Source organism: Oryctolagus cuniculus, chromosome 3 (assembly GCF_051225735.1).
Source record: "Oryctolagus cuniculus isolate XC-2025 breed Fujian yellow rabbit chromosome 3, ASM5122573v1, whole genome shotgun sequence".
Taxonomy (NCBI): domain Eukaryota; kingdom Metazoa; phylum Chordata; class Mammalia; order Lagomorpha; family Leporidae; genus Oryctolagus; species Oryctolagus cuniculus.
The window spans coordinates 122148719-122219097 of record NC_142869.1 but is presented as its reverse complement, the minus strand read 5'-3'; the positions used below and the strand labels follow the sequence as shown (position 1 = coordinate 122219097).

Below are 70379 nucleotides of genomic sequence, written 5' to 3'. Positions count from 1 at the left end.
TTGTTGAGCTTGCATTGTTTTTTTGTTTTGTTTTGTTTTTTGTTTTTTGACAGGTAGAATTACAGACAGTGAGAGAGAGAGGCAGAGAGAAAGGTCTTCCTTCTGTTGGTTCATTCCCCTAATGGCCGCTACGGCCAGTGCGCTGCGCCAATCCGAAGCCAGGAGCCAGGTGCTTCTTCCTGGTCGCCCTTGCGGGTGCAGGACCCAAACACTTGGGCCATCCTCCACTGCCCTCCCGGGCCACAGCAGAGAGCTGGACTGGAAGAGGAGCAACCGGGACTAGAACCATATGGGATGCTGGCGCTGCAAGCACAGGATTAACCAAGTGAACCACAGCGCCGGCCCGAGCTTGCATTGTTTCAAACTCTGCCTTTTATGGGAAATTATTTTGTTAAAAAAAAAAAAAAAAGTTTCCCTACTCCTCTACAGTCACCACTGTGACACCCTGGACTTTTGAGAATGTCCAAGTCTGCAGAGAGGCTGACGTGCTGGCGTGGCGCAGGGTCACACTCCCCTGCCTGGAAACCCTGGACAGATGCCTGCTGCCTGACTGTGGAGCTTCCTCTCACACCATGTTGACCTGCACAGGTTTTCTGAACCAGAGAAAGTTTGTCATCCTAATGCTTTATCCCTAAATACGTCAATTTCCCTTTCAAAAAATAAAGATGTTTTTCAATAAAAATCACTATTGCTATCACCCCAGTGATTCCATAATATATAATATACCACCCACTTTAAAATGTCCTTCATTTTCCCAAAAATGTCTTATAGTGTTCCCCAGCCACCACCAAATCTTATTTAATGAGAACAACCTCTGCCATTTGTTCTTTCATGGTGTTGATTTTTTTTTTTTTTTTGGAAACGTACAGGATCTTCAAAAAGTTCGTGAAAATGTGCATTATGAAAAAACTATGCATGGCTTTCAAAAATTTGCAACAAAATAAACTTATTTTTAACTTGCTAAGACTTCCGCGAACAGAGTTTTGTTTGAGGTCCTAACAAGGATAAGACATCAGTTTGAAAAGAACCCCCATCAGAACAACAGGTTAACTTACCCTGTGTCTCCGTATTGTGATTGACAAGAGTGACGATTAACAGCAGACGGTAACCACCACCACAGACATCCCAGCTGGTTCAGCCTACACAATTCTCACCGAAATTAAAGTGGAGCAAACATCATTTGCTGCCAAAACTCTTTCTACCACATCTGCTGCAGACAAGAGCAGAGATTTCAATGGGCAGGTTAAACAAGTGAGAGTAGGATTCTGAAGCATATCTGTGATGAAGTGGAACTGGAGATGAAGCCTGGCTTTACCCATACTATCCCAATGACAAAGCACAATCAAAGCACTGACTACCAAGAGGCAGAAGTGGTTTGGTCACAGCAAAAGCAGACCAGTCAAGAGCAAGGTCATGGTGAGAGTGGTTTTTGGGGATGCTCAAGGCATTTTTGCTGGTTGACTTTCTAGAAGCCAAAGAACAATGACATCTACTCATTGGAAGAGTGTTGAGAGAAAGTAAGCCAAAGCTTTAGCCAAAAAAAAAAAAAAAAAAAAAAACAGGAAATCTTCAGGAGAGAATCCTTCTCCACCATGACCATGTTCCTGCTCCTTCCTCTCATCCAACAAGGGCAATTTTGTAAGAGCTTCAATGGGAAATCATTGGGCATCCTTACAACCCTGATGTGGTGCCTTCTCCCTCCTTTGTGTTTCCTAATTTTACAAAATCTTTCAAGGATACTCATGTTTCTTCAGTTGAGAATGCAAGAGAGAGGGAGGAAGGGAGAGAGGGAGGAGACACAGCATTGACCTGGCTAACTTCTTTAGAGAGGAACTAGATGGCTGCTGTCCTCACTAACAGGCGTGTCTTGAACTTGATGGAACTGGTGCTGAGAAACAAAGGCTATCTTTTTAATTTAATCTTTCAACTTCTTTTTCCATGAAAATCCCTTCATACCCAGGCCAGTTATTTCACAGGAAGTTCCACATCCTGGATTTATTTATTTCCTCATAACTAGACTCAACACCATAAGCAAGAATTCTACTGATAGAGCATGTTGATTACTTTTCAATATTGCAGAATGTTCCTTCAAAACAAGGCACCAAATAGATCACCGTTTCCTGCATGCTAGGGGTGGTGTCATCTTCTTCTGCCCACCCAAATATTTCCTTCCTGTTTCCAGCATTCTGGGATCACCAGATCAAGGTTGGGTTTACTGATCTGGACATTTTTTATCGCTTTTCAAATTTTTTACCTGTTGATAGCGGTGGTAGATTGAATTTGTTCCATTCTCCATCATTCTCTGCTGAGAGTTGAAACTGTGAAATGGATCTTTGGGCATTTTCATTTTTGCCAAAGTCCCCCTGCTGCAGATAACTAAACAAACAGAGTTACAGATGTGGTGTAGCTGGTGCTGGAAGGGACCATCCTGGTCCCCCTCTGTGAAATCAAATGACTTTCAAGTGTTTTCTTATCTCCAGAATCACAGTGCCAATTTTGACCCATATCGAAAAATATGTTGTTCAAGGCAAGATTGGGAACTCTTCCTAGTTCTGGCCGCTGACCATTAGTAACATTTATTCAGTGCCTGATACACACTGCATGGCACTCCTGTGTCCAATCCCCTATCTTCACAGCAACCCTGTGAATGTGGTGATGTTATTGTCTCATTTTATTGAATGAAAAATTGAGGCTTAGGGCATCAAGTTAAGCCATCATTTGGAACACCAGCGTCCCAAATCAGAGTGCCAGTTCAAGTCCCAGCTTCTCCACTTCCAATCCAGTCCCCTGCTAAATCACCTAGGAAGGCAGCAGAATGTGGCCCAAGTACTTGGGGCCCTTCCACTCATATGGGAGACCCAGGTGGAGCTCCAGGCTCCTGGCTTCAGCCTGGCCTAGGCCTGACCATTGTGGCCATTTGGGGAGTGAACTGGCAGATGGAAGACCTCTTTCTCTTTCTGTCTTTCCCTGTCTCTTTCTGAAACTCTGCCTTTTAAATAAAATAAATCTTAAAAAAAAAACCTGGAGCTTATAATTATTGTTACTTAACCTTATTTGTCAGAGCACACCCTTATTACTTAGAGACAAGAAAATCCATTTTTTGTGTGTGTGATGGGCAGAGTTGGGGCAGGGGTCTGTGTTGTGCACTTCAAAAAATGTTGGCACCAACCCTGGCCTCTGGCTGGGAAGGTGGCCAGTCCTGGCACGCAGGAGAATGGGTGCAAGGTTTGATGGATTTGCTGAGAGATGTGGAGGCTGTGTTTCTGTTGTGTCTCAAGTCTTGCATGTAAACATGCAGAAGCATTGAGAAACGTCATCCTTCTCAAAGCATTATAGCACCGCCTGAGTACCATGAGTAAAACGACTATCAGTGAAATCCAACAAAAGGACTTGGCTGAAGGACTAAGTATGAACAGCTTGCTTCTATCTGGTATGGTGCTGCTAGTGCCTGAACCCTGGCCATCATCCACATGCATTCGTCACACTTAACCAAAATCCCACAAATGCGTGACATTCAGCTACATGCTCCAAGGAACAGCTTTTCTCTCTCCATAGCAGACTCTGAGCTGTGTGCACTGCATTTGGAATAAACAGGCAACACAATGTTTCTTGGTAACTGGGCTAACGATACTGTCTCCTTAGTAATGTGCATGGTTTAAATGAATGGCGTTTTGGACTTTGCCGATGCTTTAGCATTTAATTGGTCTACTTTTGTGGTGGATTTTTCCATAGCACAGGTTATGCCTTTGTAGGGTTCAGGTCTGAGGAAATCGCCAAGATAGTCCCGGAAACAACAACAAGCTGCCTTCACAGAGAGAGACTCCTGATGTGGAAGTGTCCTTCGCTCACCTGAGGGGCTGCCTGGTCATGGTGGGGGCGGGTGTGTGACCATTACAGAAAAGACAGCCACCTGGACCTCCTACTTTATCTCTGGGAATATTCCAGAAAGTCTTAAGAAACCAAAGATTGGGGCTGGCGCAGTGGCTGCCTGTGGCACCAGCATCCCATTTGGGTGCCGGTGCTAGTCCTGGCTTCTCCTCTTCCAATCCAGCCCTCTGCTATTGCCTGGGAAAGCAGTGGAAAATGGCTCAAGTTCTTGGGCCCCTGCACCCGTATGGGAGACCAGAAGAAGCTCCTGGATCCTGGCTTCAGATCGGCACAGCTCCAGCCATTGCAGCCATTTGGGGAGTGAACCAACGGACGGAAGACCTTTCTCTCCGTCTCTCCCTCTCACTGTCTGTAACTCTACCTCTCAAATAAATAAATAAAATCTTTTTAAAAAAATTAAAAAGAAACCAAAGATTTAGGCCATTTTCCAGGCTTATTGGGTACCTTTTATTTTATTTATTATTTATTTATTTAAAGGCAGAGAGAGCACAAGAGATCATCCATCTGTTGGTTCATTCTTCACATGCCCACAACAGCTGGGGCTAAGCCAGGCCAAAGCCAGGAGGCAAGAACTCCATCGGGGTCTCTCACATTGGCGGCAGGGACTCAACTACTTGAGCCATTGCCTGCTGCCTCCCAGGGTCCGCATTAGCAAGAAGCTGGAATCTGGAATGGAGCCAGGACTCAAACCCAGGCACCATGTATGGGATGTGGGCTTCCCAGGTGGCGTCTTCACCACTGTGCCACACACCCACCCCCTAACTGGAATTTTTTAACTTTCCAGCATAAGGACAAGTGTTTACAGAGGTAGACGTAGATGGGTCACTTTGGGGGTCTGTGGGAACAGCAGGTACCCCATCCTTCCAGGCGGTGGAAGGCATCCCTGAGGAAGCATCACGTAAATTCAAACCTGAAGACAGAAAAGGAGTGGGCCAGGGGAAGGGGACAGCGGTGCAGGCTGAGGTCATTCCTGGCTGAGAAGACTGCAAGTGCCAGTGACAAGTGACTGACAGTGCTGGACTCTGGGGAATCTGAGGAGAAGTGGCAGAAGAAATAGGCTACATGGCATGCTGTTGGAGACTATGTAGGTCAGGAGGTTAGAATTGATTATGAAGGGGCTGGCATTGTGGCATAGTGAGTTAAGCATCCACCTGTGGTGCTAGCATCCCTTATGGGTGCAGGTTCAAGTCTTGGCTGCTCCAGTTCAGATCCAGCTCCCTGCTAATGGCCTGGAAAGGCACTGGAAGATGGCCCAAGTGCTTGGGCCCCTGGACCCACATGGGAGACCTGGAAGAAGCTTCTGTCTCCTGGCTTCAGATCAGCCCAGCTCTGGCCATTGTGGCCATTTGGAGAGTGGACCAGTGGATGGAAGACCTCTCTGTCTGTAACTCTGCCTCTCAAGTAAATAAATAAATCTTAAAAAAAAAAAAAAAAAGAATTGATGGTGAGGACAGCATGGAGTCCCCAGTGGGTTCTAGCTAGATATGATGTCACCACCCCTCTGTGGAGAGCTACGTGTGTGGCCTCCATGTGTCTGTGGTAGAGGTGGCCAGCCCAAGGCCACCAAGATCTGCCATGGCAGCTGACAGGATGGCCTGAGTAGCATCTGGATCCCAGTTCCCCTCATCATGAGACAGAAGCCCTAGAGCCTGGGTGACGTCATGGCTTCATTCCCACATTCAAAGACCAGCTGGGCAGGTGACCTAAAAGGTGTTGACCACACGCAGCGTGCTTGTGCTGCGTCTGGCTTGTGGAAGACAGCAGCGAGGGTTCTGAGCTGTGGAGTCTGGTGCTTCAAGCATGAGTCATCTGTCACTGCCGAAAGTTGGTCCCATCGTCTTGGTTACGACGTAAGAGATGGCACTGCAGATTCTAAACTGAACGTTGTAATTCCTACCACTGGCACGGAAACTCATTTTTCTTTCTGAAACATGGAAAGAAAGCAGTGAAAAGATGAGTCAACAAAGACTGACACAAAATAGAAGATTCGAGCAGCAATTTTTTAAAAAATCACCCAAGAAGATGACAGTTTAAGGAAGGCCCATGGTAAGTTTCCATCTGTAGGCAATACTCCTTCATCAATGAAGCATGGCTGCTGTTGGAGGAATGGAGAGAACTGGCCCTCCCCATCCACAATGCACACTTTCAAAAAGTTCAGGGAAATCTGTTCTATGAAACTGTGTGTGGGTTTGAATGTTTTGCATCGGCATAAATTTATTTCTTAATTCCATTTTTTCACAGCCTCACACACTCTGGACATAGAGTAGGCACCTGCCCAACGTGCCGTCCCTGCAAAGGGATCTGACGTCACCATCCATTAACTACTCACACGTTCACAAGGATAGAAGTTTACTCCTCATTTCTCTACCAAAGAGCAAGATGTAACCACACGGTCTGCAGTGACTCCTGCCAGGAAACCATTAGACTTCTGAATGATCGTGCTCCTTCAAAACCTGACAGAGGAGCAAGCAGATGAAAAAGCAAAAGACAAACTCCTGCCTTCGTCACCGTTCCCTGGGAGGAATTCGATCTTCTGCAGCCAGATGACTCACCCGAGACACATATCAGGGATGATGAAGTCCTGATGTGAGCACAGGGTGTGCCTGACGTGGCTCTCCAAGCTCGTGGAGCAGGGATGACCCAATAAGCTGGCTTCCGCGTGCTCTCACTCTTGGCAAGCAAGCCTCACTGGAGGTTTCTCAGGTTCTCAAGCCCAGCACATTTTTCCCTTCCATTCTTCTCTTAAAGAGTGATATCACTGAGATCACACCTACAGAGGGTGGTTATGTTGGAGAATGTCCCTGTGCTTAGGAGGTGTGTGTTAAAAGGTTCAGGGGGAAGTGGCATGCTGTCTGTAGCTGGTTTTCCAGTGGTTCCCATGCACTCACATGCATGCACACAGATGCACACACGATGCTGAATGTTAACAAATATTGGCTCTTGGTGAAGCAAAAATGGAAGTTCATTGTACTTTTTTCAAATTTTCTGTAGAATTGGAATTTTTCAGAATTAAATTTTCCGGGGGGTGGGTGGGGGTGGAGGAACCAAAGCACTTAAAATTTCAGCCCACAATTCCATGATTATCTCCATCCAATGGAGCTGGGCTTAGGGTCCATCCTCCTGTGTCTCCCTAGACCACCCATCTTCTAGAGTCTTCCATGGCTGCAACCTCTGAGAAATCAAAACACAGGTCGTGAGACAGAGTCTCCAATCCCATTAGGCTCTGGTCCCCTCTGCACCCCAGCTGGGGCTTCCTGGCTGTTTTAGCATGTTGTCCTAGTTTGGTTAGGGCCAACGGGTTCACGCCCGTGGGCACTGGCCTGGGACAGCAAGGCTAACAGCCCCATCTAGTGGTGGGACAGAAGCAGAAGGTGCCCCCTCCCAGGGGTCTGGTTTCTACCCACCCACCTGTGGCTCTCCCTGCCCTGGGTCCTCTCACCAGTGTGAGAGGGTCTGGAGGCAGACAGCAGGTAGCAGGTGTCCAGCAAATACCTGATGAATGCATGGACAATTGCATTCAAATGGAGATGAGAGACATACCATCACTATAGTTTTGAGTAAGCTAGTTAACATCTCAGGTTTTTTTATCTGAAAACTGGGACTAATAACAATATCTCAGGGGCTGTGCTGAGAAAGAGAGAGAGAGGAAGAGAGAGAGAGAGATCCCAGAACAGTAAACACAAGGCAAAAGGCAGCCATTCTTCAGCTGTGGTTGTCCTAAACTAAATGGAGGGGGGTCAGAGCAACCAGGCAGTCCCCCAGAGAAGTCATCTTATGCAAAATTTTTTGCAGGGTCCCTAGGGACAGAAGTCGGGAGGAGGTAGGTGGACAGCAAGGTGTCTGTGCTTTATTTTCCTTTTTATATTCATTTAGTTACTGATCTGAAAGGCAGACAGGAAGAGAGGGACAGAGACAGAGATTGATTCCATCTGCTGTTTCACTCCCTCAAATGCCTGTAACAGTTGGGGTTAGGCCAGGCTGAATCCAGGAGCCAAGAACTCCATTAAGGTCTGTGAAACGGGTGACAGGAACCCAAGTACTTGAGCCAATACCTACTACCTCCCAGAGTGCACATGATCAGGAAGCTGGAATTGGAAGCAGAGTCAGGACTTAAACACGGCACTCCCATATGGGACAGGGGAGTCCCAGGGGGTGTCTTACCACAGCAGTGAATGCCCGTCCTCTCTGCACTATTTTCAAGGACCAGGGGTCAGGAGACAAGAGAGACTCAGAGTAGGGGAGATGGGGCTTCTCCCCACTTCCACACCAAACCCAGTAAGGTGCCATGGGGCAGAAGGAGGTTGCTGCACAAGGCAACGATAGCTGGGGTGAGCTGCCAGCTCAGGTGCAGACAGCACTGACCCCAGAGAGCTGTGTGTGGCCCAGGGAGAGGCTGAGAGGCTCAGCAAGGGGGGCAAATGCCCTCCGTGGGGGGACTCCAACCATGACAGCTGGGACCAGGCTCCCCCACCCCCAGGCTGGGGAGGGCTGGAACAGTCAGTTCCACAGGCTTTTGTCAATGACGCACACAAATGTAGAAAGTGTGGCAGCCAAAATTGTGAAGAGTCTCCCCACGCCAGCAGAGTCACTCCACACTGGAGGTAACAAAACTAGGATAGGAAAATGGTCCCGTGGGCAGAACACCAGGCTGAAGCCAGCAAAGACCACATTCGGCAGGGACACGTGGAAAAGCCAAGACTCAGCTCCTTGGACGTAGTGAGAGAGAAGTGCTGGGAACAGACAAGGGGTTACTTTTTCTCAAGTTCTGGGTCTTCCCTTGCTGGGAATTGGCAGTGGTGTGTCCCCAGGGGTTCAGGTGTGGGAACATTGGCCCTCAACGTGGTGGTGTTGGGAGGTGGTGGAGCCTTTAAGAGGTGGGGCTTGGGGCAAGATAATTAGGTCATGGGGGCTGCACTGCCTGCAGAAGGGATTAATGTAGTTCCCAGGGGCCCTGGTCAGTTCCTGCTTGAGTGAGTTGTTTAAAAAAAGAGAGAACCTGGGGCAGGGAGCTGGATTGGAAGAGGAGCAGCCTGGAATTGAACTAGCGTCCACACAGGATGCCTGCACTGCAGGCACTGGCTTAACCTGCTATGCCACAGCACTGACCCCAGCAGCAAGTAATTCCATTGGCTTTCCTACATGAGTGGCAGGAACCCAACTATTTAAGCCATCCTCTGCTTGCCTTTCAGGATGTCCATCAGCAGGAAGCCAGATTAGAAGCATGGAGTAGCCAGGACTTGAACCAAGGACTCCAGTACAGGATGTGGGTCTCCCAAGTATTGGCATAATCCACTGCACCACAACACCTGCGCTTCCATGGGATTTGCAAAGAATTAGCGTATATAGTAGGCAGCCTACGGAGATGTTCCCATCTTTCCACGGGGTGCTCTGCAGCAAAGCTTGAGCAGCCAAATAAATTTGGGAAACTCTGGCTCCATCCCACTTTCAGAGACTCACCACGTATCTTGGTATTCTGAAGGCTCTGAGAAGTCCTGCAGTAGAGAAATCTGACAGTTCTCCACATGTTTTCTGCGTTGGCAGCAGAAAATGTTAATAGGGTCATAGGGCTGTGTTTGTGCCACAGAACTAGTGTTCTACCTGCTAACATTGGGAAAGTCCAACCCAGGCTACAAAAGCTGATCTTCATGGACTGAGCTTCATAACCTGTGATTTCATCATTAGAATTCTGCTCGGGGCTGGCATTGTGGCTCAGTGCATTGAGTCACTGCTGGAGACGCCGCTAGTTCAAGCCCTGGCTGCTCCACTTCTGATCCAGCTCCCTACTGATGTGCTTAGGAAAGCATTGGAAAAAGGCCCAAGTACGTGGGTCCCTGCCACCTGTGTGGGTGACCCGGATGGAGTTCCCAGCTCCTGGCTTCAGCCTGGTCCAGCTGCAGCTGTTTCAGTCATTTAGGGAATGAACCAGAAAATGGATGATATCTCTCCCCCCCTCCCTCTCTCTGTAACACTTAGGTTATACTGTGTTTCATAACATGTGGTATGGGAATTAATTTGACCTTGTGTTTTTCAAGGGAGCTGCCAGAAAGTTCAAAATTGCATGTGTGATTCCCATTTTGTGTCCACCGGCCAACATTCTCCTCTCCCTCCTCTCATAACCTAGCACATAGTAGGAGCTTCATAATAGAGTCACTTTTGAGACAAATCCGGATCCATGTCTTTCCGTTTACTTATTTTCATTTGAGACACACAGAGAGAGCGCCATCTGCTGGTCACTTCACTAAATGCTCACAGCTGCCCTAGGTGGGGATCGGCCATCACTGCTGCCTTCCAAGGAAGGTGCAGGCAGCCATGGCACTCCAATATGGGACACTGGCCTAGGCATAGCCTAGGCACAGCCTCCTAACCTCTAGGCTAAATGCCCACCCTAGATCAATGTCTTGATTTCTGAGAACATACTCAGCCCCACCAACCTCATCCACCTCAGCTTTAGCACAGGGAATTGCAAATGGCAAGTAAAAACTCACAGACCAGGCTGCTGGGTGCATTTGGGCATAGTCCTGAGAATGCTGGGCAAGGCATAAGAGACAGACACAGCGAGAGAAAGAGAGGAGAGCAGCCTCCCGCGGGAGAAGTGTGCAATGCTGGGGGCTTGAAGGAGCCCAAATCAAAGCTGGCCCAGCCTGCCCCTATGGACAGTCCCTCCCTCATGCAGCAGATACACCACGCAGGCGCCCAGCACCTGCAGCCTCAAGCAAGTAAACTGCTCACCCACAGCTGTCGCTCAAGGAGAAGTCATGGTTTCCTTCTTGTGTTCCATTCCAATGCCCCTACCCTCCCACCCTCGCTACCTGCACCGTTAGGGTTAGCCCAACACGAGCTGGTGGCCACCAGAGCCACGGCAGCAGTGTGTGCTGGCTTCCACTGCGGACACTTCTGCCACGGCAGGTTTCTACAATCGCTTCCAACAACCGTCAGCTCCCAGGAGCCAGTGTGCTCTGGACCAGCTCCAGCACAGGCTGCCGAGCTGCGCTGGCTCCAGCACAAGCTGAAAGGATGCACGGCTCAGAAAACCACAGGGAGCAGCCCGGGCCAGAGGGCAGCAGGGTGCAGAAGCGCCGGGTGGGCGGAGCCTGTGACTCAGCGGAGGTCCCCAGGGAAAGAGGAAAAGCAGGAGAGGAGGAAGAGGGAGAAAGCCGCCTTGAAGAGCGTAGAGATGACCCAAACATTTACATCGTGGGCCAGGCTCCAGGAGGCCAGTACTGCCCCAGAGGGGGAGCCTGGGCGTGGTGGCTGGAGTCACCCCGCGAAGCCCTGCCCTTGTCAGTCCCAAGCAGCCGCTGACTGAGCCTGCCCACCATGCCACATGCTGAGCCATGATCCAGAATGGCACGATCGCCCAAGATCAATCTTACAGGCGTATGTGGTTCCATGATGCAGTCTCCTTGTGGCACCAAGGCACCACTCTAACTTGGCACTCGGACCTCAAACGGCACCCCATCCTCCTGTTTAACCCGTTGCAAGGACACTGGGCAGTTATTTTGTGCAGGCAAACGCAGACAGAGGTGCCTTTGGGACCCTTTACTGAGGCCCAGCCATATGCCAGAGGCTTGGTGTATGCTTATCAGGCACCAAAGGGTAGTCAGAAAAATTCGTGGAAAACGGAATTACAAAAAACATTTATTTTGGCCTGCACCGTGGCTCACTAGGCTAATTCTCCACCTGCGGCGCCAGCACCCTGGATTCTTGTCCTGGTTGCTCCTCTTCCAGTCCAGCTCTCTGCTGTGGCCCGGGAGGACAGTGGAGGATGGCCCAAGTGCTTGGGCCCTGCACGCCATGGGAGACCAGGAAAAGCACCTGGCTCCTGGCTTCGGATCGGCGCAGGGCCAGCTGTAGCAGCCATTGGGCGTGAACCAAAGGAAAAAGAAGACCTTTCTCTCTGTCTCTCTCTCTCTCACTGTCTAACTCTGCCTGTCAAAAAAAAAAAAAAAAGTTTATTTTAGTGCAAAATGCCTTTGAAAGCCCTGCATCTATTTTTCATACCATGCATTCTCCATGCATTTTTTGAACAACTCTCATAGCTATTACCATCCCTGGCTTTCACATAAATACCTTGGGATCCTTGAGTTCTTGCCAAGGTCAAAGACTGAACAACATTCAGATCAGGGTACACCCCAGAGCCCTGTGTGCATCCCCAAGCCCGACACATCCCAGGAGCCTCAGATGGGATGGGGGAGAGGGGTCCCCGGGACAGCAGTGAAGAGAATGTATCTTACCCACCTGCTCCGATGTGTGGGTGCTTACAATGCATTGCCGGCAGCTTCTGCACCAACCTCCCTTAGGCAGGGGCACTTACTCAGGGAGCTCCATGGCTTCCAGGCCCTCAAGGAAGGTGTTAATTTCTCTCTCTCTCTCTCTCCCTCCCTCCCTCCCTCCCTCCACCAAAAGCCCATTTTTTTTATTTGGTTCCTATTTTAAAATAGTTGTAAAAAAATATACTCCAGCCATGTTTTCTCTTGCACAGAAAACAGTTTCAAACATCTTTGAGTGGGGGGCGGTCCCTGGATCTGCACCTGCCATTGCTGCTCTAATCCCACGTAGGTTCGTGACTCAGACCCAAAGGGACCCAGGCTCTGGGAGGGACATAGTAATCCTGGGTTTGCACTAAGCCTGTAATTTAAAATCCATGTGTGGTGACATTAACACAAGCTGACATCCTACAAACCCACGCTGCATGCCTGGGGAGCACCCACGGTGCCTGTACCACGTGCCCTGGCAGCCAGCACTTACTCACTTGGCGACAGGTGCTCCCTGCACAGAGACTTCTGTCCCACATCCGCCTCTGTGCAGGGATCCGGCTCCTCGCAGGCTCCTCAGGAGACTCAAAGACACATGAGCCAGCAGAGTTCTTTTGGAAGGATTTTATTATAGGAAGAGCTGAGCGATCAGTTCTGTGGGAAGCAAAGCATTTGGCAGGAACAAAAGCACTTCCCCCAGAGCTGGGTTTCTGCCCCTGAGACACAGAGCCTGGTGGTTTGGCTCCGAGTCTTTGTGTGTCAACATTGACTTTGAGGGCCAAAGCCTGCGGTGCTGGCATCCCATATGGGTGCTGGTTCATGTCTTGGCTGCTACTTTTCCAATCCAGCTCTCTGCTTATGGCCTGGGAACATGGCCCAAGTGCTTGGGCCCCAGCCGCCTATGTGGGAGACCCAGATGGAGCTCCTGACTTCAGCCTGGCCCAGCCCTGGCCATTATGTCCATCTGGGGCGTGAACCAGCAGAGGAAGCTCTCTCTTTCTCCTTCTTTCTCTCTCTGGGTCTCTCCCTCTCTCTGTAACTCTTTCAGATAAAATAAATATTTTTTTTAATTACCAGAAGTTCAGTGATAAATTATCTGACTGTTCAGAAGGACAGGAGCTCAACACCGGCCACCCTGGACTGCATTTCCCAGCTGAGAACCCATTTCCAAAGCCTTCTCTGCCTCCAGCTGCCATGCACATTCCTTGGCTCCGGGCCCCTTCCTCCATCTTCAAAGCCAACCACACCGCACCTCTGACCACTCTTCTGTAAGAGCCCCTCTGAGTCTCTTCTGTCTCCCTCTCTTCCATTGCTAACGACCTTTGTGATGGCACCGGCCCCTCCCAGCTCACCCCAGAGCAGTCCACCCAGTCTTCTTTTTTTTTTTTTTTTTTTTTTTTTACAGGCAGAGTGGACAGTAAGAGAGAGAGACAGAGAGAAAGGTCTTCCTTTGCCGTTGGTTCACCCTCCAATGGCCGCTGCGGCCGTGCGCTGCGGCCGGCGCACCGCGCTGATCCGAAGCCAGGAGCCAGGTGCTTTCCTGGTCTCCCATGCGGGCGCAGGGCCCAAGCACTTGGGCCATCCTCCACTGCACTCCCTGGCCACAGCAGAGAGCTGGCCTGGAAGAGGGGCAACCGGGACAGAATCCGGCGCCCTGACCGGGACTAGAACCTGGTGTGCCGGTGCCGCAAGGCGGAGGATTAGCCTAGTGAGCCGCGGCGCTGGCCTTCATGCATTTCATAAGTGTTACCAGAGGGAAGGCCGTGGAAGCCGTGGTGAAAGAATTCAGGCATGATTGGGGATGGGGCATTCTTCAGGAAGGAAAGGACAGGAGACAGAGAGAGCGCCCAGTCACTCAGACTCGGGGAGAGCAAGGTTACATGGTTGAGTGGAGGAGAGAATACACCTGGGCAGCCCAGGCGGCTCAGCTGAGAGCAGAGGGCTGAGCATGCAGTCCCTTTGGACTTCCTAGGTTTTTAAAGGAGTCTGTTTACCCACCTCTCCCTCTCCTCCAGGACAAGTGATGGAGAGTCCTGTCCAAATGGTTTGTTGGGGTGAAAATTAGCAAATTCCTCCCCAGATTTGCTGGGGCCCAGGCAGAGTAGGGGGCTTCCCTTAGGGCGTGTCTGAGAAGGTTTCATTGCCCCATGTTATCAGGGAACCCCTTTGGTTCAGAGGAGACAGAAGTCTCCTGGGAGCTTTTCTTGGGGGAAGGGCTGGGGCCACCTGGGGGGTTATCAGGGTCTGACCAGGACTTTGAAGTGAAAGATGCTGGGCTTCGGTCTTCAGGCCTTTCTCACACACACATAGGCTCAATTTCCGACTTCCTACCTAAGTACAGCTTTAGGAATATAGTGATTCTTCCCACCATATGGGCCCTCCCACTCACTCCCACCCCTTCCCCTCCCCCCATTCCCAGTCCCATTCTCCATTAAGTACATTTTCAATTAACTTTATACACAGAAGACCAACTCTATACTAAGTAAAGAGTTCAACAATTTGCAGGAAAAAAATGTTCCTCAACAGTGGAGACAAGGGCTATTCAAGTCATTGCTTCTCAAAATGTTGTGGAGTTTCTTGAGCCCTTTATATATTTTGGTCATTAATCCTTTATCAGTTGTATAGCCATGTAATCTTGAGTTTTCATGGGCTCTGGACAACAGAGGAGGATGTCTCTGGGGTGAGGCACCTTTCTTTACCTATCACAGAGAGGACGCTAAAACACAAAACTAAGTGGAGCTCATACACCAGCTGCCTTGGCTGGGAGGGCAACTATTTCCAAAGGGCTTGTGTTTCACTCTCCAGGTAGATGAGAGGTGTGTCCCAGGCTCACAGGAATGGAGTCAGAACTGAGTGCCTCTCTGGCCTCAGAATCAGCCCTTAAGGCATTCAGATCTGGCTAAAAAGCCAAGGAGAGTATTTCAGGCATGGAAAGCCAAGACACTATAGCAAAAAATGACCTTCATTAAAGATCTCTCTGAGTGAGATCCCAGTGGAAAGAAGGGGCCATCAAAGAAAGAGGTACCTTTCTCTGAAGGGTGGAGAGAACTTTCACTTTGATTATGGCTTTGTCTAAATAATCTCGGAGTTTGTAGACTCAAGAGGCTTCCACAGCCCTGGTAGCTCATGACAAGAGCCTCAGGTGATTACTGACGTCATAAATAAAAGTGTCAATTGTTAAATCAACAACAAGAGTCACTGTGCACTTACTCCCCATGTAGGATCTCTGTCCTTAATGTGTTGTACTATGAGAATTAACGTAAAACTAATCTTCAAACAGTACTTTATACTTTGTGTGTCTGTGTGCAAACTATTGAAATCTTTACTTAGTATATACTAAGTTGATCTTTATATAAAGATAATTAAAAATGAATCTTAATGAAGAATGGGATGGGAGAGGGAGTGGGAGATGGGATGGTAGTGGGTGGGAGGGTGGTTATGGGGGGAAAAAAACACTGTAATCCAAAAGTTGTACTTTCAAAATTTATATTTATTAAATAAAAGTTTAAAAAAAAAAAAGAAAAAACTTCAACGGACACATTTCAGAGCAAAGACAACACAGCTGGAAAGAACAAGAGCGAACTAGAGAATAAGATGGGAGAAATTTCCCAGGATTCCACTCACAGCAGATAAAGAGAAATTTTGAAAGATAAGAGACATGGAATACAGAATGAGAAAGGCCATCTTATGTTTTATAGAAATTCCTGAAGGAGTAGAGAGAATGGAAGAAAAGCAATATTCAAGATGGCTGAGAACTTTCCAGAACGGATGAAGGACATGAGTCTCCCAACTAGGAGTTTAGCAGGCTCTGGGTTAAGTAAATAAAGGGGGGGGGGGGGCTGGCGCTGTGGTGTAGCAGGTAAAGCCACTCTCTGCAGTGCCAGCATCCCATATGGGCACCGGTTCAAGTCCTGGCTGCTCCTCTTCTGATCCAGCTCTCTGCTATGGCCTGGGAAAGCAGTAGAAGATGGCCCAAGTGCTTCGGCCCCTGCACCCACGTGAGAGATCCAGAAGAAGCTCCTGGCTCCTGGCTTCGGATTGGCCCAGCTCTGGACATTGCAGCCAATTGGGGAGTGAACCAGCAGATGGAAGACCTCGCTCTCGCTCGCTCTCTCTCTCTCTCTCTCTCTGCCTCTGCCTCTGCCTCTCCTCTCTCTGTGTAACTCTTTCAAATAAATAAATAAATCTTTTTTTAAAAATGGAGAAACATCAAGACCAAGGACAAACACAACCAGAGAGGAATGAGAAATGGCCTACAAGGTGAGAAGAAATTGATCTCAGACCTCTCAATAGCAATGGCCGAACTCTTAAAACAACAGAAAAATGTCCTCAAAGTGCTGAGAGAAGGGAACCACCGATGGACAGCTCCCTGCCCAACAAGATTATCCAGGAATGAGAGTGACCCAGAGACACAGCTACAAACACAGGGAGGACATGGGATAGAGGAACACTCTAAGTTACGTCACACTGCTAAATTCCACAGTACAACAATTCAGTCTTTTTAACAAATAAATTGCATGGAAAAATTTTTAAGAAGAGAGGAAAGATGAGGTAGCAAGGGGAGGAAGAGAACCCTAAAAGATACTTAAGAGACAAATCAACCCAGCTTGTTGGGCTTTTTTGAATTAATTCAAATTACTTCACAATTACAGGGCCGATACTGTGGAGCAGTGGGGTAAGCCACCTCTTGCCACACTGGCATCCCAGATGAATGCTAGTTCAAGTCCCAGCTACTTCTCTTAATATCCAGCTCCCTGCTAATGTGTCTGGGAAAGCAGTGGAAGATCCAAGAGACTGGGTCTCCACTATCCACATGGGAAACCAGATGGAATTCCTGGCTCCTGGCTTTGGTCCGGCCCAATCCCAGCCATTGAGGCCACTGGAAGAATGAACCAGAAAATGAGATCTCTCCTTCCTCTCCCCCTCTTCCTCCCCCTCCCCCTTCTTCTCCTTCTCCCTCTCCCTCCCTCTCTGTCACTCTTTCAAATAAATCCAATAAATCTTTTAAAAATATACTTATGAGTATATTGAGAGCTTGAATACAGTTTAAATATTTGAAAATTACAACAAATCATCATTAAATTTTAGGTGTTATAGTTATTTTTTAAATCCATATGTTTTAGAGATATAGACTGAATTATTAATAGGTATAATGGTATAGCATGTGGTACTGGCTTCAAAATAATCCCGTGGGTGGAAATATACCTACAACCAGATTGCCCATGAGTTGCTAAAAATTTGCAGATACATGGGATTCATTATCCTATTTTATTGTTGTTTGAAGTTTTCCTCAACATCAATATAATAAAAATAAAAGCAGTTACAATAAAAATAAATTTTTCATTGCAAGTCTTCTTCCAACAACATGGATAAGTAGATGGTGCTTTACCAACACAGTGAACTATTACAGAGGGTTAAAATTCATAAAATAGGTCTACCTGTAACCACAGGAATAAATCACTTAAAAAAGGTTGATGGGGCCGGCGCTGTGGCACAGAGAGTTAACACCCTGGCCTGAAGCACCAGCATCCCATATGGGCACTGGTTCCAGACCCGGCTGTTCCACTTCCAATCCAGCTCTCTGCTATGTCCTGGGAAAGCAGCAGAAGATGGCTCAAGGCCTTGGGCCCCTGCACCCATGAGGGAGACCTGGAAGAAGCTCCTGGCTCCTGGCTTCAGATCAGCGCAGCTCTGGCCGTTGCGGCCAACTGGGGAGTAAAGACCTCTCTTCTCTCTCTCTGCCTCTCCTCTCTCTGTGTAACTCTGACTTTCAAATAAATAAATAAATCTTAAAAAAAAAAAAAAAAAAAAAAAAACAAGGTTGAGGGAAAAAAAAACAGGCTGAAAAATGATACAGTGTGACATTATTTATACAAAACACAAAAACATGGAGAAAATGGGCATGAAATAAAAATATTCCCAGGACCGGTGCTATGAAACAGCAGGTAAAGCCACTATCTGTGGTGCTGACATCCCATGTGGGTGCTGGTTCTAGTCCCAGTTGTTCCATTTCCGATCCAGCTCTCTGCTATGGCCTGGGAAAGCAGTGAAAAATGGCCCAAGTTCTTGGGCCCCTGCACCCACATAGGAGACCCAGAAGCTCCTGGCTCCTGGCTTCAGACCAACTCAACATCTGGGGAGTGAACCAACAGGCAGAAGATCTCCCTCTGTCTCTCTCTGCCTCTCTGTCTCTCTCTGTGTGTATCTCTCTGCCTTTCAAATCAATAAATAAACCTTAAAAAAAAAGAAAGAAAGAATATTCCCAAGCAAACTGAGTTTTACTACCAACAAATTTTTATGGATGGAATTCTTAAATGCTATGTTTTAGGAAGAAAGAAATTAAATCCACAGGAAAAACTGAGAAGCCAGAAATAACTGGATGGCAATGAGACTGATAAATATGCAATAAATCGAAATGAATATTTGTCATAGGAAATAATAATAATGACTGCTATGGAGGATAGAACAGATGAGACTAATATTGGACCAGGACAGGTGTTTAGCTTAGCAATTAAGACACTTGCTAAGAAGCCTGCTTCCTGTGTCAGAGTGCCTGGAATGGGTACCCAGCCCCAGCTCCTGACTCCAGCTTCCTGCTGATGCACACCCTGGGAGGCAGCAGGTGATGGCAAGTAGTTGGGTTCCTGCCACCGATGTGGGAGACCTGGATTGAGTTCCTGGCTCCTGGCTCCAGCAGCCCTTGTGACTATCTGGGGAGTGAACCAATGCATAGGAGCTCTTCCCCTGTCTTTCTACCTCTCAAATAAATAAATGAAAAACTTTAAAGTTAAGATAAAATACTAGATAACAAAACCCGTGAGACAGACACAGGGATCTGAGCTAATCCCTGTCAAAGTTCTTGTATTTCAAGAAGCAGGTATGGGGCCGGCGCTGTGGCATGGGGGTAAAGCCACTACCCACAGTGCCGGCATCCCATACAGGCAGTGGTTCTAGTCCTGACTGCTCCTCTTCCAATCCAGCTCTCTGCTATGGCCTGGGAAAGCAGCAGAAGATGGCCTAAGTCCTTGGGCCCTTCCACCCATGTGGGAGACTCAGAAGAAGCTTCTGGCTTCGGATCGGCACAAATCTGGCCGTTGCAGCCATTTGGGGAGTGAACCAGGTGGGCAAATGAAGCTAGAATAGTCAAATTAATGTCGGAATTTTTAACATGCCATTCCCAGCCACTGATAGGCATCTGGTGACACATGGGGGAGCCCTATACCCAACCAGAGATCACACAGTTCCACAAGCACATGTCGGGTAGCTTCAAAAATTCACCCTGTTTTAGGCCACAAGGCAACACATTTCAAAGAATTAGCATCATAGGGACCACAATGCAATTTAACCAGCAATTTAAGGGTGAGTGTTTGGCACAGCAGTGAAGGCAAAGAGGTGAAGCACTGCTAGGGAAGCCTTCATTCCAAATTGGAGGGCCTGGGTTTGAGTCCCAGCTCCGCTTCTGCTCCAGCTTCCTGCCAATGCGCACCCAGGGAGGCAGCAGATGATGACTCAAGTGCTTGGGTTTCTGCCTCACACGTGGGAGACCCAGAACAGAATTCCAGGCTCTTGGCTTCAACCTGACCCAGCCGCAGCCATTGGGAGGCATTTGAGAAATGATGCAGCAAATGGAAAATCTCTTCATCTCCCCCATCTCTCTCTCTCTCTCTCCCTACTTTTCAAACAATGAATATCTATATATCTATATCTATCTGTATGTGTGTGTGTGACTTAAATCAGAGGAGGCCATGTCTTCTAAAGATATATAACAGGTGTGATGAATCATTCTCTCTCTGGTCCTAAGAAGCTATCAGGAAATGCAGCCACACACACACTCCTGCTCCCCTGTGGCCCAACAGGGAAACAGTTCTGACCCTTGCCAGGAAGTCAGGAGGCCTGACAGTGACCTCTTTGTCAGCTGTGACCAGTATGCTCTAGTCTTGGCCCTAGGGCCAGCACTGACCCAGCCCCCTGTGGCTTCCTGCAGGGCCCTGGAAAGGAGACTGTGAGTGGAACAGTGGGTGACCAGTGCCCCAGGTTGTCCCTCATCTGTTCCAGCCCCAAGAGCTGACCTGGAGCCCTGCAGTACAGAGGCTGGTGGCCTGCTTACATCAAAGGAGCCCACTCGAGACTGGGTACCACCACCAGTGAAGACAGAGATGGCAATGTTGTATTAGATTCTTCCCTGGAGGAGAGCATGGAGGGGCATGGGGCCCTGGGTGCCCGAGCTGTTGAGAGAGTGGTCTTAAGAAGCCACCCAGAGGGCCCCAGCACTGTGGTGCACAGGGTTAAGCCGCTGCCTTCAACAGCATCCCATCTGGGTGCCAGTTTCGTCCTGGCTGCTCCACTTCAGATCCAGCTCCCTGCTACTGCTCCTGGGAAAGCAGCAGAAGATGGCCCAAGTGCTCGGGCCCCTGTACCCACGTAGGAGACCTGGATGAAGCTCCAGGCTCCTAGCCTGGTCTCGCCGTGGCCATTGAGGCCATTTGGAGAATGAACCGGAAGATGGAAAATCAATCATGAACCGGTAGATGGAAAATCAATCAATCTCCCTCTCTCTCTCTCTTTCCCAACCTCTCACTCTCTGTAACTCTGTTATTCAAATAAAGAGGAGGAGGAGAAGGGGAGGAGGAGGAGAGAGGAGGGAAGAAGAGGAAGAGGAGGAAGGAGGTTGGAGGAAGGAAGAAGATGAAGAAGAGGAGGAGGAGGAGGAGGAAGGAGGAGGGAGAAAGGAGGGAGGGAAAAAAAGAGGAAGATGAGGAGGAGTAAAAGAGGAAGAAGAAAGCAGCGGCAGCTACGGGAAGGCGGTGTACCGGCTGCTTCTTGGGAACCAAGGCTGGGGACTCCCTGTTGGAAAAACCCCGAAAAACGAACCCCAAGGAGGCAGCGCCGGCTTCGCAGCTGCACCTGCTGAGCTACCGAGCTTGGAGCCGGACGGCCACAGCGGCTCAGGGAGGGCAGATGCTTGGTTTTACCTGGGTTCTGGGACGTGTCTTGGACTACGAGTAGGACACCTTGTTGACTGTACGCAGGTGTGGCCGTGGCGAAGCGGCGTCTGGGAGCGACTTCAGACGCCCTGGAAACCGCCCCCAAGTTCCTCCTAGGCGGTGCTCCGCGCTATTACGCAGGCTACAAACGCCCGCGCACAGCTTCGCTCGCACTCTGCTCAGAGACCGCTGACGCCAGGCCCGCACTCACCAGTGATTGGCCAGACAAGCAACCTCCCTCTCTTTTTTTGGTCAGCGCGCCTGTCGATCACAGGGCCAGCCAATGGCATGCCTTGTGGAAATGTACTGTTGGATCATGGAAGGAAGCTGCCCAGAAATCCCGGGACAGCAGTTCCTGATGCTTACAGTGCGTGGCTCCTTCCGCCGCGCCCGCAGTTTGTGGGTGCCCCAGCAGCCCTCTGGTAAGGTCATTTTTACTTAAACGAAGCCGTCTGCCTCTGCTGCTGGTCCCGGTGGTGTGAGGCAGGCCCCACAGTCTCACCTGCCTGAGCACCTGCTTTCTTAATGTGGCGCTGTATTTATGTATGCATTTATTTATTTGAAAGGGAGCGAGGAGACAGGAGAGGGGAGGGGAGAGAAGCGGTACATTTTTTAAATGATCTTGAAAACCTGGGCAGCGAGTCCCCTGCCCAAGTCCCACGGTCCCTGCTCCCACACCCTGCGGTCCTAACCCACCAGGCGCCCTCTGGTTTCTGCTCCTGCTCCTGCTCCCCTCCCTGCTATCTTTGGATTTCTCAGCTGCAAAGGTGAGCTGCGAATCCCAGCCCAGCGCTTGTGGTTCAGTGCACCGACTCCATCCTTCCTGGCAAGTCTTGAAGGACAGGTGCGGCTCCTTGCGGAACCTGATTTACTATCCGTTCTTGCTGCTCTGTGAAGAAAAACACGTGGACTGTGTGACTGGACTGGTCAGGGCAGTTGTCTGTTCAGAATCTTCTTTATTATGGGGATGCTGACACATCCACAAAGTAGAGAACATGGTCTCCCGAGACCCCTGTGGACCCATCATCCTGCCTCGAGGGTGAGCATCCTTGGCCCAGTCTTTGCTCCCATCATCCTCCGCAGCCCTCCCCACCTTCCCGCCCCCACAGAAAGCTAGGTGATTTGAAAGCAAATCCAAGATAGTGTAACCTTAGATCCTTACACAAGGGTATCTTTAAGGGAGATCTCCAATAGATAAGATCTCTTACTCTGTTAACATAACCATTACATCAAAAAATTGAATATTAACTCAATACTGAATACACATTGTTTAAACTTTTCTAGTTCTGTTCCCCTCTCTCTCTCTCTCTCTGCAGACTGGAAGAATTAATCTTTTTGCCTTCATTTTTAAAGTATCTCTTAAATGTTTTTTTACAAATGGTGTATTTGATGCTGATTCAAACTAAGCCCAGAACTGCACTTGGCTGATACATCCCATAAATGTCTTTCTAATCTCTAGCAGTTCTCCCTAACTCATTCATATTTCTCTTGGCATTTATGTGTTGAAAAACTCGAGCTATTGACCCCGTTGCTTTCATCGTACAGATCCTCAGCTTGGGTTAGGCGCATGTCCAGTTAACCCATGATAAATTCAGAATGGCTCCAGACAGAAAAGCAGTGCCTGCCTGTGGCACAGCTCAGCCCAGCAGCACCTGCACCAGGGGAGGGGGTGGTTTCTCGCTGGCACGCAGCATCGTGGGCCTCAGCTGCACGGCACCAGCCTGGGAAGAAGATCCACACGCACGGTCCTCAGGATGGTTGTTACTGAAGGTGTGTCACTGTCGCATCTTCACACAGTAAAAGCCTTCTGAGTCAGACCGCGGTTAAAGTTAAGTCAAGGCTGGCTGTGTTCTGGATTTTGCTGGCGGCATCTCCACGGACTTTGAACCTGTCGATACCTGGAATTCCCTGTAAACTGGGAGTGGACCTGGAGACACGGCCAATTCCATCTCAGTTCCTTTGGCCACGATGCTTCAGAAGGAAGGGCCTGTGCTGGTGCGTCACAGCAGGAGGCTCCTGAGTTCTGGTTGTCCCTCCGTTGAGACTGGGCAGCAGCATGCATGTCGCCATGTGCGTGTCACGCCCCCGACCTGCTGCACCCCACTGTTGGCCTGCTGCTGATCCCACACAGCCCTGCAGGGTCGCATTGCACGCACAGGGGAGGAGACACCATTCAGCCTGCTTAGTTATTCTCAGTGTTTTCTAATTTCACTCAAACAGAATCAGGTTGCATCTAGTTTATAAAAGTTAATGTATTATCCAACATTTGGCCTGTGACTGAGACAGAATTTCATCTTTAAGGAAAAGATTTTAGAAGCCGGCACTGTGGCGTAGCAGGTGAAGCCACCACCTGCGGTGCTGGCATCCCATATGGGCACCAGTTCGAATCCCAGCTGCTCCACTTCTGATCCCACTCTCTGCTATGGCCTGGGAAAGCATTGGAAGGTGGCCCAAGTGCTTGGGCCCCTGCTGCATGTGGGAGACCCAGAGGAAGCTCCTGGCTCCTGGCTTCGGATAGGGACAGCTCCAGCCATTGCAGCCATCTGGGGAGTGAACCAGCAGATGGAAGAACTCTCCCTCTCTCTCTCTGCCTCAGCCTCTCTGTAACTCTGCCTTTCAAGTACAATAAAAATGTAAAAAAAAAAAAAATAGATGTTTACTTATTTATTTGAAAGTCAGAGTTGGGAGTAGGGAGAGAGAGAGAGAGAGAGAGAGAGAGAGAGATTCTGTCCATTGGCTCACTCCCCAGATGGCCACAATGGCCAGGGCTGAGCCAGGCTAAAGCCAGGAGCTGGAAGCTTCATCCAGCTCTCCCACATGGTTTACAGGGGCCTAAACACTTGGGCCAACTTAACTGCTTTTCCAAGGCCGTTAGCAGGGAGCTGGCTTAGAAGTGGAGCGACTGGGATACAAACTGGCACCTACATGGGATGCTAGCATTGCAGGCAGCAGCTTTACCCGCTAAGCCACTACACCAGCCCCCATAATTTCATATGTACTTACAGAACTCAGAGCATTCTGTCATCACACATTTCACTTTGCTATGTAGGTTAACAGAAACGGTATGTGACGTGGATATTATTTCTATGCTATCGAAGGGCTGTTTTGCCGAATAACTTTCTAAAGGGGGAAAAAAAGATACATGGGATATATTGGCAGCAAAGTCATTAGTGGATAAGGATTACTAAAAAGAATCACAGAAGCAGGAATGGGCTGTCTGGTAGGACGGCGAGGAGAGAACATTATCAAATCAGCATTTCCTCGTAGTGACCAGTAGGTGGCACGAAAGGCAACAGAACTGGCTCAGCGGCAGCTCCTGAGCCCTGCTTGTGCCCCACCCCCACACACCAGTCCTGACAGCTGCATCCCGTTTCCAGTTTGGATATGCACGGCGACATACTGAAGATACACATACTGCTCTATCTGCAGCACGTCTGCTTTTTACATTTATTTCTTCCTTAAAATAAAAATGTTATGAAGTTACACTGTTGTCCACGATGCTGGTTTCATTCATTTCTCTCAGTTGAGGCAACAAAATCGCACATGGTCACATCGACCTGTGCCTCGAATTGAGACTGGATTAGAAAATCTGGTGACTGTTCACTTCACTGGGAGAGATTTTCCTGTTGATTGCATCTCAAATAAACACTAACGCTCCCCTGCATTCGGAGCCGTGAATAGAAAAGCAAGCAGCAGTTTGGAGAGGAAAATAAGAATGTGGCCCTTTTCACCTGAGATCCTTGTATGGGATCTAAATCTGGTGCTTAGCATTAAAATGTTGCCTCCAGCGCATAATGACAGCATCACAGAGGCGTTCCTAAGGTTCCCTGTTCGAGTTAGAAGCGAGTGGAAATCGCCGCGTGTCGGAGACTGCCGATGCCAGCAGCAGAGAACGCATCTTCAGGAAGTACTGCTTCCTTGCACAAATGCGTAAGATACCAGCAACCATTAAATACTGAGCACAGCACGTGAAAACTGGGCCACCAGTTTCTAAACGGCTATTCCCCCCAAGACAACTACCGGTGCACCAAAGCAAACTGGCCATCTCCTTAGATTCCTTTGCATAAGGACTTCCAAGTGTCCTGAGAACCCAGGAGGCTGCCAGACAGCATGGCGAGTGATGGCTCCTCTGTGGGGATCATGAGAGCACACCTCGGGGGGTGTGGCCAGCTGGCTGTGCTCTGTCACCCCCGTCTGTGGGTCCAGGGTCACTTTCTGTTGACAAAACGCACGTGGATGGGCTCCCCAGGCGTTAGCAGCCCGTGCGTTTTGGCGCGAACAGCTTTAGTCCGAGGCGATGTTTTGATCTCAAAATGTTGAAGCAACTACGAAGAGAATGAGAGAGGATTCAGCGTCGGGACAGCAGGGCTTTCTCGGTGCCCCCACCCCCACCCCACCCAGTGGCTCTCATAACCTCCCATCAGGGCAGCGGCAGCCAAGGCAATGGGAACCCACACATCTGCCCTGCAGGCCCCTGCATCACTGCTCAGGCAGTGAAACCCCGGAGCAGCCACTGAGCAGTGGGAGAGAGATGCAGGCAGAATGCTCCAAGGTCGTGGCTTGTATCTGCCATCTCCAATTCCTTAACTCTAGGGGGCGCCATTGTGGCCCAGCAGGGTAAGCTGCGTCCCACTTGGGGGTGCCTGACTGAGTCCAGGCTCTTCTGCTTTGCATCCAGCTTCCTGCTAATGAGCACCCTGGAGGGCAGCAGATGGTGGCTCACTCAAGACCCAGATGGAATGCTTGGCTCCTGGCTTCATCTTGGCCCAGCCCTGGCTGTTGCAGCCATTTGGGAAATGAACCAGTAGATGAGAGAAAGTCTCTCTCTCTCTCTCTCTCTCTGTGTGTGTGTGTGTGTGTGTCCCTCCCCCGTCTCTCTGTCACTTTGCCTTTCAAATAATTAAATATATTTTTTAAAAGTAGAACCAAGGAGCAAGCATTTGGCCACTTTGGAGAATCTGGGCTCTGGCCCCTGAGAGGCAGCAGTGATGGCTCAAGTAGTTGGATCCCTGCCACCCATGTGGGAGACCTGGATGGAGTTCCTGGCTCCAGGCTTTAGCCTGGCCCAGTCCTAGCCACTACAGGCATTTCAAGAGTGAACCTGTTTGTGTGTGTGTGTGTGTGTGTGTGTCTTTTTCTCTCTCTCTCCCCCTATCTCTGTCTCTCTGCCTCCCTAATAAATAAATAAATAAATAAATAAGTTGTGGAAGCAGCTCCGCCTCCCAGGATGAGTGGAAAGTACCTAAACAGTGACTTTGGACAACATCATAGTGTTCACCACTGTAAAGCAGTAATCTGCACACCAGCTGGCAGGGCCTGGTGTTCAGAGCAAGCTGTGGGCGTAGGGAACCCAAGACAACCTGCTCTCAAGGCTGCCCTCCGCACAGAGGCTCCTGGAGGGAGGCAGGGCTCTGCCCTCAGCCCTGCTGCATAGAGCAGGTGGCGGATGAGCTGGGGCCCAGGCCCTCCCTGCTCTGCCCTCACGCTGCAGCCTCATCTCCCAGATGGGGAAGCAGGACCCAGCGATGGGTCCCCAGCAGGGAGATGGGGTGCCAGCATGGAGTCAGGCAGGGGTCAGGGGCCACACAGGGGTTAAGGCGGCCAGGCGGAAGTCTGTTGAACTAATTTTGTCACGGTTTAAAACAAGTGCACAGCCTGACTCTAGGCAGCACCGTCATTTCTGGCAGCCAGTTGGCTTCATCTGCACCTCTAACTTCTGACCTTCCGGTCTGACTTCTCAGGGTGCTGGCTTGTGCCCAGGAGACAAAGCGGCAGAGAGCACACATGAATCTCTCAACTTTCAAGGTCATGGCACCACCCGCTCGCTTTTCCTTTCTCCGTGGGCAGCACATGCTTGTGGAAAAATTAAAACTACCTAGGAAACATAAAAACCAAAGCCCCCTCCACCACCACATTTCACACTCCCTTCCCAGCAGTCTGCAGGCGGTGTGCCGCCCCCTTGGGGTGCACGTGATTCACTTGGTTGAAGACGGCCCTTCTGTTGCGGGTGTCCGTGAACGGGCTGGATTCCCCCACTTCTCCTGGGGGTGGTCACACAGCGTTTATCCTCTTATCTGTGATCATGCTGGTTATACTGACACACTGCTGCCCTCTGTCCCTGCACAGGCAGATAGGCAGGCTCCTTCAGAAAGTCTCAGCAGGTGTATGTGCCTGTTAGTAGCAGCAAACCAAACCCCATCACCTGCTCCTAGCCTGGGCACCCTGTTCCTAGCCCTCTTCCAACTCCACCCCTCCACAGGAGCCCCCAGCCAGGCCCTCCTGCTCTTGGGTGTCTTCCCAGCTCTTCAGGCGGTCAGAGCCCAGGATGTTCTCCCTAGGAAACGCCTCTGCCCATCCAGGACATGGCCGCAGCTGTGTAGCAGTATTTCGGGGAGCGAAGACCTTCCGGAAAAACTGGCAGCAGGAGCCTCCTGAAGGCAATCGGAGGACAAAGAAATAGTCCGTCCTCCGGCATCCTCACGCCCCTAGGAGGCAGAGATCGGGGCAGTGGGAAGCTTGCCCAGGAGTGTCTCTGCCCTGCGCTCTCTCCATCCCCCTGGGAGCTCACACAGGACCCTCTGTTGTCCTCAGGGACAGCCGCACTGGTGGCTGCACCCACTCAACAGCCAGATGTGCGTGTTCATCCTGCAGCCTCATCCCAGCTCAGCGTCTCCCACCAGGGCCAGTCCTGGGCCAGGGGACGCTGCCCCCACGCCTCCTTCTATGCCACCTCCCTGGGCAGTGAAGCCCTGAAGCTTTGATGCCTCACCCAGGCCTCACCTCCCTAGCCATCCAGAGTCCCTCTCCCCATGTCTCCATGCTGTCCCGTCAGCTTTGTGAGCCAGGGGCGGCCTGTGTGTGACTTGGGGAGATGCTGGACAGAGTCAAGACCCCTCGATCCCAGCCTGCACCTGCCACTGTGTGACAGGTGATGTGTACTTCCTGAGCCTCAGTTTCCTCATCAGTAAAATGGGGACATTGGGATCACCAGGCAATCCCCATGCTCTCCCAACACACATGCCAACAGCAGTGGCTCCCCAGCACTGGGCCAATATTTTCCATGGCTAAAGTAGGTTCATGGTTGCTCTCCCAAACCTGTGGGAGAAGTTAATGGGTAGAATCTCTTCTTGTATAAATTCTCCTCATGTGATTTAGTTCCTGCTGCAGCCTGAACTCAGGTACAGTAAAAAAAAAAAATAATAATACATATTATATAATATATAATAATTATATTATTATGTATTCAGAGATGAAGAGATAAGGTCTTCTCCAACAAAACCCAAGACATCCAGATGTTTCACAACCCAGAAAGCCTGAGAACCTCTGCTCCCCAGAAACAAAGAAGGAGGGTCCAGTGTGGGGGTGCCCGTGGCCACCGGCTGACCACACAAAACCCTGGAGTGTGGACAGTGAACCTGAGTCCCACATGGCCACTAAGACCACAAGGGTTTCTCAGACAGCAGGCCCAGGCCCCACTCCCTGCACTGACCCATCAAAACATCATCTCTGTGGCTGGGGCCTGGGAATCTGCATTTTTCAGGAGCTCCCTACCCTGTGAGGTCCACTCTCCCATCGGCCTCTTGCTGGAATCCCCCATGTGTGGGCAGTAGCACTGGGCTCTGGGCTCTTGGAGCCTCTCCCCCTCGCCCCCCAGGACCACCCCCACCCCAGATCTTCAGAGCCCACCAAGGCCAGGAGAAAAGATAGCGGGGCTCCATCCAATGCCTGGAGGAAAGATATAGGGCAGGCGGCCCCGGCCTTACACACGCCCAGGGTGGCCTCTTAGCCAAAGCAAAGGGCCCTGGGGCAAAGCCTCTGAGTTTTCAGAATCCTCCCTTCTGTGCCGAACTGTCGGCCCCCACGCGGCCGCCGGGCCCTACCTGGATCATGACGAGGTGAATCTCCAGCTCTGCGATCCTCCGCCCGATGCAGCTGCGGACGCCGTACCCGAAGGGGATGGACCCAAAGTTGTCCACTCTGCTCAGGCCGTCCTCGCGCAGCCAGCGCTCCGGCCGGAACTCCCTGGCCCGGGGGAAGTTCTCATCCTCGTAGGAGGTCGCATAGTGGCAGAGGGCCAGCTGGGTCTGAGGAGGCCGGCAGACAAAAGAGAAGGGGACAGAAGGGATGGCATGAAGGCCGTGTGGAGGTCACAGCCCCCAGCAGCGCAGTCCTTCTGGGGACGGCCACTTAAAGCCCAGGACACGGCAGCCACTGAGAAGGCAGCTTACGTGCAGACACCTGGCTGCCTCTGGCCTGACAGAGGAGCGGGGGAGGGGCTTATGGGCCTCAGGGCTCTCTCCTTTACACGCATCGGAAGCCTCATCTTCACCGCGGAACGCGGGCAGAAGCAAAGGAAGCCCGTGGATCTTGGCTTTAGGAATGAGCCCCAATTCAGCCACCCCAGCACGCCCAGCCCCCTCTCCCTCCCCGCCAGGGGCCACCAGACTCACGCCTTTAGGAATCAGATACCCGCCAATAACCAGGTCTTCTTGGGTGACCCGGCCATTCCCCGGTAGCACAGGAAACAGCCTGGAATGGGGACAATGGGGACAGGAAAGCAGTGGTGATGTCTGAGATTTTTGTTTAAACATTTAAAAATCTGGATGTATCACCTTTTCCATGAATGAGTCTAAAAACGGTAACAGAGGGTACAGTTCCAACCAAAAATGTTTCAGGCCAAAAGACAGTTTGGCACTATGGGGAAAGGGTGCCACAGCTCAAAAGTTTGCCAAACACCCAGTGACCGTGTTCCCCAGAGGGAAAGGTCCCACTGTCTGGCATTTTATATGACCAGGAGACAACGGTGTCAACTGATAGTTCCCCTGAGAACTTGAGCTTTTGGATAGTCCGGAAGGGCAGATCCTAAGAAAACTGCAATGAGAACACCTTGGCTCTTACCAGGAGCCTGGGCCGGCTCCCTTTCAGCTCTGTAGAGTGAGGATGCAATAGAAACCAAAGAAGAATCATCAAAGCGGGTCCGAAAGAATTCCTTGTGTGCACTGTATGGAAAACTGTATAGAAAACTGTCTCTCCCTCCCTCTCTGTGCCTGAAACCCTGCCTCTCAAATAAACAAATCTCAAAAAAAAAGTTTTTGTATCAAGATAAACTTCTCTCCTAATTCCATTTTCCAAACTTTTTGAAACTCCCTCACATTGAATATTTCAAAACAGCTAAAAGACTTTTGATGTCCTCACCAAAAACAAATGAGCAGCATTTGGGACGATGGATCTAGACCATTGTGATCTGCCCAGCCCACAAAGTATACTCATACTTGTACTGAAATACAATAGACATACGCAATTGCCACTTGTCAGTTAACATTGGTATTAATATTGGATCGGAAGTAGAGCAGCCAGGACTCGAACCAGTGTTTATAGGCCATGCCGGTGTCACAGGCGCTGTAGCAGGTTCACCCACCACTTGGAATGCCCACATCCCACATCGGGGTGCTGGGGGGCTGCTCCACTTCCAATCCAGCTCCCTGCTAATGCATCTGCGAAGGGAGCAGAGGATGGCCCAAGTGCTTAGGTCCCTGCCACCCATCTGGGAGACCTGGATGGAGCTCCTGATTCCTGACTTTGACCTAGCCTGGGGCCATTCCATTGCAGCCATTTGGGGAGTGAACCAATGGATGGAAGACCACTCTCTCTCTCTCTCTCTCTCTGCCTCTCCCTCTCTCTCTCTGTAACTCTGCCTTTCAAATGAATAAAATAAATCTTAAAAAAAAAATAAGTAAAGGAATGATGGGCTTATAGGACACATTCTGGTGACTCGAGTCTTGGTTACCTCAGGGTTTCCTTCAGGAGAGCTCTGACCAGCGGGACCTTGGGGACATCAGCTGCCGTCGGCACGTGCCTTTCTCCCAAATTCCTGACGATCTGCCGATACACCGTCTGCTGCACCTCTGGGTGCCTCGCCAGGAGATACACCGCCCAGGACAGGGTGAATGACGTCTGGCGAGAGAAAGTGGCAGGCACAGGTCCCCGGGCTGGGTCCCACCAAGGACTGCCCTAGTCAGCAGCGTGGGGCGTGAAGCCCCCTTGTGAAGCCGTGCAGGTGCAAAATCAGACCGTTCCACAGGCACACTCCATGGCTTCCCCTTAATTCACGCCAAGAAAGGCACACAAAGATGCATGGGCCGTCTCTCCAACTCTGATTTGCGTGCCCTGGGAAGAACATATTATTTGGGGACCTCTTTAATCACATAAGAGCATCTCGGCTCTTCTTCCAGGGAGCCTGCGGGACGCAGGGGATGATAGAAGTTCTGCCTGGAACTTCATGCGACGGCCTTCACAGGGGCAGCTTCATTTTTTGCTAACAAAATGCCTGTGGTTGCCTTCCAGCCATGGACCCATGTGACCCTCCAGTATCATTCCCCTAGGCCCAAAATGGCCCACACTGCCATAATCCAGAAGTCAGAGAGTGGCCAGAGGACTACTGGTCTGCCCAGTTCCTGTGTGCTTCTCAAGTGAACTCAACAGTGATTGAATAGCTCATCTGAGCAAACCAGGATCATTTTCTAAAATTGTTTTTGAAAGGGATAGAAACAAAGAGAGACAGACAGAAAGCTCCCATCATTGGTTCACTCCCTAAATGCCCACAATAGCTGGGGGACTGGGCCAGGCAAAAGCCAGGAGCTGAGAACTCAATCCAGGGAACCAACTCCTTAAGCCATCCACTGCTGCTTCCAATGGTGTGCATTAGCAGGAAGCTGGAGTCAACAGCAGAGCCGGGACTCAAACCCAGGCCCTCCAATATGGGACATGAGCATCCCAAGTGGCATTTCAGGCACGATGCCAAATGTGCACCCCAGCAGTATCATTTTTTATACCACTTCTCAGACTGAAGAATGACATTTCCAGTAACTGAAAATAATTCTGTTGGGGCCGGCGCTGTGGTGCAGTGGGTTAATGCCCTGGTCTGAAGTGCCAGCATCCCATATGGGCGCCAGTTCGAGACCCAGCTGCTCCACTTCCTGTCCAGCTCTCTGCTATGGCCCAGGAAAGCAGTGGAAGATGGCCCAAGTCCTTGGGCCCCTGCACCCACGTGGGAGATCCGGAAGAAGCTCCTGGCTCCTGGCTTCGGACTGGCGCAGCTCCGGCCTTTGCAGCCATTTGGGGATGAACCATCGGATGGAAGACCTCTCTCTCTCTCTCTCTCTCTGCCTCTCCTCTCTCTCTGTAACTCTTTCAAATAAAATAAATAAATCTTTAAAAAAAATTCTGCTTTATCCTCCTAGCTCCCAAGATTTTCATAGAGGGCACTCTTCTGAAACTTATAATATATGAGGGATCTTCAGTTTGTTCATGGGAAATACCTATTATGAAGAAACTATGCATGCATTTCAAAAACGTTTGCATCGCAACAGGGGTCCAGCATTGTGGCAAACATGGTTAAGCCACCACTCATGACACTGGTATCCCATATCAGAGTGCTCGCCAAATCCCACCTACTCTTTGTTCTGATCCAACTTCCTGCCAACATACCTGGGAAGGCAGCAGAAGATGGACAAAGTACTTGGGTCCCTGCTACCTAGGTGGGGGACCAGGATAGAGTTCCTGGCTCTTGGCTTCAGCCCAGCCCAGACCTGGCTGTTGGAGTCATTGGGGGAGTGAACCAGCAGATGAAAGATCTCTCTCTCCCCCCCCCCATTTCTCTCTCTCTCTCTGTAATTCTCACTTTCAAATAATAAATAAATTCTTAAAAGAGAGAGGGAGGGATGGTGCGGTTGGTTCCTATTAGAATAGAAACTTTCTATTAAGACCACATAGTTGTGGACACCAGTGTGGGATACTCACGCAATGGAATACTACTCAGTAATAAGAAAGGACCAGTTGCTGCATATGCTACCACACGGATGAGTCTCAGACTCATTCTGCTGAGCGAAGGAAGCCAGATGCAAAAGCATACATATTCTATGATTCCATTTATCAAAGTTTTTAGCAGAATGTTGTGGTTTCCTCAATGATTGCACCCATCAACAATCCATATCAAATTTCACAGCTCAAATGGACCCAGTTTATTGCACATATGTTATCTGCAATGAAGTTTTTTTTTTCTTTAGATGAATTTGAAGTTGTAAGAATTTGTCTTCCCGCTCAACCCTAGGATGCTAGAAGGAACTGGTCCTTCTCAACTCCACGTCATTGCAATGCTCTAAGTGACCACCAGGGGGGAGCGATCCAAATGTATCCAAACAGCTCAGCGACCAGGCCATTCATGCCTTGCTATCCCCGCCATTCATTGCTTTGCTGTTCAAGTGGTGACTTAGTTTGAGCAAATCCACACCATTCTTCATGTTCACGCAGCTTATCAGAATTTCCATGGATCGTATGATTTAGTTTGCTTTTATGTTTTTCTGTTGTAGAAGAGCCATAAGAACGAGTTTATATTGTCTTTTTGCTTTTACATGTTAAAAGTGACTTAATACTGCAATAAAAATAATGTAAGCCATCTCAGACCTTTAGAATGAAGGTCTGAGGGGCCAGCGCTGTGGCACGGTGGGTTATGCCAACACCTGTGACACCAGCATCCCACACAAGAGCACCAGCTTGTGTCCCGACTGCTCTGCTTCCAATCCAGCTCCCAGCTAATGCACCTGGGAAGGCAGCAGAAGACAGTCCAAGTGCTTGGGGTCCTGCCACCCACAGCAGGGACCGGGATGGAGTTCCTGGCTCCTGGCTTCACCCCAGCCCAGCCCCAGCCATTGCTGCCATTTGGGAGGTGAACCAGCAGATGGAAGCTCTATCTCTCTCGCTCTCTCTCTCTCTCTGCCTTTCAAATAAAATAAATAATTTTTGAAGAAGGAGCACTGTCTTGCTCAAAGTCAGGAAGCCCTGGTGTCGAGGAAAATCCTGGATGTGACAAGCGTAGTTGTTGGGTTTCCCTCCTGCTAAATCAAAGCCATGGACCACTCTTGGGGGAAGCTGGGGGCCCAGATGGGTGTTCATGGAAGTGCTCTGGAACAGCAGCGCCCCCTGCAGTCCACAGTCTAACTTTGCAGGCAGACCATCAGAAGCAGTGGCTCCCATTGCAGTTTCCTAGTCTCCTGTCACAAACGTCACTCAATGGATTTGTGTTCTGGCACTTACAGAAAGCCCCAGCCTACTTGTGTGTGCCTGTCCCACCACCCCATTTTAGCAAAATGTAAAACGGCTCTGCACCCACACCCATACGCCTGCCGCTGCTCAGAGAGGAATAAACGCATATGCATCATATGTCATCATATGGTGTTTTCAGAAGGAACTTGGCTCCCCAGACCCTGCTGGCCCATAACACAGCCCAGCAAGGTGACCCCTGTCAGCAAGCGAAGGGTTACAGAAGCACTCGAGGACATGCACTTGCACATGGGTGTGGAGGGCGGAACCCCGTGCTTCACCCAGGGAGACATAGTATAGTCACCCTCAGGGTCCAAGCAGCATCACTTTGCAGCCGATCCCAACAGCGCTCCTATAAAATGGACCGTATTTGCATACGTGGCACAGTATTTGCACAGAACATACAGACACCCTCCAGTACACATGAAGTCATCTCTAGGTTACATACAACACCTAAGACACTGTAAATACTACCTAAGTAGTTGGTATTCTGTGTTGTTTAAGGGATCATGAGGAGAGGAAAAATCTACACATGTTCTAAACAGGTGCTATCTTTCTCAAAAACAGTTTCCACGCACAGCTGGTTAAATCCACAGACACAACTGTATAGACAGCCATAGGGGGAGTAAATCAGCAGGTGGAAGATCTCTCTCTCTCTCTCTCTCTCCCTCTCCTCACTCCTCTTCCCCCACTCCCTCCCTCCCTCTCTGGGGGTGGGGGGTGAGAGGACAGGACATGGGTGCTCCATGGCTCACCGTGTCGACGCCGGCCAGCAGCATCTCGGTCACGTTGGCATAGATCTCCTCCAACGTCAGTGCCTGGCTGAGGACGAGGTAGGTGAGAAGCCCCCCTCTCGCCCGCTCGCCTTGGTCCATCTGGCACTGGATGCTCCTCAGCTTCTTGTCTACGTGGATTTGGCCTGTGCGGGAAAGAAATTGGAGTGGAGAATGATCTTTGCCTGTCCTCCCAGGAATGGAATCGGAACCAGAACCGGGCCAGTGGCAGGTGGGAAGCAGCCAAGAAAACCCAGGCTGGTCTCTTGTCAACCTTGACCTTCACGCATACACTTGCCTGTGTATGAAAAAAAGTCAAGCTAAGTATCTCCCTTCTTGAAAATACTCTGCGAGATGACAGCAAATGCTTGCTTTATCAATCCAATGACCGAAAACATCATTGCCGTAACATGGCATCACGAGAACACAGATTTCTGTGTTTTCTTCCCACTATCTTCCAGAAAAGAAAACTGAATCAAGAAAGGAGAAAGGATCTTGTGTTGTGGTGCAGCCGGTTAAGCTGCCACTTCTGACGCCGGTATTCTGTATCAGAGTGCCGACTGTTCTGGCTCAGATCCACAGTTCCAATCCTTGCTAATGTGCCTGGGGAAAGCAGCAGCAGATGGTTCAAGTACTTAGGCCCCTGCCACCTACATGGGAGACCCAGATGGAGCTCCGAGCTCCTGGCTTCTGGCTCCTGGCACCGGATCAGCCCAGCTCCATTTGTGGCCATTTGGGGAGTGAACCAGCAGGTGGAAGACCTTTCTCTTTATCTTCCCCTCTCTCTCTCTCTGTAACTCTACCTCTCAAATAAACAAATAAAAGCTTTTTAAAAAATTAAGTTAAAGATGGAAAAGCGGGCGTGTTACTTGTAGTCACAACCCACATGTTCTTTTGCTCATTTGAAAAACCAATCTGAAAGGCACAACCCGGTCCCCACGGGGCGTGTGGGAGTCAGGCACGCAACAGGTGGCATCACCAGGCCAGTGCCCGCCACGGCCCGCCCCCGTTCTGGGCTTACTGAATTTGAAGAGGCCGTCCCAGGACCTGCAGAACTCCCGCCAGGGCTTCGGGATGAGGGGGCGGAGCCACCGCGGGATGGCGCCCGCGTACATGGAGGTCTTGAACATGCTGAACATGAGTTCGAGCGCCTGGATGTACTCCACCGTTGTCTGGGGAACGACGTTTTCCAGGCAGCCCAGGCGACTCTCGAAGAGGATGGTGGCCACGCCTAGGCGGGAAAGGGTTTGAGCGCCTCTTGCCAAGACGGGTTCCCATAGCAACATGCAACGCTTGGCTAGAAAAGCGGTTCTCAAAAGCGATTCTAGGGGAGGGGGCGCTGTGGTGTAGAAGGTTAAGCTTCCACCTACAGTGCCAGCATCCCATATGGGCGCCGGTTCGATCCCAGCTGCTCCACTTCCAATCCAGCTCCCTGCTAACATGCCTGGGAAAGCTAGCAGAGGATGGCCCAAGTGCTTGGGCCCCTGTGCCTGTGTGGGAGGCCCAGAAGAAGCTCCTGGCTCCTTGCTTCAGCTCGGCCTAGCCCTGGCTGTTGCAGCCCTTTGGGGAGTGAATCAGTGGATAGAAGATCTCTCTCCATCTCTCTGTCACTCTGACTTTCAAATAAAACAAATCTCTTTAAAAAAAAAAAAATGTTGGTGATTCCCAGGCCCAGAGAGCTAAAGGAATAGAGCCAACGCTGATGAATGTGTTTAGAGCACAGGTGCTCACTTCCCTGTTACTGTGTAACTATATTTTAAGAACACATCCCTAGCAGACCTTTTAAAAGTTAACCTAAGAGTTAAATTTCAAGTAAGGTCTGGGGCAGGCATTTAGTCCAGGAGATAAGACTCTCAGGTTCCACATTGGAACACCCAAGTTCAAATCTCAGCCACAGCTCTTGACCCCAGCTTCCTGCCAATGCAGACCCTAGGAGGCAGCAGTGATGGGTTAAGTAGTTGGTTCCTTGCCACCACATGGGAGACCTGGAGTGAGTTCCAGGTTCCTGGCTTCAGCCCTGGTCCAGCCCCACTTGTTACAGGCACTGGAGGAGTGAACCAATGGATGGGGGCACTCTTTGTCTCTCTGACTTTCAAACAAATGAGTCAGCAATAAAACAATAATTTTTTTTTTAAGGATAAGCATTTGGCGCAGTGGGATTCAGTCACCACTTGGGATGCCCATGTCCCCTGTAAGCGTGCCATGTTCAAGTCTGGGCTCTTCCACTTCTGATCCAACTTCCTGCTAATGCACACCTAGGGAAGTAGCAGGTAATGGCCCAGGTCCTTGGATCCCTGCCACCAAGATAGGAGACCCAGACTGAGTTCCAAACTCTTGGCTTTGGATATGCTCAGCCCTGGCTATTGTTGTAAGCATTGGGGAGTAAACCAGTAGAATCCCAATCAATCTCTCTCTCTCTCTCTCTCTTTCTCTCTCTCTCCTTCAAGTAAAAATGAAAATAAATTTTAAAAAAATTTTTAAGTAAGGTAAACTCATTTAAAGAAAAACAAGGATGAGAAAATGGACAGAAGGTTCTCCAAAATATATTTTTAAGTAAACAAAAAACAAGGTATAGTGTAGCCACCTGAGACACCAGCATCTCATTTGGTCTGGTCAATGGTTCCTTTTTTTTTTTTTCTTTTTTTTTTTTTTTCTTAAGATGTATTCACTTATCTGAAAGGCAGAGTTACAGAGAGGAAGAGAGAGAGAGAGGTCTTCCATCTGCTAGTTCACTCCCCAGATGGCCACAGCAGCCGGAGCTGTGCTGATCCGAAGCCGGGAGCCAAGAGCTTCTTCCAGGTCCCCCATGCAGGTGCAGGGGCCCAAGGACTTGTGCCATCTTCTACAGGCAGTGGTTCTTGTGTGTCCTGCCTGTTCCACTTCTGATCCAGCTCCCTGCTAATGCGCCTGGGAAGGCAGCAGAAGATGGCCCAAGTACCTGCACCCCTGCACCCAAATGGGAAAATGGGAGACCTGGATGAAGCTATTGGCTCCTGCAGCCATTTGGGGAATGAACCAGCGCACCGAGCAACGATCTCGATCTCTCTCTCTCTCTCTCCCTCCCTCTCCTCTCTGTAATTCTGCCTTTCAAATAAATAAATAAATCTTAAATAAAAAAAAAAAATAGGAACAGCGCTGTGGCGCAGCAGGTTAACATCCTGGCCTGAAGTGCTGGCATTCCATATGGGCACCGGTTTGAGACCCAGCTGCTTCACTTCTGATCCAGCTCTCTGCTATGGCCTGGGAAAACAGTAGAAGATGGCCCAAGTGCTAGGGCCCCTGCACCTGCATGGGAGACCCGGGAAAAAGTTCCTGGCTCCTAGCTTCAGATTGGTGCAGCTCCAGCCATTGCGACCAACTAGGGAGTGAACCAGTGAATGGAAGACCTCTCTCTTTGTCTCTCCTCTCTCTGTGTAACTCTGACTTTCAAATAAATAAATCTTTAAAAAAAAAAAAAACCAGTAAACTGCTGTTTGGGGCATGACTCCACTTCACCTTCCATGGAATAGCGGAAGAAAAGGTCATTGACATTAGTCACAGTTTCTCCATCGTCCGCCTGGCTCCGCAGGATGTAGATTCTTTGAATCAAATCAGCGATCACTTGGTTGACTTCCCCGGAAAATACGGCCACGTCTTTCGGCTTCAGGATTCTCTGTCTCAAAACTCTTCTCATCTTGAGCCACTGTTCACCCTCCCTGGAAAAACAAAGCGAGTCTCAAACAACTTGACTTACCAGGATGCCCCAGGGAAGAACTGCAACGCATCTCAGAAAAACTCCCCAGGTAGAAAGAAGGAATGGGATCCTGGATCTGGCAGTCCAAATGGAACGAAAGCGGGAAAGATTCCTGCTGGGGTGAGGAACCCTAACTGCCTCCTGGAACCTTAAGAGTTTAAGCTGTTGCCCTGGGAGCACTTTTTTTGTTGTTGTTGGACAGGCAGAGTGGTCGGTGAGAGAGAGAGAGACAGAGAGAAAGGTCTTCCTTTCCATTGGTTCACCCCCAAATGGCCGCCATGGTTGGCCTGCTGCAGCCGGCACTGCGCTGATCCGAAGCCAGGAGCCAGGTGCCTCTCCCGGTCTCCCATGTGGGTGCAGGGCCCAAGCACTTGGGCCATCCTCCTAGGACCACATTTTATTGGAAGAAAAAAAAAAAAAAACAACTACCACCAGGAATCATCTTTAGGAAAAGGACTAGGAAGCCCTTGGAAGCCCTTGAAATAACGTTATAATAAATACACGTGAGACTGCTGATCACCAAGAGAACAGCGTTGTGGCCCAGCAAGCTAAGCCACCGCCTGCAACTCTGGCAGCCCCTATCAGAGCACCAGTTCCCATCCAGCTCCCTGTGGCTGCTCCTGGGAAGGCAGCAGAGGATGGCCCGAGTTCCTGGACCCCTGCCACCCACCCAGATGGAGTTCCCGATTTCCTGGCTTCAGTCTGGCCCACCTCTGGCTGTCTTTGCCATTTGAGGACTGAAGAGATGGAAGACCTCTCTCTCTGTCTGTTACTCTGCATGAAATAAATCCTTTAAAAAAAAAAAAAAAACAGTTTGCAGGGCCGGCACCATGGCCCAAGTACCTGCACCCCTGCACCCAAATGGTTAATCTCAGGCACCAGCATCCCATATGGGCTCCAGGTTCTAGTCCCAGTTGCTCCTCTTCCAGTCCAGCACTCTGCTGTGGCCAGGGAGGGCAGTGGAGGATGGCCCAAGTTCTTGGGCCCTGCACTCACATGGGAGACCAGGAGGAAGCACCTGGCTCCTGGCTTCGGATCGGCACAGCGTGCCGGCTGCAGCGGCCATTTGAGGAGTGAACCAACAGAAGGAAGACCTTTGTCTCTGTCTCTCTCTCACTGTCTAACTCTATCTGTCAAATAAATAAATAAATAATTTAAAAGGCAGAGACATCCTCCATCCACTGGTTCACTTCCTAAATGCTCACAACAGCCAGGGCAGAAGCCAGGACCCCAAAACTCTATCCAAGTCTCCCACATGGGTGGCAGGGACCCAAGTACTTGAGCCATCACCTGCTGCCTCCCAGGGTGTTCATTAGCAGGATGTTGGAATGGAGAGCAGAGCTAGAATTCAAACCCAAGCACTCCAATATCAGTGTCCCAATCAGTGTATTAACCACTGAGCCAAATGCCAACCTCCACAAGTTTTCCCAAGTACCTTTGTATACATACAGATTTAGAAGTTACCCCTTCTCATTCGTGAGTTCTGCATCCAAAGATTCAACCAATGGCAGATGGAACATATTTTATAAAAATGCATCTGTACCAGTCATGTAAGACCTTTATTCCTTGTCATTATTCCCTAGACAGCACCACCTGACAGCTCCTTATGTGTGTGGCATTCACAATGCGTGGGTAATCTAAGCCATCAGGAGGTGATCTGCATGATGTGAGGGTTTGCAACTAGGTTAGATCCCAATGGTCTACCATTTCATAAAAGGACATGTGCACAGTGGGTTAAAGCCCCAGCCTGCAGCGCCGGCATCCCATATGGACGCCGGTTCTAGTCCTGGCTGCTCTTCTTCCAATCCAGCTCTCTGCTGTGGCCTGGGAAAACAGTTGGGCCCCTGCACCCATGTGGGAGTCCTGGAAGAGGCTCCTGGCTTCAGAACAGCTCAACTCTGGCCATTACGGTCATTTGCGGAGTGAGTCAGTGGAATGGAAGACCTGTCTCTCTCTGCCTCTACCTCTCTCTATAACTGTCTTTCAAATAAATAAAATAATTCGGGGGGAAAAAAGGACATGAACACCCATGGGGTTTGGGATTCACAGGGGGACATGAAATCAAACCCCCACCCCCCAGCTCCCGGGCTTGGGCTGTGTATGTACACTAATTAAGCCCTCATGTTTACAAAGAGTGACCACAGCTTGTGACCAGGGGCCCTGGCTGCATGCAAGGAGGTTCCAGTCCCCAAGCTTGGAGCCACCTTCGAGGATCGAGGATCGAGGATCGAGCATCCAGCATCCAGCATCGAGGATCGGAGCAGGGCCATGCCCGGCCGCCCAGCAGAGGCTCTCACTCATGCACACACCCCTACTTACCATTCCCCCAGTCTGTCCCCACCTCCTCACTCCCCCTAGTAAACCACTGCACTCAGAACCCCATCTCAGTACCCACTCTGGGGCACCCCTGCTAAGCCGGGCCGTTCCCCTGTCCCTTTCCTCCCCACCTGGGCTAGCGTCGCCAGCGCCACCAGGCTCCCGTCTTGGGCGAGAGGGTGTCCAGGCACCTCCGAGCTCCTGAAGCCACAGCTGACTCAGCAGGGAGCAGAGTTGCCAGAGCCTGCGGCCACTTCCATTACCTCCCTCCCCGGTGACATCCAGTCACTTGCCTGATTTGAGGAAGGACACAAAAATCAAAGGAGCCACAGACGCAGCCCCGAGGCCCCGGGGGAACTGGGCCAGGGCACGTGGTCTCCTGGGAGACACAGAGGTGCCAGTCAGCCTGTTCCACGCTCAGAATCGCAGCCTGTCGTGAGATAGAAAGGCAACTAATGGCCAACAGTGCTGGGGGAGAGCCTTAGCCCTTAGCTGTGAGAGCTGACCACCCACCCTGCCCTGTGCACAGACGAGGGCTCAGGGAGCTGCAGCGCCCTCAGCTGTCCCCGAGAGGACACCTAAAGCCACAAGGCATTCCTTTCAAAGAGCACCTGCCCATTACTCAGCCAGCGTGCGCCCCGACCTGGTCCCCGAGTCGGGAAATGGCCCAGCCTGGCCCTGAGGCTCCTGCTTTTTAGAAAATCACACAAGCAGGCCACTTGGCACCGTGCTGCTGGCATTTCTCTGCTTTTGCCCCTGGGGTGTCAGCGCAGCCGCATACTCACGCTGAGATGAGCCCGGTGGCTCTGCCCCGCAGGTCTCGGTACTCCTGCCAGGACTCCATGTTGGCTCTCTGGGGCGCGTCCCCCTCCGCCCGCAGCACCTGAGCCACCATGTCGCGGTCTGCAACAGATACTACAAACTGAGGACCAAAGTGAGACTTGAAGATTTTTCCATATTTCCGTGTGTGCTGCTGCTGCAATATCATGGAGAAATCAAAGAAAAAAATACACAGAGATGACACACCTTGCACGTGAACGTTCCCATGTGACAGAGGAACAGAGAACCAGAGAACGGGGGCGGAAGGGGAGCTGGACATAACGCGAACGGGGTCAGGGGAGGATTCGACTCCTGAGATACACTGGCTTTCAGGGGTATTTCCTTACTCTGGAGCAATATGCTTTTTTTTTTTTTTTTTTTTTTTTTTTTTTTTTTTTTTGACAGGCAGAGTGGACAGTGAGAGAGAGAGAGACAGAGAGAAAGGTCTTCCTTTGCCACTGGTTCACCCTCCAATGGCCGCCGTGGCCAGCGCGCTGCGGCCGGCGCACCGCGCTGATCCGAAGGCAGGAGCCAGGTACTTATCCTAGTCTCCCATGGGGTGCAGGGTCCAAGGACTTGGGCCATCCTCCACTGCCCTCCCTGGCCACAGCAGAGAGCTGGCCTGGAAGAGGGGCAACCAGGACAGAATCCAGCACCCTGACTGGGACTAGAACCCGGTGTGCCGGTGCCGCTAGGCGGAGGATTAGCCTAGTGAGCCGCAGCGCTGGCGCAATATGCTTTTACATACCTTCCTGGCGGAAGCAACCAGAGACAAGGGTTTTAAGGGCAGAGGGGAAGTAAGGAGGCAAATAAGAGCCAACACAGGAGAGCCAACTGGGTGGGTTCCTTCCCCTCTACCCGGAGCTCTGCACGAGCAGCGTCCAGCCCGGTCTGCAGAGGAAGCCCTCCGCAGACCAGCTGATGAACCTCATCGGGGAGGGAAAGGAAGAAATAAAGCATTATCCAGTCACACAGGATGTGAATTTGCATACAGCAAATCCAAAAGAACTCCCTGACATACAATGAGACTTGAGAAACAACTTCAACGAGTTTGCAGAATAAAAAAAAAAAATCAATCCATAAAATCCTGTGGTATTGCTATACTCTAGCAAGGAACGATGCAAAAAAATGAAATTAAGAAAAAGCCTGGTTTAAAATAGCATCAAAAATTATAAAATTCTTAAGTTTAAATGTAATAAAAGTGCAAAAGTATACTTAGAAAACATCATTGAAAGCAACTGAGGACCTCAATAAGTGGCAAGACATCCCATGCTTGTGGGCTAGAAGATTAAATATTGGTTTGTTTTTGGTTGTTTTTTTGTGTTTTTTTTTTTTTTTTTTTTTTTTTTTTGACAGGCGGAGTGGACAGTGAGAGAGAGACAGAGAGAAAGGTCTTCCTTTGCCGTTGGTTCACCCTCCAATGGCTGCCGCGGAGGTGCACCGTGCTGATCCGATGGCAGGAGCCAGGTACTTATCCTGGTCTCACATGGGGTGCAGGGCCCAAGGACTTGGGCCATCCTCCACTGCATTCCCTGGCCACAGCAGAGAGCTGGCCTGGAAGAGGGGCAACCGGGACAGAATCCGGAGCCCCGACCGGGACTAGAACCCGGTGTGCCGGCGCCACAAGGTGGAGGATTAACCTAGTGAGCCGCAGTGCCAGCCTAAATATTGTTAAACTGAAAATACTCCCCTAAAGTATCTACAGATTCACCACAATGCTGTCAGAATTCCAGCTGGCTTCTTCATAGAAATTGATAAGCTGAGGACCGGATTGTGGCATAGTAGGCTAAGTCCTGCTAAGACTCCAGCATCCCATATGGGTTCCTGTTCATGTCCCAGCTACTCCACTTCCCATTCAGCTCCCTGCTAATGGCCTGGGAAAGCAGTAGAGGATGACCCAAGTGCTTGGGCTCCTCCCACCCAGATGGGAGACCCGGAAGAAACTCCTGGCTCCTGACCTCGGCCTGGCCCAGCCCTGGCTGTTGTGGCCATTTGGGGCGTGAACCAGCAGATGGAACATCACTCTCTGTGTCTCTCTTTCTCTGTAACTCTGCCTTTCAAATAAATAAATAAATCATTTTTTTAAATTGATAGGCTGCTGGGGCTGGCACTGTGGCGCAGCGGGTTAAAGCCCTGGCCTGAAGTGCCAGCATCCCATATGGGCGCTGGTTTGAGACCCAGCTGCTCCTCTTCTGATCCAGCTCTCTGCTGTGGCCTGGGAAAGCAGTAGAAGATGGCCCAAGTCTTTGGGCTCCTGCACCCATGTGAAGGACTTAGAAAAAGCTCCTGGCTCCTGGCTTCGGATAGGTGCGGCTCCAGCCATTGTAGCCATCTGGGGAGTGAACCAGCAGATGGAAGACCTCTCTCTCTGTCTCTACCTCTTTCTGTAACTCTCTTTCAAATAAATAAAATAAAGTCTTTAAAAAAATTGATAGGCTGATCCTAAAATGTATAAGGAAGTGAAAGGATCCCCAATAGCCAAAAAATCTTAAAAAAGAATAAAACTGGTGGACTCAAATGTTCCTGTTTCAAAACTTACTGCAGCCGGCGCCGCGGCTCACTAGGCTAATCCTCCGCCTAGCGGCGCCGGCACACCGGGTTCTAGTCCCGGTCGGGGCGCCGGATTCTGTCCCGGTTGCCCCTCTTCCAGGCCAGCCCTCTGCTGTGGCCCGGGAGTGCAGTGGAGGATGGCCCAGGTGCTTGGGCCCTGCACCCCATGGGAGACCAGGAAAAGCACCTGGCTCCTGGCTCCTGCCATCGGATCAGCGCGGTGCGCCGGCCGCAGCGCGCCGGCCGCGGCGGCCATTGGAGGGTGAACCAACGGCAAAAGGAAGACCTTTCTCTCTGTCTCTCTCTCTCACTGTCCACTCTGCCTGTCAAAAAAAAAAAAAAAAAAAAACTTACTGCAAAGCCACAGTAATCAAGATGGTACAGTATCACTGTAGTCACTGGAATACATCCAAGTTCAGAAATAAACCCAAAAATCTAGGATCAACTGATTTTCAACAAGAACACCAAGACCACCCAAGGTGGAAGAGTGATCTCTTAAAACAAGTGATGCTGGGACAACTGGAAAGTCACAGGTGAAGAACAAAGTGTATCCCTGTCTCACACCATACACAAAAACCACATCAAAGTGGGTCAAAGTCCTAAATGTCAGACCTGAAACTATAAAACTCTTCCAAGAAAGTATGAGGTCGATTTTCTTTTATTTTTTTTAAAGATTTATTTATTTATTTGAATGTCAGAGTTACACAGAGAGAGGAGAGGGAGAGGGAGAAGGAGAGGGAGAGAGAGAGAGAGAGAGAGGTCTTCCATCCTCTGGTTCACACTCCAATTGGCCGCAACAGTCGGAGCTGCTGGAAGCCAGGAGCCAGGAGCTTCTTCCGGGTCTCCTACATGGGTGCAGGGCCCAAGGACTCAGGCCATCCTCCACTGCTTTCCCAGGCCATAGATTGGAAGTGGAGCAGCCGGGACTCGAATCGGCGCCCATATGGGATTCCCGCACTTCAAGCCAGGGTGTTAACCCGCTGTGCCACAGCACCGGCCCCAGGGGGTCAATTTTCACAACCTTGGGTTTGACATGGCATCTTAATCTACCATAGCAAAAGCACAGTGACAAAAGAATGGCTAATCGGATGCCATCAAAATCAACAACTTTTATGCGTAAAAGGACACTGCTGAGAAACTGAAGAGAGAAAATATTTGCAAAACACGTATCTGATAAGAGGCTTGCATCTAGAATGTACAAGACAATCCTTGTGATTCAATGGTAGGAAAGCAAGTAAGCCATTTAAGAACAGGACATTTCTCTCTAGAAGATGCACACGTGGGTAATAAGCACATGAAAAGATGCTCAACATCATTACCACCAGGGAAGTGCAAATCAAACACATGAACCAGCAACTTCACACCCACTAGGATGACCATAAGCAGGAGAAAACGTAATAACAGGCATTGACAAGGATGTGGAATTACCAGAACACATTTGCAGACATTCTAGAAAAGAGTCTGGCATCTCCCCCAAAAAGTTAAATGTCGAATTACTCTCTAACCTAGCAATTCTACTCTCCCATGTGTGTATATCCAACAGCAATGAAAACATCTATCTTACACAAAAACCCTCCACACAGATGTTCCCAGCAGCTTTAGGCACAGAGCCCACAGGTGAACATATTCAAATGTAGATCAACCAACGAAGTGTGGCATATCCATACACTGAATGCTATTCAGCTACAAAAATAAATGAGGTACATACACAAGCTACAGCATGAATGAACCCTGAAAACATTACAGTCAGTGAAAGAAGGCAGTCACAAGAGGACAATCTATAGAGACAGAAAGTCAGTTAGGGAACTGAAAAGTCTTGGAGGGGGGCAAAGAGAGAGAACTAAAAAATACGAAGTAATGCAAATGCCCCAAAACTGATTGATTGTGGTGATGGTTGTACACTTCAAATGAGTACATTTTACATTAGGTGAATTATATCTCAATAAAACTGTAAAAAGAAAAAAAAAAAACACAATAAACGTAAATGGACTAAATTCTCCAGTAAAAAGACAAGGTGGTGAGCCGGCGCCGTGGCTCAATAGGCTAATCCTCCACCTTGCGGCGCCGGCACACCGGGTTCTAGTCCCGGTTGGGGCGCCGGATTCTGTCCCGGTTGCCCCTCTTCCAGGCCAGCTCTCTGCTATGGCCAGGGAGTGCAGTGGAGGATGGCCCAGGTGCTTGGGCCCTGCACCCCATGGGAGACCAGGAAAAGCACCTGGCTCCTGGCTCCTGCCAGGATCAGCGCGGTGCGCCGGCTGCAGCGGCGGCCATTGGAGGGTGAACCAACGGCAAAGGAAGACCTTTCTCTCTGTCTCTCTCTCTCACTGTCCACTCTGCCTGTCAAAAAAAAAAAAAAAAAAAAAAAAAAAAAAAGACAAGGTGGTGTAAAGGAGCAACTCCAACAGGGCTTAGCATGACTGACAGGGTTAGGCTTGGAGAAAAGCAGCTAAGGCTCTCTTTAGCCCCTGCCAACCTTTCTTATCACTCCAACTCTCAGTCTCAGAAGTGGCAGGTCAGAGAAACTGATGTCTCTCCACTCTTCTGCCCTTGGGTAGAAGCTGCTCACTCTTTCCATGGACCTAGATGAGGTTCACATGCCCCCGGGGTGAAGATGCTCAGACTCAAGTGGAATGCATCAGTGTCCAGGGGTCACTTTGGCCTAACAAATGAGTGACCTCAAAGAGGTCAGGTCTCTGAAAAAGACCACGACAAGGATGCCTGGTCATTGGAACTATTGGAAAACAGGTCACTTTCTAGACAAGTCTAGCTCCTGAATGGATTCACCCAGCACAAGGAGCTGGTGGTAGACATGATACAGAGCTTACAGCACTTTTGAGTGGTAGACCATGGCGCAGTACAGCCAGGCATAGTTCTCAAAGTCTGCTTAGACATGAATTGCACACAATTAATGGAGTTCGAGTACTGGCTCACAATGCGGAAAAACAGAATTTATCTCACATGCAGGACTCACAGCTGTGCCTGGAACATGCAAATAGTTCTAGAAATGTCTATTGTTATTATTTATTATTATACCTTCCTAGCCCTAATCCTTTGTGACCCCAGCATAACCCAAGAGATAGATAGGGAACAGCTGTCTCACACACAGACAAGGAAACAGGTCCACAGAGTGATGGACCAGCCCAGACTCCACACATGGCTGCAGAGGAACAGCCACAAGCATCCCTGCAGCTCTATCTCACTGACACAGCATCTGGGAAGCCAGATAATGCATACTCTGCCACCAAGACCATGAGCAAGCCACTTGGCCAACATTTTAGGGCTTTACCGTGTGTAAAATGAGAGCTGAATGCAAAAGTCGGAGCTAAAATCCCTTGTTGGGTTAACATTCCATGATTATAGGATAAGTGCAGGTAAACCTGATGTGCCAGGTGAGAGAATACAGATTGAGTATCCCTAATCTAAAATGCTTGGCACCAGCAGGCTTTCACATTTGGGAATTTTTTTTAAACTATTTGCATTTTACATAATGAGGTATCTTGAGGAAGAGACTCAAATGTAACATGAGATTCACTTACGTCTCATCTATGCCTTACACAATAGCCTGCAGGTAAATTTGTGCAATATGTTCACTGAGCCTGTGTTTTGACTGGGACCTGTAATATGAGGTCAGGTGTGGAATTTTCCACTTGTGGCAGGCATCATGCTGGTGCCCCCAAATCTCTCCAATTTTTGGATTTTGGGTTTTGGGATTAGGGAAGCTCCATTTGTCATGCCCTTCCCCTTGGTGGTGCCTTGCAGTAACCTGGAGAGCACAGGGAGAGACTGAGTTTTACCAGAACTATGCCCACTGGAGGGCGTCGTTGTACCCAAGAAGTCCAGCTAACACCAGGAGACCACAAAGCGTTGCCAAGGGTCCTCACAGGGCTTGTAGGGAGCTGACAGTCCTCCCAGTGCGATCCAGAGGGTAAAGGACAGGGTGAGTGAGCCCAGTGTTGTGGGGAAGCACCCCGTGAGCCAGCTGCAGGCCCAAGGTCATAGGCGTGGTTGAAGACCTGTCTGAGCAGTAGGCAGGAAGGGTTGGTTCAGGGTGATGGTGAAAGGCAGATCAGGCAGAAAGAAGACACCGGGCTTGGAGGAAGGGACAGCGGCCAGTTTCCCAAAGGGACCTGTGTCCACAGAATAAACCCTGGTTGGACCGTGGAGGGAGAAGACACAGAACATTTAGCTTTTAGATATCAGAGTGTGTGGAGCTCATCCATAAGTATACAGTAAAACATTGCTCCCCTTATTTGAAAGTGATCCCTGTGATACCTTAGGTTAGAAAAGAGGGCTGGGGGGAGGGGGATGGGGGCTGCGGGCTGGGGAGGAAGGACCAGCTGAGATTTCAGAGGACTGGAAATCACTCCTGGCTGTTTTCTGTTCATCGGGGGTCTGCTTCTCCAGGTTGAGCTGAGGCCCCGGGCACTATCAGGCACATTGACAAGTCTGATGGAAGGGAGGAAGGGGCTTCCACTGATACCCATCTTCAAGGACCAGTAAGCTTTGGGCAAAGCAGAGCGAGTGGGCGCAAAAGGAGGAGGATCTTCCCGGAAAAAGCCAGGGTCTCAGAAAGCAAAGAGAGATTGACGGCCACCCTGCAGCGGACCACGCAGAGGACCACGCTCGGGATCACCGTGAGCCAGCCAGGAAGCGGCGGGGCACTGCCTGGGCTCTGCCCCGGGGCCTGCCTCCAGCCCCGGGACTCCTTCCCGCGCCGGCCCCACCGCCACAGCTTACGGAACCACGGGAGCACCCCCGCCCGCGCCCCCTTCCTTTGCAATCGCAGACCGCAAACAGAAAGGGCTGCAAACGAACGCCACGTGGAGACCGCGCTCACTCCCCGCGGGATCCCGTCCCCGCCGCCGCGTCCGTGGTCTCCCCTCCCCGGGGTTCCCTGCCCCCGACGGCCCGCTCCCGCTCCCCCCACCCCCACGCCCCGGCGCTACCTGGATCTCGTGGATGCGACCGAAGCCGTCCCGGCAGAAGAACTCCACCAGGTTGGCTAGCGTGCGCGGCCCGGGCATGGCGGCCAGGCTGCGGGGCCCCTCGGCCCGGCCCCCGGCGCGCGGCGCCCCGGGCAGCCCGGACCCTTTGTCCTGGGCCCGCGCGAGCCCTGCCCGCCCGGGCGCCGGCCGCAGGCGCGCTCTGAGGATCGGCGTCCGCAGGGCCATGGCCGCGGCGTGCGTGAGCGAGCTGGCTGGGCGCGGGGCTGCCCCCGGGGCTGGCGCGTCCCTCGGCTCTAGCGGGTGGGACTCATGCCGCCTGGGCTCTGATGAAAGGCTGCCTCCTCCCAGCGGGCTGGAGGGAAAGAATCTGAGGAGAGGCCGCTGGAGGAGGCACCGCTTGAGCGTCCTGTGAAACCGCAAAGTCCTGGGTCCTCCCCACTGCCAGCCGCGGCCAAAAAAAAAAAAAAAAAAAGGCCAGAAAAGTCCACTGCGTTCGGAAGCAAACTGCTGAGAAAGGCAAACGAAGGTTTCTGATTTGAGGAGGTGTCCCCTTGGGGACTGCAAATTGGGCCCCCTGTAGTTCAACGTTCTTGGGGGGGGGGGGGGGAGCAGTACAGTGTTCCCCTTGGAGGGTGTAAAATGACCTCAGTATTGATCACTAGGGCTGCGTGGCTTAGGGAGGCTGCTCGTTTGTTTTTCCCCACCGTTCCGAGCAGGGAGGAAGGGACCCGGCACCGCCCCCCAGCCCCCGCATACGGCCCTGTCCTACTGCCCAGAGCTCAGGCTAAGCCAGCGCGCACATGTGTGGGGAACGAAGGCGAAGGGAGAGCCGGGTGTGCAAACACGGGTGCAGAACCCAGCCCCTGACTGCACCCAGGAGGCAGTCCACGAAGACAGTGTTTGGGCACCGCAACCGCTCGAGTGCGGGAGCCCGGCTTCCACTCCCGCAGCTGACCAACTCCCGCTGAAAACCCAGCACGTTGTTGCAAGGTGGCCTTTCGGTTGCCTGCGCTGGAAGGTTGATTGATTAATTAATTAATTTAAAAAATCTTAAAAACTAGATATCAATAAAGTGTTGAAACCAGGAGCCTGGAACTCCATTCTGATTTTCCACAGGGGTGGCAGGGGCCCAAGCACTTGGGCCATCTGCTGCTACTTTGCCAGGCACATGGCACAGGGAGCTGGATGGGAAGTGGAGCAGCCAGCACTCAGGGGATGCTGGAGTCCCAGGCAGCAACTTAAAAGCCTGTCCCAGCAGTTTGTTTTGGATGGGGAGTTTATACCTTTCCAGCTCTGCTTTGAGTAACTGTGGTGTAAATGCAGCCAAGAAGACTATGTGGTATCATTGTATAGAATCTGATCCATGCGGGCGCAGCAACTCCTGTTTATAAGGAGCTGTAACTGCAAAGGATTCGAGGAGTGTTGCAGCGTGTTAAGGCACCCGCCTAGGATGCCCACCTCCCATGTCCATGTGCTGGAGGGGTCTTGGCTCCAATGATTCCCAGCTTCCTGCTTATGTTCTGGGAAGCTAGAATACTTGAGCCTCTGTCACTACATAGGAGACCTGGATGAAAATCTGGGCTCCTGGCTTCAGCCTGGCTCAGCCCCTGCTGTAGCAGGCATTTGGGGAATAAACCAGTGGATGGAAGATCGATTCTGCGTGTGTGTGTGAGTGTGACTTTGCCTATCAAATCAATCTCCTTTAAATTATTTTTAAATGATTAAATGTACCTCTGAGGAACTTAACACCGCGAAGAATAAAACAGGAACACAAAGACAAGCTGGATAACTCTTGTCACCAGACTAGTGGGGAATGTGTGGAATCTGGGAAGCCGGAGGTCCCTGGGCGTGGGGCAGGGACTGCAGGGGCGTGGCCTCCACGGCTGGGCTGGCAGGCCCCGCGGGAAGAATGGCCTCCTAGCCTGCTTTCTTTAAAAGCCTCTTTAAAAAAAATTGTGTATGTGTTTGTAAGGCGGAGTTACAGAGAGAGATCTTTCTCTGCTTGTTCACCCAGTAACTTCTCCCCTGGGCCAGGCTGAAGCCAGGAGCTTCCTCTGGGTCTTTCACACACGTAGGTGGAAGGGCACTTGGGCCATCTTCCCGTTGCTTTCCCAGGTTCGTTAACAGAGAGCTGGATCAGAAGAGGATCAGCCAGGACTCCAACCGGTGCTCATATGGGATGCTGGCATGGGCATTGTCACAGGTGTTGGCTTTGCCTGCTAGGCCACAGTGCCAGCCCCTCCCCCGCTTTTTACTTTTTTTTTTTTTTTTTTTTAGAGTAGAGAGCTGCTGGTGCTCAGCCACACGGACATCATTAACAGACCACACATGTGGAAGTTCAGTCCACTCCCCCACAGGGAACTGCTAAGTCTATGCATAAAATGGTTGCAAATACAGCTGGCTCTCTAGGAAGGCTAATCAAGAAAAGACTGCAGTAAAGAAAGGAAAAGAGAGGCCAGTGTTGCGGTGCAGTGGATTAAACCGCAGCCTGTGACACTGGCATCCCATATAGGCACCAGTTCGAGTCCTGGCTGCTCCACTTCCAATCCAGCTCCCTGCTAATGACATGGGGAGAGCAGCAGAAGATGGCCCAGGTACCTGGGCCCCTGCACCCACATGGGAGACCCAAGTGGAGCTTCTGCCTCCTGGGTCTTGGCTTCTGGCTTCAGCCTGGCCTGGCCTTGGCTGTTGCAACCATCTGGGGAGTGAACCAGCGGATGGAGGATCTGTCTCTCTCTCTCTAACGCTGACTTTCAAATAAATAAATCTTTTTTTTTTTTTAAGAGTAAAAGCATACAGTCAACCTCCCCTATCCACAGTGATGTGTTCCAGGACCCCCAGTGGAAGCCTGAGACAGGAGAGAGCACCAAACTCGACATAGGCTGTTTTCCCATCCACATATTGCCAGGATAAAGTTTAGTTTATAGGGGCTACTGTTGTGGTGCAGCTGGTTAAGCCACTGCTTGCAACACCAGAATCCCAAATCTAGTGCTTATCTGAATCCCAGCTGCTCTACATCTGATCCAGCACCTTGCCAATGCACCCATGAAAACAGTAGAAGATGGCCCAAGAGCTCGGACCCGTGCCACACACATGGGAGACCTGGATGGAGTCCCCGGCTCCTGACTTCAGCCTGGCCCAGCCCTGGCCATTTAAGCCACTTAGAGAGTGAACCTGAAATGGAAAATCTCTGTCTCTGTCTCTCCCTCTCTCAAACTAATCTTTTAAAAGCAACATAAACCTTAAAAGAAAGTCTTCAAAAAGTTCATGGAAAATGCAGATTATGGAAAAAATTATATATGAATTCAAAACCATTTTGGTATGGGCCAGTGCTGTGCCACAGCAGGTTACACCACTGCCTGCAATGCCACATCCCATATGGGTTCCAGTTTGAGTCCCAGCTGTTCCACTTCTGATCCAGCTCCCTGCTAATGCACCTGGGAAAGCAATGGAAGATTGGCCCAAATACTTAGGCTCCTGCACCCATGTGGGAGACCTGGAAGAAGCTTTTGGCCATTTGGGGAGTGAACCAGTGGATGGAAGATCGATCTCTCTCTGTCTCTCCCCCTCTCTGTTAACTCTGCCTTTCAAATAAATAAATAAATCTTTTTAAAAAATCTTGGTACAAAAAATAAACTTTTTTTTCATTTTTACTTATTTATTCACATTTGTTTGAAAGACAAAGACAGAGAAAAGAGATCTCCCATCTGTTTGTTCACGCCCCCTAAATACCCGCAACAGCTGAGGCTGGGCCAGGCCTAAGCGTGGAGCACAGATCTCAGTCCAGGTCCTCACGTGGGTGGCAGGGACACAAGTTCTTGATCCATCACCTGCTGTCTCCCAGGGTGCACATGAGCAGGAAGCCAGACTGCTGAGTACAGCCAGAACTCGAACCCAGGTACTCAGACATGGCATTGGGGTGTTCCAAGTGGCATCTTAGCGACAGCCAAATGCCTGCCCCTAAACTTCTCCTTGAATTCCATTTTCCCATGAACATTTAAAAAAAAAAACTTATATTTATTTGAAACTCAGAATCACAGAGAAAGGAGAGAGAGGGAGAGAGGGAGTGAGGGAGAGACAGAAAGAGAGAGAGAGAGAGATCCACTGGTCCACTCCCCAAATGGCCACAACAGCCAGGGCTGGCCAGGCTGAAGACAGAAGCCAGGAGCCAGGAGCTTCCTCCGAGTCTCCCACATGGGTGCAGGGGAATGCCACCTTCCACTGCTTTCCCAGGTGCGTTGGCAAGGAGTTGGATCAGAAATGAAGCAGCCAACACTGGTACAGGTTCTGAAAGACAGTGCACAGAACACGCTCCCTCCTATGAACTTTTGGAAACCCCCTGGCCAACAGCGTCCGGCCAGGGTGGATTTAGGGTGCCTGTGAGTGTGTGATCCCCTGGCCATCAGGTGTGCCGCGTGCCTCACCCCGGGGCCACTGTGCAGAGCAAGACGCCCTGCGCCCTCTCCTGCCCAGCAAGCTTCTGGTGTTCCCCACCCAGGGGAAGCTGCAGAAGGCTTGCTTCAAACAGAGTTTTGCTGCACGGAAGTTGAAAAATCAAACTGAGTTCCATTCCTTTATTCTACACATGGAGACACAGGAAGGGTCTTATCTGGAAGCAAAGCAGCAGAGCCCAGACAAAATCCAGGCCTCCTGGCATGCAGGCTGGGAGTCTCCAAAGGGCTGCAGCCTCATTCTGCCCCCAGGCTCAATTCTGCAGTGAGCCACTGGGGGATGACCCTGAGACCTGGATCCCTGAGTCTCGAGCCTAGCACAAGGGCCTCCTCTCTGCCACCAACAACTAACTGGTCAGTTTTCTGTATCCCTGAGGCTGGCTTTGCCAGCTGCAGAAACAAAGAACCACATGCTGGGCATCTCAGACAGCTCTTTATTTCCCACAGTTTCAGAGGCTTCCAACAGCTAGTTCACTCCCCAGTTGGCTGCAACAGCCAGAGCTGCGCCAATCCGAAGCCAGGAGCCAGGAGCTTCCTCCGGGTCTCCCAACGTGGGTACAGGAGCCCAAGGACTTGGGCCATCTTCTACTGCTTTCCCAGGCCATAGCAGAGAGCGGGATCGGAAGTGGAGCAGCCGGGACTCGAACCAGCGCCCATGTGGGATGCTGGCACTGCAGGCAGCGGCTTTACCTGCTACCCCACAGCAGTGGTTGCGATGACCTGTTTAACTTGCATGATCTTCTAAAGTCCCAGCTCCAGCGGCACTGACACTGGGGGTAACGGCTTCACAGAGGAGCTTGGAGGAAGAAAGGAAGGCGCTGTCCAGTCCGTCACCAGCAGCCAATATTCTCTCAAATGTCAGTGGCTTTGGGATGCCCTGTTGACTGTGCTGAGATGGCAGGTTCCAGAGGACACGGATGCAGGGGCTGTGGGGTGAGGCTCTGCCTTGATGACACTCACCACCTGTCTTAGTCCGTTTTGTGCAGCTCCCAGAGAAAATCACAGGCCAGGTGATGGAGAAGCACTGGAAGTTTATTTAGCAGACAGCCGTGGAGGCTAGACAGTGCCACATCGACATCTGGCCGCAGGTAAGGGCCAGCAACATGTGGTGAGAGAGGGCGAGAAGGGGTGAGCTCAGGACTGTCCTCTTGCAAAGCCACTGCTGCTATCATGGGGGCCCCACCTTTGAGACCTCATCTAGCCCAGAGGCCACCACTAAGTACCACGCGCAGCTGAGCTGGGAGACTAAGTTTCCCACATGTGAACTTTGGGGAACCCACGTGGACCACAGCACCAGCAAAACTTGCCAAGCTGCTTCTGCATGTGGCACGCTGAAATGGCCCATTTGTCTTCCGTACTCTTCCTCCAACTGCCCACCCTCTGTCTGGCTACAGCATCAATCTTCATGCAGCCTGTGCCAGGACTTGTGTGAGTTGCAGAAGGTTGCAAATCTGCAGTCTCTCTGGATTAATGCTGCAGTGAAAGGCACAAGTGAGGATTTTCAGTCGGCCTCTGAGTGTCCCGCAAGGCGTCCCCAAGTTCAAGGCATTGCAGCCACTCCTGTGCTGTCTCCTCCACAGGTCGTGAGCACCTCACTGGCTCCGAAGGCACAGAGCGGCCTGGCTCCTTTCCCACACTGGTCTGTCTTTCATTGTGATTCCAGCACCAACTCAGATTCTCCGACACCTACTGACTGTCCAGCAAATCAACTCAGTTCTGATACCAGCAACAGTGGCAGTGGCAGTGCAGACTCCAGAGGTGAAAGGCTCAATCCCCCAGGACTGTGCCTACCTCAGGCACCAGGCCCAGCTTCTTACCTTGAAACCCTACCCCTGGAGCTGGTGAGGCAGGTTAAGCTGTTGTCTGCAATGCCGGCATCCCATATGGGTATCAGTTTGAGTCCTGGCTGCTCTGCTTCCCATCCAGCTCCCTGCTAATGCACCTGGGAAAGCAGCAGAAGATGGCATAAGTGCTTGAGCCCTGCCACCCACATGGGAGACCTCGATGAAGCTGCTGGCTCCTGGCTTCAGCCCGGACCAGCCTTGGCCATTGCAGCCATCTGCAATCCAGCAGATGGAAGATCTCCTCCCCCCCAGTCTGTCTCCCCCTCTCCATGTAACTCTGCTTTTCAAATAAATGAATAAATCTTAAAATAACAATTGGAAGGCTGGCACCACGGCTCACTAGGCTAATCCTCCACCTGTGGCACCGGCATCCCGGGTTCTAGTCCTGGTTGGGGCGCCAGATTCTGTCCCAGTTGCTCCTCTTCCAGTCCAGCTCTCTGCTGTGGCCAGGAAGTGCAGTGGAGGATGGCCCAAGTGCTTGGGCCCTGTACCTATGTGGGAGACCAGGAGGAACACCTGGCTCCTGGCTTCAGATTGGCACAGCACGCCGGCCGAAGCACGCTGGCCGTAGCGGCCATTTGGGGGGTGAACCAAGGGAAGGAAGACCTTTCTCTCTGTGTCTCTCTATCAGTGTCTAACTTTGCCTGTCAAAAAAAATTTTTAAATAAAATAAAAAAATAATTGGGAGACAGGAGCTCTTGGCAGGTGTCCCACTGACCCCACAGGGGGCTCAGATGGAAAACTGCAGCAGACCTCGGCTCTTTCCTGCCACTAGTGTGGATCCAGGCCCTGCAGCTTTAAGAGCTGGAAGCCAGGAGTTCAGCAAGCCCTCGGCTGCCAGGCAGTCCAGGGACAGTGACAGCTTTCACCATCACTGGGACAAGGCCCAGAACTGTTGAGGTTTTGACCAAGAGCAGAAGGAGCCGCTCCCGGCAGTCCCAGGAGAAGCAGAGGCAACCTTCTCCCTTCAGCTCAGCCGTGAAGCCACAGTGTAGCCTCTGTGAGCCGGGCTTGCTCAGGCTGAGCCCAGCACCGCCTGGCCTAGGGGCCTGCAAGTGCGTTTCCCAGATGCCCTTGTCACTCGCGCTCCTGTCCGGCTTTGCAGACGGCAGTGCCGGGGGAGACTGCAGGCTGGGAGGAGAGGAAGGGAGCCTCCTGCTTGTAGCCACGGGGGCACCCCTCGAGTCAATGTGGAAGTTTCCAGCCCCCTACTGCTGGGGCACGCTGGGCACTGGACCACAGGCCCTGTCGGAGGCGCTAGCAGCAGTCCCAGGCTGCCACCCTTCCAGCTCCGGGTCCAGGGAGTGCCGCCTCTCCCCTCTTGTCCTCCCAGCCTAGGCAGGGGAGCTGTCGCCCACGGTGCTCATCCATTTCATTCATGAGACTCCAGCATCTGTGCAATGGATTCCTAGAATTAAACCCCTTTTGTGTGAAACGTGCAGTGTGCTTTCCATTCGCTGGGTCCTACCTGAGCCCGTGCTTGGTACCGGGATGGGTCCGATTCCCACCTTCTAGAACTCTGGGTTTCTAATGCGTCAGAGGTACTTTCGGCCTCTTGCTCACTGGGTCCATTCAGCAAGAAGCCGCCACCATGACGGACTGGCGTGGTGCTCCCTGGCAAGTCAGGAGGATTAAGTACTCTGCAGGCAAGATTACAGCAGAGAGGACAGCCCTGCAGCCACACGGGGGCAGGTGCGTGCGCTCTCTGAATCACCGCCTTCCACACTGGATTCTGACACAAGGGCCGCCTTTAACCACTGCAACGTGAAGGTGAGCCACATTTCTTTTCTTTTTTTATATTTTTTTAAATATTTATTTATTTATTTGAAATAGAGAGTTACAGAGAGGCAGAGGTAGAGAGAAACAGAAAGAGGTCTTCCATCCGCTGGTTCACTCCCCAAATGGCTGCAATGATCCAAGCTGAGCTGATCAGGAGCCAGGAGCCAGGAGTTTCTTCCGGGTCTCCCACATGGCTGGAGGGGCCCAAGGACTTGGGCCATTTTCCATTGCTTTCCCAGGCCATAGCAGAGAGCTGGATCGGAAGTAGAGCAGCTAGGACTCGAACCAGCACCCATATGGGATGCTGGCACTGCAGGCGGCAGCTTTACTTGATATGTCACAGTGCTGGCCCCTAAAAACATCTGAAAAGAAAAGAAGAGAAGAGAAGAGAAGAGAAGAGAAGAGAAGAGAAGAGAAGAGAAGAGAAGAGAAGAGAAGAGAAGAGAAGAGAAGAGAAGAGAAGAGAAGAGATGCCACCTGGGAGGCTGGGCCCTGTAGCAGAGTGCCTGGGTTTGAGCCCCGGCTCCACTTCCAATTCCAGCTTCCTGCTAAGGTGCACCCTAGGAGGCAGCAGATGATGGCTCAAGTACTTGGGTCCCTGCCGCCCGTGTGGGAGACTCAGATTGAGTTCTGGGCTTCTGGCTTTGACCTAGCTCATTCTCTCTCTCTCTCTCTCTCTCTCTCTCTCCCTCTCTCTCTCTGCTTTTCAAATGAAATGGGAATACACACATTGTAAAACTATGTTTTGGGAGTGCATGTTGTGACGCAGAGGGTTAAGCTGTCACTCGGGGCACCCTACCAGAGCGTCTGGTTCCATTCCCACTACTCTGCTTCCAATCCAACTTCCTGACAATGCATTCCGGGAAACAGCAGACGATGGCTCAAGTGCTTGAGACCCTACTGCCCATGTGGGAGATCTGGATGGAGTTCTGGGCTCCTGGCTTCAGCCTAGCCCAGCCAGGGCCATTGAATCCCTCTCCCTCTCCCTCTCGTATCCCTCTCCCTCTCCCTCTCCCTCTCCCTCTCCCTCTCCCTCTCCCTCTCCCTCTCCCTCTCCCTCTCCCTCTCCCTCTCCCAACTCTGCCTTTCAAACAAATAAGTCTTTTAAAATAAAAATAAACCTGAAAAGCATAAGGAAACAGTATGCAATGCTTCCTTCCTTTCTCCTCCAGTGAGCAGGAAACACAGGGCAAGCATCTGGTTTCCGGGAGCCAGGAGGCACCGTTTGTCCCCACCTGGACTTAAACCAGGAGATCGGGCATGGACGCTTTCCCTCCAGGAAGCCAGCATGTTGGCGGTGCCTACGGAAACACTGAGCCGCCTGAATCCAGTACAGAGGGGAAATAGGAGACCCGCCACGTTCACAGAATCAGCGCCATCTCAGTAACCAGCAGCCAAGGCCGCCAAACTGTCAGCCTCTTTAGCGCCTCCCAGGTGCAGATGAATTTCCAGGCTGCAGAACAGAAACGCGGGGCAGCCATGAAAGCCAAGCTTAATGAAGCAGGCCAGGCCTTCCAACAGCTCACGGAACACAGAGTTAAAGATCAGCTTATGTTGGTGCCAAAAACAAACAAACAAACGAAAAAATGAAGTCTAAGCCTAGTTTTTTCATAGTCTGTATTTTTCCACGAACATCCAGTTAAAAGCCCTTGTCCAGCCGGCGCCGCGGCTCACTAGGCTAATCCTCCGCCTGCGGCGCCGGCACACCGGGTTCTAGTCCCGGTCGGGGCGCTGGATTCTGTCCCGATGCCCCTCTTCCAGGCCAGGTCTCTGCTGTGGCCAGGGAGTGCAGTGGAGGATGGCCCAAGTGCTTGGGCCCTGCACCTGCATGGAGACCAGGAGAAGCACCTGGCTCCTGGCTTCAGATCAGCGTGATGCACTGGCCGCAGCGCGCCAGCCGCAGCGGCCATTGGAGGGTGAACCAACGGCAAAAGGAAGACCTTTCTCTCTGTCTCTCTCTCTCACTGTCCACTCTGCCTGTCAAAAAAAAAAAAAAAAAAAAGCCCTTGTCCGCAAGGCTTCCACAAATTTCTGTAGCAAAATAAACTCCGTTCATTCCACTCTCGTTCAGATTCTTGCAATGGAAGAGAGATGATTGGACTGGATCTCCAAAAGGAAATGCACTGGACTTTCTAGAAAGCAGAGCTTTGAGCTGCTCCCCCACCCACCCCAATGCTGGCTTGGCTGTGCTCTGACTCCATGCCACTGGCTAGTTTCTTTTTCTTTTCTTTTAAAGATTTATTCATTCATTCATTCATTCATTTATAAGGCAGAGTTACAGAGAGGCAAAGGTAGAGAGAGAGAGAGAGAGAGAGAGAGAGAGGTTCTCCATCTGCTGGTTCACTCCCCAATTGGCCGCAATGGCCGGAGCTATGCCGATCCAAAGCCAGGAGCCAGGAGCTTCTTCCAGGTCTCCCACGTGGGTACAGGGCCTTGGCCATCTTCTGCTTTCCCAGGGCATAACAGAAAGCTGGATCAGAATTGGAGCTGCCCGGACTTGAACTGGCACCTGTATGGGATGCGGGCGCTGCAGGCAGCGGCTTTAACCACTATGCCACAGTGCCAGGCCCCAACCACTGGCTGGTTTCAATGTAAGATTCAATGGTGCGTGTCTCTCTGTCCATCTCTCTCTCTCTCTCTCTTAACTCTGCCTTTCAAATAATTAAAAAAAAGAACCAATGGTGTGAAAAGGAAAAAGCACAGTTGGTCTGATTTTGCTATTTATTTCCCAGACCCATTGATAAGACCGTAAGATGAGAAAGAAAACAAAACAAACTCAGCTGGAAGACAGGACTTAGAGGCCGCAAGTCATATTGGCTGTGAATGGGGTGGTGCTACTGAAGCTGCCAATGACAGCCAGCGAGCCGTTGGTGGAGGCCAAGGACAAATGCCTCTTCTTCCCGGGAAACAGCTTTCTCATGCAGGCTCGGTCACACGGACAAGCCTTAAGTGCTGTCATTAAGCTGCACTCCAAGCTCAAACTTTATGTGATGGAAACCTATTGTTCCTTTTTATTATTTTAAAAGTATTTTTACTGGGACCAGTGCTATGGTGTAATAGTTAATCCTCCGCCTCCAGCGCTGTCATCCCTATAGACGCCGGTTTGAGTCCCGGCTGCTTCTCTTCCGATCCAGCTCTCTGCTATGGCCTGGGAAAGCAGTGGAAGATGGCCCAAGTCCTTGGGCCCCTGCACCTGCATGGGAGACCTGGAAGAAGCTCCTGGCTCCTGGCTTTGGATCAGCACAGCTTCAGCAGTTGCAGCTATTAGGGGAGTGAATCGAACAAGTCTTGCCTGAAAGAACTTCATCAGTGAAGGCAAAATTGGCCTTTCGGTCCAAATCTGCTTCCAAGGGTAGTGTACCATGCACTACACCTGTGCAGTGTAGGGGAAGAGAATCTCAAGTAGGCCGGCTCTTGCAGCCTGCAGCAGGAGATGTGCGTCCAGGCACTCAGCATTTTGATCCGAATGATGGGACAGACGACAGCAAATCAAACATCGCAGTGAATTCTGAATGAAGAGCGCACACCGCAGGTCTTTTGTGCTCACCGCCCCTTCCTTTGGAAAGCCACCCTCCCCGACCCCACAGCCACAGCGCTGGCTGCCGGTGGCCGACCTGACCCAGCTGTGGTCAGAGTCTTTCTTGGGACCTTTGCTAGGGCGACCGATCAGTGAGGGTTGCAATCCAGAAGGCCCCTGGGAGCTCCATCTGTCCCACAACATGTAGAGACACCATGCGGCAAGCCTCACTTGAGACTCTGGGTGATCCTGCTGTGCCTCCAGGGGCTCAGCCACTCCCTCTCTGACTTTTCAGCATGTAACTGGGTGTAGGAGAGGGACTTTGAATATTACACACTCAGTACCTTGCATGGTTAGTGTGCAGTGAGAGAGGACACTGGACATGTATGCACCTGATCTTGGCCTCACCAGCCTGGTTCCCTCTGTAGACACTGCAAGGGCGCCTGGGGGCTCAGCCCACATACCTGTCTGCCATGGATCTGGAATCCTTGAGTTATTTACTGGCTTCCTTGTTTACATAACAGCTCTCTAGCCCAAGCCTAGAACTATCATGTTTGGAGGGCTGGGACTGTATCTGACTCACACAGAGCTGGCACACAGAGACTCTCAAAAATGCGTAAGAGCCATTTTCTGCTTCTGTCAGCAAAAAAAAAAAAAAAAAAAAAAAAGAAAGAAAGAAAGAAAGAAAAGAAAAGAAAAGAAAAGAAAAGAAAAGAAAAGAAAAGAAACCCAGTCCCCACTACCAAGAGTAAAAAACCACAAAGCACCTACTTGCCAAATGGAAATTTTTCTGCAATGGCTTTGACTGCAGCCAAATCATTTCCCAGTGGTTAAATTCATTGGCGACCTCACTGTCTACCCAACAGAAGTGTTGTCTTAGTCCATCTGGGCTGCCCGAACAAAACACCACGCGGTGGGTGGCCTGGACACAATGGAAATTTCTTTTTCGTGTTTCTGGCGGCTGGAAGTCCCAGCTCAGCCTTGGTTGGGTTCTGGCCGGGGTGCCTTTCCAGGTAGCCAACTGCTGCCCTGTCACTTTGTGCTCACATGAAGGGAGGGGCGGGTAGGCTCTGAGGCTCCACCCTCATGGTCTAATCACCTCCCAAAGGCCTCGCCTGCTAAGACCATCACTGTGGGAGTTAGGATTTTCATGCATGAATTTGACGAGGGACACAGACATTCAGACTATAATAGCTGTTACATGGACTTGCCGTGGCCTAAGTGCATCTTTATATCATGCTGTGGGTGTGACCTGGAGCTAAGAGGAGTCCTGCCCTTCCCCACAGGCTTCAGGAGCTCTGCTGACCCAAATGGATTCACTGCCTCACACAGGTGTAACAACCAGGACACAGTTCACCCATCAACATATTTTGGTGGACCAAGTTAATTCCCTTGTAACAAAGAGGGCACAGAGGCCTCTACAGGTTAAGTAACTTGCAGGTTTTACATTGCATGGTTTATAGATTCCTTAAAACCATTCATTCACGACTTGTTTTTCATTTTATTTTAAGAGCATCAACTCTTGGGGACTGGCGCTGTGGTATGGTAGGCTCAGCCTCCACCTGTGGCACCAGCATCCCACATGGGCGCCAGTTCGAGTCCCGGCTGCTCCTCTTCTGATCCAGCTCTCTACTAATGGCCTGGGAAAGCAGCGGAGGATGTCCCAAGTGCTTGGGCCCCTGCACCCGTGTGGGAGACCAGGATGAAGCTCCTGGCTCCTGGCTTCGGATCGGCCTAACTCCAGCCATTGCAGCCATTTGGGGAGTGAACCAGCAGATGGAAGACCTTTCTCTATGTCTCCTCCTCTCTCTGTCTGTAACTCTACCTTTCAAATAAATATTAAAAAAAAAAAAAAAAAAACAGCATCAACTCTTGGTTTAACTCAAGAAAATATAAGATGGGGATGGGATTTCATTTCTGAAAACTAAAGCATAGTTGAAAGAAATTTTACAAGACTAAATCAATGGAAAGGCAGCCAGTATACAAGAATTGGCAGATTTAATATGATAGCACTACTCACTACATTGATCTCCTGATTGAACATAAATCTTATCAAAGATCCAGCTGCCATTTTGCAGAAATTGATGATCTGGCCCAGGAGAGACAAAACAACCTTGAAAATGAACAACGTTGAAGGACTCATACTTCTTCATTTCAAAACTTGCTGCATAGTTACAAGAATCAAGATGATGTGTTGGGGCTGGCATTGTGGTGCAGTGGGTTAAGCCGCCTCCTGTGATGCCAGCATCCTATAATAAGTGCTGGTTCAAGTCTCAGCCACTCCCTTTCCAATCCAGCTCCCTGCTAATGCACCTGGGAAACAAGCAGAGGACAGCCCAAGTGCTTGGGCCCGGCATCCAGGTGGGAGACCTGGATGGAGGTCCTAGCTCCTGGCTCCAGCTTGGCCTAGCCCTGGCTGTTGGGACCCTTTGGAGTGAACCAGTGAATGGAAGATCAGTATCTCCCCCCGCCCCCCTCTCTCTACGGCTCTGCTTTTCAAAAAAGAAAAAAAAAAAAAAGATGATGTGGTGGTATTGGCATGAAGATGGACATCAGAGGAACAGACTCAGGCAAGAAATATGGTTAATTAATTTTTTACAAATATTCCAATATAATAAAGTGGAGAAGGAATACACTTTTCTTCTTTTTAAAAGATTTATTTATTTAGGGGCTGACACTGTGGCTTAGCGAGTAAAGCCACTGCCTGCAGTGCCAGCATCCCATATGAGCACAGGTTCAAGTCCTGGCAGCTCCACTCAAGCTCTCGGCTATGGCCTGGGAAAGCAGTAGAAGATGGCCCAAGTCCTTGGGTCCCTGTACCTGCTTGGGAGACCTGGAAGAAGCTCCTGACTCCTGGCTTCGGATTGGCTCAGCTCTGGCCGTTGCAGCTATCTGGGAGTGAACCAGCTGATAGAAGACCACTCTCTCTCTCCCTCTCTCTCTGCCTCTTTGTAACTCTGCCTCTCAAATAAATAAATAAATAAATAAATTTTTTTATTTGAGAGGTAGAGTTACAGAGAGAGGGAGAGACAGATCTATCCACTGGTTCACTCCCCAAATGGCCGCAATAATTGGAGCTGTGCCGATCTGAAGCCAGGAGGCAGGAGCTTCTTCTGGGTCTCCCATGTAGGAGAGATGGCCCAATTACTTGGGCCATCTTCCACTGCTTTCCCAAGAGCATTAGCAGAGAACTGGATCAAAATTGGAGCAGCTTAGATCTGAGCCAGTGCCCATATGGGATGCCAACACCGCAGGCAGAAGCTTAACCTGCTATGCCACAGTACTGGCCACGGAATACACATTTCAACAAATGGTGCTGGAACAACTGAATATCCATATGCAAGAAAATGACGTTGAACTCCTACTTTATACCACATACAAAAATTTATTCAAAATAGATCAAAGACCTAAGAGACAACTAAAATCGTTAGAAGAAAACATAAGAGTTAATGTTTGTGACCTTGAATTGGACCATGACTTTTTATGACACTCAAAAGCACAAACAATGGAAGAGAAAGTAAATTAAGAGTTCATGAAAGGGGCCGGCGCTGTGGCACAGCAGGTTAACGCCCTGGCCTGAAGCACTGGCATTCCTTGTGGGCACTGGTTCGGGACCCGGCTGCTCCACTTCCAATCCAGCTCTGCTATGACCTGGGAAGGCAGTGGAGGATGGCCCAGGTCCTTTGGCCCCTGCACCCTCATGGGAAATCCAGAAGAGGCTCCTGGCTTCGGATTGGCACAGCTCCGGCCATTGCGGCCAATTGGGGAGTGAACCATCAGATGGAAGACTACTCTCTCTCTTTCTCTCTCTCTCTGTAACTCTTTCAAATACATAAATAAATGAAATCTTTAAAAAAAAAAAAAAGACTTCATGAAAACTTAAAACTCCATGAGGCCAGCAGTGTGGTGCAGTGGGTTAAGCTGATTTGAAAATTGGTTGCTCCACTTTCAATCCAGCTCCCTGTTAATGCACCTGGGAAAAACAACAGATGGCCCAGGTACTTGTGCCCTTACCACCCAAACGAAAGACCCGGATAGAGCTCCAGGCTCCTGGCTTCATCCAGCCCAGCCCTGGCTGTTGCAATCACTTGGGTATGAACTAGTGGATGGAAGATCTCTCTCTCTCTCTCACTCTACCTTTTACATAAAATATATACATAAATCTTTATTAAAGATGCTAAAAAAGATGGAATTAACTTAAAAGCAATCAAACTCTTGTGTTTCAAATGATATTATAAAGAAAGTAAAAGGAGGCTGGCATATCCCATACAGGAGCTGATTAGTCTCGGCTGCTCCACTTCTGATCCAGCTCCTTGTTAGTGCACCTTGGAAAGTAGAAGATGATCCAAGTGCTTGGGCCCCTGTACCCACGTGGGAGACCTGGAGGAAGCTCCTGGCTGGCTTCGGCCTGTCCCAGCCCCAGTCATTGTGGCTGTTGGGGGAGTGAACCAGCAGATGGAAGCTCTCTCTCTCTCTCTCTGTCTCTCCCTCTCTGTAACTCTGGCTTAAGAAAGGAAAGGAAAGGAAGGATGGATGGAAGGAAGGAAGGAAACTAAATGAACATTCCAGCTTCCAACTGCTGATTGAGGACATAAGCAGTGGGGACGCTGTCATTCCCATCCCAGCAATGAGAAGAGCTTGACAGACTGACAACCACGCACTTTTCTCAGATCCAGCGGAGAACTGAGGTCACTGCCCCGGAAATGGAACAGGCAGCCAGGTGGACACTTGTCACTGGCTTCACTGCTTGAGGGGAAGCCCAAGAGCAGTAACCTTTGCAGCACCCAGTGACAGGCAGACAGACTTAAATTGGAGTTGCCGAATCGCTGGAGGCCCAGTATGGATGGCTCGAGGTTTAAAAACTCCAGCGGGGGGCTGGCGCTGTGGCGCAGCAGGTAAAGCCGCTACTGGCATCCCATATGGTCAGGAGTTCGAGTTCCAGCTGCTCACTTCTGATTCAGCTCCCTGCTGATGCCTGGGAAAGCAGTAGAAGATGACCCAAGTGATGGGGCCCCTGCACCCACATGGGAGACCCGGAGGAAGCTCCTGGCTCCTGGCTTCGGATTGGCCCAGCCCTGGCTGTTGTAGCCATTTGTGGAGTGAACCAGCGAATGAAAGACTTCTCTCGCTCTCTTTCTCTGCCTCTCTCTGTCTGTAACTCTACCTCTCAAATAAAAGAAAGAAAGAAAGAAAGAAAGAAAGAAAGAAAGAAAGAAAGAAAGAAAGAAAGAAAGAAAGAAAGAAAGAAAGGAGACACAGCCCCAGGAAGAATCATTGAGCTTGAAGATATGTCAGTAGAACTTCAAAACTGATAGGCAAGAGAAAAAAAGAATGAACAAAACAAAACAGAATATCCAAGAAGTGTGGGACAGTTTCCAAAGTGTTACATATGCATCACGGGAATATCAAAAGAAGAAAGAGAGAAAGCAACAGAAGAAATATTCAAAGGAAAGGTGACTGAGAATTTTCAACAATTCATGACATCAAACCACAGATGTAGAAGTCACAGAAGATCAGATGAACAACAACAAAATTTATACTTAGATATAAAATATCCAAACTACAGAAAGTCAAAGACAAACAGAGAATCTTGGAAGAAGTCAGAAGGAAACCACCACTTTGAAGGAGTCAGAATAGGAATTTATCAGATTTCTCTTCAGAAACTATGCAACTAACAGACTTATGAAACATTTTGTAAGTGTTGAAGGAAAAAACCACCAATCTAGAATGCTTTAGACGCAGAAAAATCACAAAAACTCTCAGACACACAAAAAATTGACCTACCTTGCAGGAAATATTCAAACTCCTCAGAAAGAAAATGATATTGGTCAGAAACTCAGATCCACACAAAGAAATTACAAGTATCATGAAATAAATTAATTAAAATAAATTAAGATCTTTTGGGGTCAATATTGTGATGTAGTGGGTTAAGCCATCATCTGCAGTGCCAGCATCCCATATGGGTGCCAGTTTGAGTCCCAGCTGCTCCTCTTCCTATCCAGTTCTCTTCTGTGGCCTGGGAAGGCAGTGGAAGATGGCCCAAGTGCTTGGGCCCCTGCACCCATGTGGGAGACCCAGAAGAAGCTCCTGACTCCTGACTTCAGATCCGCACAGTTCCAGCAGTTGCCAATGGCAATTTGGGGAGTGAACCAGTGGATGGAAGACCTCTCTCTCTCTTCTCTCTCTGCCTCTGCCTCTCTGCCTTTCAAATAAACAAATAAATCTTTAAAAGAAGAAAATAAGAAAACAAAAACAGGCATTTTGGCACAGTGGATTAGGTTGCTGCTTGTGATGCCAGCATCTCATATTGGAACGCCCGTTCAAGTCCCAGCTGCTTTGCTTCTCATCCAGTTCCCTGCTAATGGGCCTGGGGCTTTGAAAGATGGTGCAAGTCCCAAGATCTCTGGCAGCCACATGAGAGACCTGGATGGAGTTCTGGCTCCCGACTTCAGCCTGGCCCACCCTTCAGCCAGTGTACCATATGGGAAGCAAACAGCTGATAGAAGAAGTACTTTCTCTTTCTCTCTCTGCTTCTCAGATACATAGATAAATCTTGAAAAACAAAAACAGTAAAAATATTTTAAAAAAGGAAAACAGCAAAAATATGGTTAAGATATTAACCCAATCATCTCAATGATCATATTAGACATAATGGAATTTGTTTTAATAAAGTAACTTTTTTCAAGATTTATTTAGTTATTTGAAAGGCAGTTACAGAGAGGCAGAGGCAGAGAGAGAGAAAGAGAGAGAGAAAGGTCTTCCATCTGCTGGTTCACTCCCCAAATGGCCACAATGGCTGGAGCTGGGCTGATCTGAAGCCAGGAGCCAGGAGCTTCTTCTGGGTCTCCCACATGGGTGCAGGGGCCCAAGGACTTGGGCCATTTTCTACTGATTTCCCAGGCCATAGTAGAGAGCTGGATTGGAAGAGGAGCATCCAGGACAGGAACTGGTGCCCATATGGGATGCCGGCACTGCTACACCGCAGCACTGGCCCAACATAATGGATTTAAATATACCAATAAGAGGGCAGATACTGTCAGAGTGAACAAAAATAAGACCGAATTGTATTTTTCGGTAAGAAACTCATTTTAGGGGCTAGTGTTGTGGCATGGCAGGTAAAACTGTTGCCTGCAACTCCAGGCATCCCATATGGACACTGGTTCGAGTCCTGGCAGTTCCATTTCCAATCCAGCTCTCTGCTGATGGCCTGGGAAAACCAATGGAGGATGTCCCAAGTGTTTGGGCCCCTGCACCCATGTGGGAGACACAGAGGAAGCTCCCGGCTGCTGGCTTTGGCCTGGCCCAGCCTGGCCATTGAGGCCATTTGAGGAGTGAACCAGCAGATAGAAGATCTCTGTCTCTCTCTATATATAACTCTACCTTTCAAATAAATCCATCTTTAAACAACAACAACACAATGACAAAAAAAATAAATTTAAAGATGGAATGAAAGTACAGAAAAAAGACATAACATACTGATATTTTTTTAAAAAGCAGAAGTAACTATATTAATAGCAGACAAAACAGACTATAGGACGAAGAAAAGGTATTGGGAATAAAGAGAAACAGTAGAGATTAAAGGGGTCAGGTCTCCAAGGAGACCTAACAATCCTTAACACACATGCACCCAACAACAGAACATCAAAATACATGAGGCTAAAACGTACAGAACTGAGAAACAGATGACCCTGCTATCACAGTGGCAGACTCCACCCCTCAGTCCGTAAGTGGAGACCCAGCCAGCTGCAGCAAATGGGCCAGAACACAGCCGAATGCAACAGTACCATCAATCAGCTGGACCTGGTGGACAGCTACAGCCCTACTTCCCCTACCTGTGGGTGATCCGTGAGACTGCCTGCCTAGGCTATGCTGTTAGCCTGACTGCTGGCAGACAGCCAGAGCCCAGGGCACGTTTCCCCCACTCCTGCTTTCTGCCAATCAGGTAAATTGCTACTAGCCCACATGACCTTCAAGCTGATTGGAGAAGCATAGTGGTGCCAAAATTGGCTCTATCCTATAGAATCAGTATTGCCCTGAATGAGTTATCCCCTCTCTGCCTGCCCTTTAAAAGATGTGCTTGGTTGTAAATAAAGTGGACATGTTCACCAAAACCTGTCTCTGGTGCTTCTTGTTGAAGAACTGCCTTCGCCCTACCCATGCTGACAGGGTGCAGGCCTTGTGGGATGAGCCCGCACCCTAACAACAGCAGAGGGTGAGTTATACACTTCTCAAGGCCACATAGAACAGATTCTTGGCCATAAAACACACCTTAACAAATTTAATAGCCTATAAACCATAAAAGTATGTGTCACATGGCAACAGAATCAAACTAGAAATCTATATAGCAGGATTAGCTAGACATCTCCCAAAACACTTAAGAGATTAAATAAGAGACTTCTAAGTAAGTCATGGATCAAGGAACTCTCAAGATAATTTTTTAAAATATTTCAAACTAAATAAAAATGAAACCCTAAGTTTTCAAACGCTGTGAGATGCAGCAAAAGCCATGTTTGAAGGCAAATTTATAGCACTGAGTGTATGTTTTAGAAAAGATGGAGAATCTGAAATCAATAATCTATCGCTTCTTGGCCTTTTGGCTAAGATCAAGTGAAATCAATAATCTAAGTTTCTGCCTTAGGAAACTAGAAAAAGAGAAGCCAATTAAATCCAAAGTCAGGAGGAAAAAATATCTGAAAGCTAGAGAAATGAAATAATAATAAAAGTAGAATAATATAAATAATTGAAAAATAATAGATAAAAATCTAATTCTCCCATCTGTCGATTCAGTCCCTAAATGTCCACAACAGCTGGGGCTGGGCCAGGCTGAAGCCAGAGGCCAAGAGCTCCATCCAGGTCTCCCACATGTGTGCAGGAGCCCAAGCATTGGGGCCATCACCTGTTGCCTTCCCAGGCACATTAGCAGGAAGCTGGATCAGAAGTGGAGCAGCTGGGACCTGAACCAGCACATATGGGATGCTGGTGTTACAGGCGGGGTTTAACCCACTGTGCCACAACACCAGTCCCTAGGACATTTTTCTGACAGTACTTTTTGGCACAGTCCAGCATCTGGAGCCATGTTAGTGTTTTACATATGCAGAGAAGGAAATCAGTATTGCAGAGGATGGATAATTTTTATACACACTAAAACTGAACACAAAAATCCCAAATGAGGCCGGCACTGCGGCTCACTAGGCTAAGCCTCTGCCTGCAGTGCCGGCACCCTGGGTTCTAGTCCCCGTTGCTTCTCTTCCAATCCAGCTCTCTGCTATGGCCCGGGAAGGCAGTGGAGGATGGCCCAAGTCCTTGGGCCCTGCACCCGCATGGGAGACCAGGAGAAGCACCTGGCTCCTGGCTTCAGATCCTGGCAATGCGCCGGCCGTAGTGGCCACTTGGAGGGTGAACCAACGGAAAAAGGAAGACCTTTCT

General features: G+C 50.2%; 1 protein-coding gene and 2 long non-coding RNA genes across 5 annotated transcripts; 1 reads left to right on the top strand and 2 right to left on the bottom strand.

Moving 5' to 3' along the window:
• Positions 1-3669: 3669 nt before the first annotated feature.
• On the bottom strand, positions 3670-6429 carry LOC127491632 (uncharacterized). Its single transcript, XR_011387346.2, has 2 exons — positions 6218-6429; positions 3670-5812 (listed from the first exon to the last, which is right to left on the bottom strand). It is a non-coding gene; the product is annotated as an uncharacterized LOC127491632 (long non-coding RNA).
• Positions 6430-21115: 14686 nt separating this feature from the next.
• CYP27C1 (cytochrome P450 family 27 subfamily C member 1) lies at positions 21116-50716 on the bottom strand. Of its 3 annotated transcripts, none has more exons than XM_089328386.1 (9): positions 49363-50716; positions 41833-42020; positions 38494-38693; positions 36020-36229; positions 34981-35144; positions 30915-31081; positions 29578-29656; positions 29008-29211; positions 21116-25452 (listed from the first exon to the last, which is right to left on the bottom strand). In XM_089328386.1, the coding sequence occupies exons 1-9, from the start codon at positions 49585-49587 to the stop codon at positions 25336-25338; spliced, it is 1554 nt and encodes a 517-aa protein (XP_089184512.1). In that variant the 5' UTR covers positions 49588-50716; the 3' UTR covers positions 21116-25335. The 3 variants fall into 3 exon arrangements, with proteins under 3 accessions (XP_089184512.1, XP_051704738.2, XP_051704739.2); XM_051848778.3 differs by having other exon boundaries at positions 41833-42023; positions 49363-50712; XM_051848779.3 differs by having other exon boundaries at positions 41833-41950; positions 49363-49493.
• Positions 44768-62769, top strand: LOC149127487 (uncharacterized). Its single transcript, XR_016230896.1, has 3 exons — positions 44768-46430; positions 46796-49413; positions 62465-62769. It is a non-coding gene; the product is annotated as an uncharacterized LOC149127487 (long non-coding RNA).
• The last annotated feature ends 7610 nt before the right edge of the window (positions 62770-70379 follow it).

Excerpts from the sequence above, each read along its gene's own strand:
- CYP27C1 (XM_051848778.3), bottom strand. The coding sequence starts at position 49,587 with ATGGCCCTGCGGACGCCGATCCTCAGAGCGCGCCTGCGGCCGGCGCCC. Across the intron at positions 36,230-38,493 it reads CTTCCGCTATTCCATGGAAG|GCGTGGCCACCATCCTCTTC; the intron begins GTGAAGTGGAGT and ends TTTCCCGCCTAG. Across the intron at positions 25,453-29,007 it reads TTCACCTCGTCATGATCCAG|TTGCTTCAACATTTTGAGAT; the intron begins GTAGGGCCCGGC and ends TTCTCTTCGTAG.